At 41.8% G+C, this 69,844-nt stretch overlaps 1 protein-coding gene across 1 annotated transcript; it reads left to right on the forward strand.

The window, feature by feature from the left end:
- Positions 1-28,384: 28,384 nt before the first annotated feature.
- Positions 28,385-60,250, forward strand: MARCHF3 (membrane associated ring-CH-type finger 3). Its single transcript, XM_056848375.1, has 4 exons — positions 28,385-28,623; positions 34,388-34,592; positions 51,169-51,378; positions 60,050-60,250. Exons 1-4 carry the CDS (start codon positions 28,436-28,438, stop codon positions 60,206-60,208), a joined length of 762 nt encoding a protein of 253 aa, XP_056704353.1. The 5' UTR covers positions 28,385-28,435; the 3' UTR covers positions 60,209-60,250.
- The last annotated feature ends 9,594 nt before the right edge of the window (positions 60,251-69,844 follow it).

Below are 69,844 nucleotides of genomic sequence, written 5' to 3' on the forward strand. Positions count from 1 at the left end.
CAGACTTTTCCCAGAGAGATGCTGCCGGGGGAGGGAAGGATGAAAAGTTGAAGACGGGTCAGATAAAGATAGGGTGGCTGGTGGGTAGGAAGGATAGAAGGAAGCAGGAAAAGGGGAGATGCCTATGGGGTCCTTCAGGAAAAGGAAATAGTAGGCAGAGAAGAAAATGAGAAAATACCCCCTGCAAGTCCTTGGAGGTCCCCCTCTTGTATTCTGTGACATAGCCAGAGCTAGTAAAAGCTTAAGAAAAGAGAATGTAACCCTCTCAACTAAGTAGCTTTGGAAAAGCTCAGGTGTATAGTCTCCCAGTTAGGCATTGCAGCGAATGCAGCAAGTGCCCTGGGAGAACACAGTTCTCTCTTTCCTTGTTCATTGCTGGAAGTCAGTAAAGCAAACTGCACAGTTACATTCTCTAAAACTTTGCTGTCCCCTCTCAGCCTTATGAAGTCTTGACTGCTAAGATAGGAAGTGGTAACATGGTACTTAAAATTCCTGCAGTCAGAACTATCTGGACGTGCTCATAGTTCCTACGGAGGAGAATGTTTTAGTCATTTTGCTACCAGATAGAGATAAAGAAAGTTCTGCTGTCTGCTGAAGGGTGGTACATTCAAACCAGGATAACAACATGGTGTTCTTGATAAATAAGTACATTTCAATGGAGATAGTCTGACGGGTTCAGATGCTTGAGTGAGTCTAGAGTGCGCATAGGAAAATTGTTATTGCTTTTAGGGAAAGCAGTGTTTATGCGAGTCAAAAGTCATCTTCTGTGTATCTTGAAGACTGAAACTCCATTAGGAAATATTGTGGCCAGTACTTTATTGTGTTTCTTCTCTAAACTTCACATCAGCCAAATGCAAATGGTCAACTTGCTGTTCAGGGTTATCCGAGGCAAGCAGCATGGCCACAGTGCTTTCCTTTCTTGTCCACAGGAGTTTGCAGCACCAGGTAGCCTTAGGAAATGTGCCGTATTAATAATGGAATGGTGGCCCTATCAGGTATAAACACAGCCTGTCTTGTCTTAAAAGAGATGGACAAAGTAGAGTTTTCTATCTGGTGACCTCTTGTCAGTCTTTGAACTTGGCTGCCAGACAAAGTAATTTGGGGTGGGGGGTGGGGGAGACACCACTGGCTTGTAAATGCAACTAGTTTCTTGATCGCACCTCTTTGATTTCTTCCATAGCCGTGAATGGCTGCTTTTAACTCCTATGGTGAAAAGAAACACTTCAATTAGAGACTGTCATTGTGAGATGCTTTTGTAGAAGGGCTGTCTGAGAATTCAGAAGGTAGGCATTTTAGGACAGGGAATATATTTTTAAACTTATTCTCTTTTGCTAATTCTTTTTAGCACTTGGATTTTGTTTGCTTTTGTACCCAAATCTAAAGGAGCTTATATCAGGTGGGCAGTGGAATGTGTGCTATATGAAATGTTTGATGGATGAAAAGGGGAGAAAATATCCCTTGTATGACTTGTTTGTAATGAATGGACATTTTGCTCACAATCAGAGAAATAGGGACTGATCCTAACATTTGGTACGTGTGTTTGCTCCAATGGTGTTTTCTAAAATCTTCCATTTGGATAACATGTATAATCTTGGAAAGTAAATCAGTATTTGTTATGTATGACAAAGTGGACCTGTTGAAGCCCTTCCAATAATAGGTCATTAGTGAAGCCAGTAAGGCAAAGTTGACACACAAGCTCAGTTTCCATTTCGTTTGTAAGATCCGTTTTTCTTCTTATTTCACCAGGGTAGACTTTGACATTTCCAACTCAGAAATTAGTTGACTGATGCTTAGACTCAGCTAAGAGGATGAAGTAATGGCTGCAGCCTCATGGTGAGACTTTTATATCCCAACCTTATTTTCTGTGAGGGCACAAACCCAAAGCAAAGCAGAAGAGTCACTTCACTGAGGAATACTTTTGGTGTCATAATTTGCATAACCTTCCGTTTAAAAAACATTATAGAAGAGATCCTGAAATTTACTCCCATGATGAAAATTATTAAGTGTTTATTTGCACATTAATATGCTAAGGTGCTCTTCTGTTGCTAGCAAACCTGATGGTAAATGACAAGTGTTGTGGGTGAGACCCCTAAGAAGGGCAACAGGAGGAATTATATCGGTTAACTATGCATTCTTCTTGGCAACAGGGCCCTGGGAAGGCAAGTAAGAGACTAGCTGAAGTCTGTTGGGTCAGGAGGGGGCAATGAAATTCACCCAGTGAAAAGATGAGAGAGGGGGAGACATGATAGAGGTTTATAAAATTATGCACAGGGTGGAGAAAGTGGATTGAGAGGGCTTTTTCTTCCTAATACTAAAACTTGAGGCATCCAATGACATTATTGACAAATAGTTCAGAACAGACAAAAGGAAGCACTTCTTTATTCAATTAGTGTAGGTCATGATGGTCACAACCATAGATGCCTTCCATATAAAATGGTTGTTTATCAACCCAGAGGAACAGGTGTCATGAGGTAACTTTCCCCCTCAGTATTCTCATGGCCAAATGACCTCGTTCAAAGGTTGTTGTTGTGTAAAGTTTACTGAGACAATGTGCATGAAGCATTTACTGAGACAATGTGCATTTAGTGAGACAGTGTGCAAGAAGGATTTACTTGTTTGTTATTGTTTCTAATAATATCCTGCCTTTCTTCAGTGAAACGCTAAGTAGCATACATTGGTTTCCGAGGTTTCTCTCTGACTAGATCCAGACCAGCAAGAATTGGAATTATTGCCTTCTAACCATTCTCTGAGCCAGTGTATGAATGCTAAGCACTAGTACATGCTGAGGTATTCTAGGCGCATCATCCAAATTCAATCTGCTGTTATAATTGTTTGCTTTGACAAATTAATAACCTACACTGAAGCTACTAAATATAAATTCTGTAGTTTTCAGCTGAAATCTATGAGCAGTTTATTTCAAAGTAGAGTTATTAATATCTGTTGAACTGCCCTGGCACAAACCATTGTGGCCTCCTTTGTTCACAATGCTGCAGTGGTATCTGTGATTGACAGAGGTTTTTACGAATATGGGTTCTTTTGCTGCCAATAGTAACAAACCAAATTACAAACACACTCTGCCTTTGTCACATTAAAATGTTGGAGAGCAATACTGTTTATTCGTTGCCAGATGCTTTGCAAACATGGGAAAGCTCAAAGCTGGCAGAATGACACCGTCATAAGTACATTATGGGTAGACATTTGGTTTCTGAAGTGCTGAAGAAAGGCATAACAATGGCATATGGTCAGTCTGTCTTGTTTTCTTATCAGCTATGAAAGACTCCAATTTGCATTTTTCTAAAAAGGGTGCAAAAAAAAAAGAAGAAAGTATAAAGTCCTTCACATTTCATTTTCTTTCTTAGTAAACAAACAGGATGCATTTACATTTTTTACCACTGACAGTTGTCAGCTTGTGAGGGAGGATGGTAGGGAGATCCCTTGGAGATATATCTGTTGGAACAGCACAGATATGCAACAGTATTGAACCCTCTTTTCTTAAACATGAAGTAAAAATCAGGGGTCCACACAGGACTTCCGGACATATATAGCTCTTGTTACTAAACTCAGCATTTTAACAATTATACTACACTGTAGCTCATTGTAACTGGATTTTGAGGTCAGGGATATAAAATGGACAGTAGTCATGGCACAAGTTGTGGCTTCATATCAAGCACTACCAAAAAAAAAAAAAAAAAAAGACCGGCGATGATTGTGAATTGTTTTTGTCGCAAAAACTCCTGGTAGTTCCAGTTAGTTGGACATGAGTTGATCAAATCTAGAAGCACTCAGCTCATATTTTAGGTTATTCCATTGATCTAAGCAATCTTTCTGCATCGTGCCATAAAAATACAGTCAAATTGAATTATTCCTTGGGTTCCACTTTTATTATATCTGCAACTAGTATAGGTTTCTGAGAGCAGGACATCCAAACAGCACAAGGGAATTATATTATGAAAGCAAAGTGCCATTTAAGCCAAGGGCAGCAGGGAAGTGTATAAGCAACCTTCTTAAGCACAAATCATGAAGAATGGCAGGAAGTGGTCCCTTGTCAGCTCTAGGAAGGCACAGACTTATTGCAATTGAATTGCCATGGGCTATTTATTGCATAAGTGTTAGTGTTCTGATTGTTGGTGGCTGTTGCATAAGAGAAGTAGCAGAAGCAGGCCTCAGGACTACTGTTGTTATTCAAGGCTAATATTCTTTCTGAGTTTCATTTTAGCAATGTCATTTTAGCAATGTCACTCTTTCATGTCTTTTATATATACAAGTTCCTCCCACCAGTGATTGTAGTGTCAGGTTTTCTTTATTAAGGGTGGGGGACTGAGCCCATGATTATAGGAAGCAGCAGCATGTTTATTAACAGGCACATCATGTGGAAAAATGCCGATCTGGATACATATACCCAGTCTCCACAGACATTTCAACATCTCCTTTTCCCTTCTTATGAAGGGCTGAGAATCTGTGCATTATAGGGATTTTTATTTATTTAATTAAAACATATCTACCCTGCCTTTCGCTCAAGCCAAGGTGGTTTTAAGGCAGCTTAACATATCCTTCAGTTTGATGAACTTTTCCTCACTGACATTAAATAGTACATGTGACTTCCTCCTTTTCTTTGCCTATTTTGGTAAATTACCATTCTTTCATGACTACTGGCCTCTATATTATGTTATCATATTCATAAGATCGAAACCCTATTCATCTCACCAGCACTAAATCCATATTGTCCACTAATTACCATAAAGATACATAATTCTTTCTTTCATATAGGCTTCAGGTAGGAGCTTTTAAAATTTTAGTTGAAAAGATTTTTTAATACCAGTTGAAAAGATTCACTGTGTTTTGTATCTTTGGACACACGCCATGAAGCCATCCTTTTGGATCATTGTTTCCTTCAGATTAGAAGAGTTGGAAATAAACAATAGTCTTTAGCACCAGGAATTCACATTATGTTACAGCGTAGCTCTGCTATTGTGTCTGGAATCCAACAATTCCTCACTTCTCTCCCCCTCTTTCCCCAGCTGTGGATATAACGAACCTAGAAGGAGGGAATTATTGGAAAGTATGAACTCTAGAGGAAACAATCTGCTCAACCAGAGCTGCTTTTGACAGACCATTAAACAAATTGACATCACATATGAATAACCCAGAACAATGCCCAGATGGTGTGGGAACTGTAATTAACCAAGAGCAATTCAGCCATCTCAACTGTGTGAATAGCAAACTTGAGAGAATTAAAAGTGCATCAGAGGAGGGGTGGAAATCCTGATAATTATACATAAATGGGATGCTGCCATGAAATGAGGATCTTGCAGAGTTCATAAATGTGGTAGGGACTTTTCTAAATGTATTAATGGACAATTTATATCCATCTGTTTATGCACTCGTGATCTCATTTTATTTAGATAAGTCCCATACTTTTGATATTTGTACGATGCCACCATATCTTTTGTCTTAAAGGTGAAGCAAGGATGAGTGGTAAAAAGCCCCTGAGCAAATTTAGTAGTTCATGTGTGGCGGAGGTACTCTGGCTACTTCATCTGCCCCATTAAACTGGTAATAAAATGCCCTCACAAATACAATTCCTCCCTCACTTCACAGTTCCTGAGTTTGCTGAATTATTTTATGTGGTTTGTTTTATTCAGAGTTATTACCAGCCGAATCCCTTGAAGGGTCAGAACAGATACCGACTGTAAGGAAGCCTTTCCTTTTTCCTTTTCTTTTTTTGACAGTTTATAAAAGTCACATTTATGATGGATATAAAGGGCTGGATCCTGTGCTCTGTAGAAGCAGGGCTCATGGATCTTGCCCATGTTCCCCTCCTGCAAGCAGTCCTTTCCTATCCCAGGAATATTTATTCCTGTGGTTGAGGGGCCCATATGGTGTGTGTAGTTCGGGAGACTAGAGTGGGGAGCTGGAAGAGGGCAAAATTGCCCTCTCCCCTCTCTCTCTCTCCCCTATCAACAGCGCTGCGCTGGTGGATGAGGAGATTGTCACTTCCTGAACACGTGACTATTACACTCTGCAGGCCCTACAATCCTGAAAATAAACTTTACCGAGGTCAGAAACTACTGCTGGGGGAAGGAAATGGAGGCAAGACCCTGACCATCAGCGTCTTCTGTGTTTACGCTGTATCGATAAAATGATATTTAATTTACTTGTGGTGCTTGAGTACTGCTTTTCCTGTATTTCAAAGCAGTTAACAAAATCATCATATAAACAAGATATTCAAGTGTTGCATGGGCATAGGCAGAGAGAAAAGGCTGAGACGAGTAGTGCATACTCATATACAACATTTTGGGCAGAGAATCTGATGGTAGCAAAATTAATGCTTTCTGTTGGTTGGGAACAAAGAATTTGGTGCGTGAGATGATGGTCAGGCAGATAGATGTACAAAGGAGGGACAAGGTTAATGGATATGCACGTGAACTGAAAAATTATGGGTAGAAATTATTTTGAATAAAGGGCAGTTGGTTAGCAGCATAGTGTATATTGGAGGCACAGCTCAGAGTCAGCTAAGGAAGTAGTGTGCTTATAGGAAGCTGTTAATGTCTGCATTTATGAGGTATATGTGAAGTGGCTAGGAGCGGTGGACTCTAATCTGGAGAACCAGGTTTGTTTCCCCACTCCTCCACATATAGCCTGCTGGGTGACCTTGGACAGGTCACAGTTCTCTCAGAACTCTCTCAGCCTACATCAGGGGTGGGGAACCTTTTTTCCGCCAAGTGCCATTTGGGTATTTATAACATCATTCACGGGCCATACAAAATTATCAATTTAAAAATTAGCTGACCAAGCCCCAAGCAGGCAGCTTGCCCCAGATGACTCCCCCCCCCAGCGCGGGCAAGCAGGCAGGCATCCAACCAGTGGCGCACTCGGCCACCTGGTGGCACAGGATGATCTGTTGCACCAGCCGGGCATAGCCGTGCAGCCGCACGCCAGAGTTGCTCCTGCTCCTCATGGTCGGGGCCGGATTCTACAGCCGGTTCCTACTACCTCTGCCTGCAGGGGTGAAATGAGGACACGCTGGCTAAGAACTCCCCACCCCCGTGCATTCTGGCCCTGCCCCCTTTAACCCCTCCATTGTTGCCACTTCCGCCCCCAGCCCTCTTGTAGTACAGAGGGAATATGTTTCTCCATGGCCCGGGTGGGAAAGGGTTAACACAGTTTCTTGGGCGGTCCTAGCAGCTCCATAGCTAACGACTCTTCTGAAAGGGGGGGGGAAAGTCCCTTTTCTCAGCAAAACAAACTCACATAGGCCTTGAATAGAGGCTATTCCTGTCCGCAGGAGGGGGCGGATCACCAGTCTTAGATCCTTCTGAGCTAGAGATCTGCCAGGACCCATGAAGGGCCAGACCAAATGATTTCGTGGGCCTTAAAAGGCCCCGGGGCCTGATGTTCCCCACCCCTGGCGTATGTGGAGGCAGACAATGGCAAACCACCTCCAAACGTCTCTTGCCTTGAAAACCCTACGGGGTCGCCATAAGTCAGCTCTGACTTGATGGCACTTTCTACCACCACCATATGAAGAGGAGGACAGAGCTAGAGCTCATAAGAAGCCTGCTGCTGTTACACAGCCAGCAGGAGGACGATGAGAGGGAGAAGCTGCAGGATGGAGGGCTAGGGAGCTAGATAGGGGACTTTCATAGCATCCACTATTGGTTGCATACATGACACAGCCAGGAACTGCCTGCTTCCTTCGTGCTGCAGTCCTTTCCAGTCTGGACAGTTACCTTTCATCTTTGAAATTTGAACAGTTTGAGCCTCTCTCAGTAAAGAGATATTCCCTGCTAAATTTCACACTGATAAAACAAATCGCCTATATTATATAAGGAATTATATATATTTATATTCTATATAAACTATAGAATAGATTTTGCATGGTTTTAAGAGATAACACAGTGCAGCTGAACCAAAGAGCCACTGTTCTGTTGAAAAAATAAAGAGATGTCCATATGCTTTCCAACCACACTTTCTACACCACACATACTCTGGCAACTCACAATGTATGGATTGTATATGCGGATTGAAATGACAACTCACAACATCTTTCCTCTTGAAAAAAAGTAAGTGTGCGTGTGTGTGTGTAAATTAAGGATATGTGATTAATACTCAGAGAGAAGATCAGTACCAAGTAACAGGAAAAAACTAATACATGAAAATATTAATGTAGATTGTGAGCATGAAGTATTTTTTTAGATTGGACATCAGTTGTTTAAATAAATGTATGCTTTTGTCAGAATAAGCAAGCATGCATATTACATTACCTACATTTTATAAATCTGGTTGATCCTCTTGGCGGAGATCTTTTCAAGCTGGAAAGAAGTATTTTTTAATTCTCAATATATGTTGTTGTTGTTGTTTTTAAAAAACAATCTTTTTTAAGTTAAATGACTGTACAAATAAGTAAGGCTGTTCACCTATTTAATAGGCATCTATAACAATTATTGAATAGATGAGATCAAATGGCCTTACATATTTGTGGTGCCATTTTGCCTTGAAAAGCACTGCTGTTCAAAACACCCTCAGAATTAAAGATACTTCCTGGCATACAAAGCTGATGATGATGATTCAGTGTTTCCTGCACTCAGATATGTCCAAGCTTCAAGATTCACCTGTGGCACCTGCACAGGTTTCTTTTAACCACAAACGTTGTTGTAGTGAAGGACAGCAAAGTGTAAAATAAGATTGGGCCAAGACTGAATTAGATGCAGAAGTTTAATTTTGAGTAGAGATCTAAAAGAGAAATGCAGAATGATCAGAGAAAAATTTACTGGATGCTTCCACTAGTATTTTAGAATGTAGAAATATGTCCCCATCAGGGATTCCACCCATTGGGAGACCTTCATGTAGTACTTCTGCTCAGTAGGAAGACAGTAAAAGTGGCCAAATGTCCAGGTGTAAACCTAGCGTATGCTTTAGCTTATTATTCCACTGTTATTTCCCCCGGAGCCCCGGAGCTGCATAGTGAATGTCTTGTCACCTTCTCATTTGGCTTTTGCAGCCACACTAAAATGTAATGTGCTAGCTTTTCAGTTCAGCCTGTAAATGTGAAAGTCAAACTCAGGTCAGGTTTAGAGGAAATGATCCGCTACACTAAATCAACATGACAAAGGATCGAATGAAGGCTTTCCCATTTTGGGGAAATACACTGAAAGTGAAAGATCCTTTATCTATATAGATGGCAAAGTTTCAGCAAAACACAGATTCACATTACTTTCTCCCTCATTGGAGGTAGTGGGAAAACAGCCTTCAAATCCTCTCTCAGCCACCCAGCCATTATATTAATGTGTTGCTCCTTCAGCGATAAGAGAGATTTGCCAAGATTCATGATTCACTGAAGACTGTTCCTGCTGAACTTGTGAGATAGCAGTTCATTACAAGATGGAATGGACTTATCATGAAATGCACTGAAGCTAGAGCTGTTTATCTAAACAGTTCCAGTTTACATTCTAATATACAAGAAGAGTAAAACAAAATTAGTTCTTCACCTGAGACATTGCTTACTGAGGGGAATTTTTTTTTTAAAGCAAAGCAATATATAAATCAGTATGAGAATAGTCCGATCTCATGTGTAGCATTTTAGGCTAAAAATTAAAGTTCCATAGTCAACAATGAGTTTCTAATTAGCTTTTCTTACTGCTTCCTTTTTGTACTGCTGGGATTTCCAGGATCAAATCAATATGAGCCAGGGTTCTGTGGGAAAACTGATTCATACATAGAAATGTATGAAAGAATTCTGAAGAAAAGTGTTTTTCTTTTTGGTGAGAGGCTGTTTTCACACATTGTGGGCTTCCTGCATCTGAAGCGTATGCATTTAGGAAATTCATGTATGTATGTGTGTATCTTTCAAGGCAAGAGACTAACAGAAATGGTTTTAAATTGCCTGCCTCTGTATAGTGACCCTGGACATCCTTGGTGGTGGCCCATTCAAGTACTAACCAGAGCCGACCCTGCTTAGCTTCTGAGATCTGACGAGAATGGGATAACATATCTCTGGAGTCCAGGGACAGTAACTAGGGCACAATTAAGAGTGAAAACAACCTGCAAACTTGTCAGGCTGCTTTTCTTAACAAAAATGTCCATTGAGCCACCATAACATGCATTTGTGTGTAATGTGTAGTTTTCCCCTCTGGTTCCATGTCTTTTTTTATAGTTTTGAATTAGTGGAATTTTCAATTCCAAACAAAAATTAGTGAGATTTGTATGTTTGATATGTTATGCTTTCCCACTGTTCTGCTGGCCCCTTTTGTAGTATAATAGTCAATAAACTATGCGGGTAATGAAGTGATGTTACTTGCAAATGGATTTCATTATACAGTTTTACAAGGCAAAAAAATGGTCATTGGCAGAGAATGGCTTGAATTAAGACATACTGAGAAGTGCAGTGACACATGGATATACATGGGAAGTACACAATGAATCAAGAAATAGTCACAACTGATTGCCTTATGCCCTTATCTAAAGCAGTTAATTCCTCATTTTATAATGTATTTTTTCACTTGTGCTATATAGACAAGTTACTGCTATAAGGATGTTAAAGCCCTGAAGCCCTGTTCAATCGCTCTGACCAACTGAGCTGAAAATATCTTCAGAATTTAAAGCTGGAGAGATGTGTTCTGAAAGGAAATTAGTTCATATTTCATTGCCATATCAACCTAATCCAGAATAAGTACATGTTGTAAATATTTGGTGGCAAGCAATGCAACAGAAGTGTGGTTTGAATGAGACCTGGGTTCAAATTTTCACTCAGCCGTGAAATGGTTCGTCTTGTGACAATCACATTCAGCGTGATCCAAACTCACAGGGTTGTTAGCATAAGTTGGGGGAGAGTAGCTTGCACACTACCTTCTTAGACAAAGGCGGATACACATTAAATAAATGAGCAATTGATTTCCCCCCCCCCCTGTTACTGCATAAATCAGGAATGAGTGCTGTTGAACACCTGGAACTGCAAGGGCATTTAAGATACAATGGTTTCATAGGGTAGCTGTGTTGGTCTACAGTAGAACAGCTAAATTCAAGTCCAGGACACCTTAAAGACTAGCAAAAAGTTGGTCAAAACTCCAAGGTATCTGACAAAGGGAGCTTTGACTCTCAAAAGTTTATACCCGGAAAATCTTCATGGTCTCTAAGGTGCTACTGGACTTGATTCTAAGATATGATGGTCATCTTGGGCTCCCTATGAATATATGTTGTCATGTAACATGTGCCTTTACCAGTGTTTATTTGCAACTTTTCTGAGGAAATATTGAGGTAACCATGACCCTCACTGCAGCTCCTCAAAAAGCTTTCTATACAATGCCTGTACTCCCCTTGTGCTGAGTTGTAATTAGCATCTTCCAACCACACAGGTAAATCCAGAAATTATACTCTATTACTTCCTTCAGTTTGTGAATAGTTGCAGATGTATAGGAGTGCTGGATTTAGTTCCGTGACAACCATTTCTCCACATGACTATAAACGCTGTATGGTAAACTTCTTAAAGGGATACCAAATACATCACAGGCTTTTAACTGCATATGAGGATCCCATTATTAGGTGATCTTTTATTATGAGGTGCAGCACAATGTCCAAGTTTAGAAGCAGCTGTATTTTTTATTTGACTTTATTTTAGTCTTATACTCCACTCCTTCCCTGGGTCACAGGGCTTGGGGCAGCACACAACCGTTCAATGAACAAAATGAAAATGTTGTTTGGTTTCCATTTCAAGTGCACACACATTCACGCCTTTATTGGCATATAATAAGAAGGTACATTAGGATATGATCTTAGGCAGTTCATGAGAGGGAGGGCATCTTGGCCTCTTTCTAGGCATGGAGTAGGGATCACTGTGTGTGTGTGGAGGAGGTAGTTGTGAATTTCCTGCATTGAGCAGGGGGTTGGACTAGATGACCCTGGTGGTCCCTTCCAACTCTGTGATTCTATGATAAATCCAGGTACAATAAATTAAATTAAACATTCCTAAAGCAGCCATTAAGAAATGCTACATACCGTTCACGATGTCTGGTTGCTGACTGTTAAAACCTTGCAACTGATTCAGTTATTTTTGGATTTTGTGTGGTCATAAGGTAGGATGTCCTAATTTCATCAGAAAGCCATTCCCTGTTTACAAACAGCCGGTCAATGAACTGAAATTGGCTACAAGCATAAAATGAACAAAAAAGGACATGAACAAGCGATTCCATTTCACCATTCCCTCATGGGCAAACTCTATTCATAAATGGGATTTTTTTTTTAAATCTTCCATATAACACGGCGGAGGGTAGTACATTTAGCCTGGCAAGCATGTATGGTCGGTGCAGTTAGACAAGTAAGATATAGTGCTATAGATTGTCTATTTAGCCAAGGCTCCCAACTCAAGGGGAAACATCTACTACTTGCATGGCTACTAAGCGCCTGCATTTCTGTGTCTAAGAGTCTGTGCTTGATCATATCAAACAGTGACTTTTCTGTGAGGCAATACAGGGAATCTAAAGAAATTCCTATTGATATAATTTTTTTTTTCATTGTGTCTTATCCACCTGGATGATTGGGATTCAGGTAGCATATGAGAAATAAAACTATTTAGTTCAGCTTTGAAATGCCGCAGAAGCTAAAATTTAATTTGTTACCAGCCAAGCTCTAGTGACCGTAAGTCTTTGATTTGCTTCTAAACACAAAGCTGCATAAGGTACATATTTTGGTGTTCCAAGAATTTTACGTAAAATGTTTGCATGTATGAATATTTTGTATTTTCTGGGCCTCCTTCTACAAGTTAAGAGTTCAAAGTAGACTTGCAACAAACTCAGCCAACTTGTAATATGTGTGTGTAAGTGCTATTAAGTCGCCTCTTACTTATGGCAACCCTATGAATTAATGACCTTCAAAGCGTCCTATCTTTACCAGCCTTGCTCAGGTCTTGCAAACCGAGGGCCGTGGCTTCCTAGATTGAATCAGCCCATCTCATGTTGGGCCTTCCTCTTTTTCTGCTGCCTTCAACTTTTTTTTAGCATTATTGACTTTTCCAGTGAGTCTTGTCTTCTCATAATGTGACCAAAGTACGACTGTCTCATCCTCCTCTTGGATGCACACCTTAACATGGTGAGGGGGTATTTGTGTGTCAGCGAAGCTGAGAACAATAGTGTAAAGGAATTTAAACTGTCAAGAGGCTAAACTCCTAGCAGAGACACTCACGGCAGAACAGTCACATCTGAGACACCAGACTAAGATGCATTCCCACCTCCTTCAGGAATCAACGGCCACATCAGCAGAAGAGAACAGACAGTTCCAATGGTGATGGGGGCAGAGGAATCCTTGATGGGTAGCTACTGGGCAGCAGAAGTGGAAGATGACACAGGTGTAGGATCTATCATTGACAGTGGCAGTGACAGTTTAGCTAACCCTGGTTAGTAGTGTGCAGAAGGCAATGGTAAACCACTTCTGAGCATCTCATATCTTGAAAATCCTATGGTGAAATGAAACTTGGAATATCTGCTGGCAAATAGCTATAGTGAAGATGTGTCACTGCTACAGCATCAACATAGCGTCATATTTGGGGAAGAGATGGTGGAATAGATGTTAATGGATATCTTTCACTTGGAATTCCAATCCTTAACCTTCTAGATGCTGGCACATCAAGCTCTAAGAAGGATCTCTAGATGTTATAGTTCCATGAGTCTGAAAGTTATTAAACATTCCCGAGCATAAAACTGGTAGGGGTGTTTAGGTTCCCCCTCCAAATTGTTCAGTTGCTACATAAGAAGGGCCCTGCTGCATCAGACCTATGGTCCATCTAGTCCACGATCTTATTTTTCCAGAGCAGCCAACAAGATGCCCTCAACAGGCCTGCAGTCAAACATAAGCCCCTGTATCTGACATTCCGAGGCACATTGCCTCTGAACCATTTAGCTAGTAGCCATTGAGTAACCTCTTCTCCACTGAATGGTCTAATTTCCTTTCAAAGCCGCCTATATTAATTGCCATCACTACATTCTTTGACAGCAAGTTCCATAAGTTACTCTATTTTTCGCTCCATAAGACACACTTTTTTCCTCCTCAAAAGTGAGGGGAAATGTCTGTGCATCTTAAGGAGTGAATGTGCGTCTTATGGACCCTAGCCCGGTCCATCCGGGACTCCCAGAGCCGGGCGGAGGGACCCCCGCCCCTCCCACCAGCTGGCTGGGCGTGCCAGAACGACGTGAGCCCGCGTTCCCACCCCCGACAGCCAGCTGGGAGGCGGGCTGGGCGCCCAGAGCTGGGCGCGTCGGGACGGTGCGCTGGGAGGTGGACGGGGCGCACAGAGCTGGGCGCGTTGGGACGGTGCGAGCCGGCATTCACCGCCCCGATGGCCAGCTGGGAGGCGGGCAGGGCACACAGAGCTGGGCGTGTCGGGAGGGTGCACTGGGAGGTGGGCGGGGCGCACAGAGCTGGGTGCATGGGGACGGCGTGAGCCGGCATTCCCCGCCCCGACGGCCAGCTGGGAGGCGGGCGGGCCGCACAGAGCCCGCTGGGCGCGTCGGGACGGCGCGAGCCGGCGTTCCCCGATCTGATGGCCAGCTGGGGGGGTGCGTCTTATGGTAAGGTGCGTCTTATGGAGCGAAAAATACGGTAACTATGGATTGTGTGCAGAAATGATTTTGTCTATCTTGGATCTGCTGCCTATCAACTTCATTGATTACCCTGTCAGTTCTAGTGTTATGAGACACGGAGAAAGTCTTTTCTATCTACTTTTGCCATACCACTAGTATGCAACAGTGGTTCAAAAAACCACTATCTATTTTCCTATATAAAGACTATTTATGCAAACTGAGCACGTGTAGGTTCTGCTACAGGTATAGGGTTGAAGGCCGCTGTAATGCCAGAAAGAGCATTTTTGGATGCAACTAGCAGTGGGCTTTAAAATCCTGTCACTTTTGTTTGCATCAGAAGGACATGAAAATATCTTCTGTACAATTATGGAATGATTGCAGGAAAATGAAATGGTACAAGGTCATATCTCAGTTTCAAAAGAGCTGTAAATAGTCTGTAAGCTCCTAGATTCATATTAAATTGGATAATGATTAACTATGGATAATGATTAATTCCATAATTAATGATGCTTTAATAATTAAACATATTTGAAATTAGCTAGTATACACATTGCTTGTTTACAAAATTCTTGAGGCATTTATATCTTCTTGGACAGAATCTAAAACTTAAGAACCATTATCCTAACACACACCTTTTCCTTTCCGGCTGATAGAGAGCCTTGGTAACAAGCTAGTTGTATTTTTCTCCTTTTGGTACTGAAGTCTGAAAGCTGCTTGATATGTTTTTGAGTTGCATTTCCTGAAAATGAATAGGAGGCTCTTGGGAATAACGTGAAATAGAAAGAGCATGTAGATTTCAGAGTGCTTGGACGGGTATGAATACTTCGGGCGCATTATGTGCTGTTTTTAATAAAGGTGCTGAAAAAGCACAAATGGGCAATTCACGCAAGAGCTCTGCTTCAATATTTGTATAACTTCTGCCTCCCACAGCGTTCAGCATAAGTGCTTTTTTGTCTCATGTGAATCAAAAACCACTCAGGGTTTTCAGAGAGGCTCTGAGGAGAATTTCTCCTTTTTGGATCAGAAAGTCCAGTTTGATAGTTGAATTGCTCAACATTATAGGGCAGTGGTGGCGAACCTATGGCACGGGTGCCAAACGTGGCACTCAGAGCCCTCTCTGTGGGCACGCACGCCGTCGCACCAGCACAGAGTTCGCCTGAGTTCGTTCCCCCAGCTGAGGAGGCTGGGGACCAGCGGTGCCTTCCCGGCTCCTCTGGGAAGCGCCGGGCTCCTTCCCAGCGCCTTCTCCACAGTTGCTGGCTGTGCGCTCCAGAAGTGAAGACAACGACAAGCCTTCTGCCGAGGACTGGAAGAGGTGGAACCGGGACGGGGCTGGACCGGGAGTGGGACGCCTGGGCAGCCGTCTGCGGCAGGCTGGTTGGTGACTGCCGCGCGGGGGATTGGCGGTGAGGGCCGAACGGGGGCCCGCCTGGGGTTTGTGCTGGAGCCGAGCCCTTTGCTTAGCTCGGATTTCCACTCTGCTCGTTCATGCAACCGAAGGTGCCTCTGAGCATGTGCAGAGGGCTGTCCCCACCATCATCCCCCCCGCATAACAGTCTTTTTAAATTCGTATGAAGCTAACAGTTGAAAAAATAACCGAACTGAAGGGGTGGGGGCTATGCTCCAGCTGCTTTCCTTTCCCCACTCAGCCGCCCATGCAGGTTGCCAACCTCCAGGTAGTAGCAGGAGATCTGCTATTTCAGTTCACCTGGAGAAAATGGCCGCTTTGGCAATTGGACTCTATGGCATTGAAGTCCCTCCCCAAGCCCCCACCCTTCTCAGGCTCCACCCCAAAAGCCTCCCGCAGGTGGCAAAGAGGGACCTGGCAACCCCTAGCCCCATGTGGACTTCTAGCTGTGCTGGCACTTTGCTATAAATAAGTGGGTTTTGGGTTGCAGTTTGGGCACTCGGTCTCTAAAAGGTTCGCCATCACTGTTATAGGGCTTCATGTGCTGGAGAAATGAGCTCCATTTATGTACAGTAGTCAAAAGTGCAAGTGGGGGTTCCAACTTGGCTTTCTCTGTTCTAAATGCAAATGAGCCCTTGTTTTTTTTAATTTGTAGTTGTTTTTTAACTCGCACATACAAACAAACAAATATAATACAATTCGTAACTATTCAACATCACACATTATGATAAATTGGATCAAGAGGTAATGACTTTAAGAATAGTAGGTTAAACCTTTACCCATTGGAACGTATTGAGTAGTTAAAACAGGTATTTAAAATCGGGAAAAGCCAACATATCAAATTTTTCTAGGATTGGAAACCGTGTTTCTAAAAAAAGTGATTTGTGATTGGGGTTTTCCATTTGCTGTACTTTTTCTGATATTTTTTCCATAATCAGGAAGTCTTTAATATGATTCAGCCACATAGAAACTGTGGGAGGATTTTTGTTTCTCCATTGTGATGCTATTATTATTTTTGCTATAGAAATAAGAATTTGTATGAGCTGAATTCTAATCTTGGGAATTTTTGGATCATATCCTTGATTTAGTAATATGAGTTCTGGTTGTTTTGGTATGGAATAACCTGTGAGTAAAAGGATTTCTCTTAGAATATCGTCCCAAAAAGAATTAATGTGTTTGCATGACCACCAACAATGTAGGTAGGTACCCAGACTACCACAATTTTTCCAACACTTTGGAGAGAAGGAGTTATTCATATGGTTTAATTTCACAGGAGTTAGATTTATCTAAAAGATGTCCTGCTTTGATGATGTCTTCAAAAGTAATTTTCCCCTTTGTCCTCCACCAAGTAAAGTCATTAATGCTAAAAGCTGGCTTAAACCATTTTTGTCCTGTAAAGGGGGATATTCTAGATGGATGGGGTGCTAAAGTTTGTCGATATTTATCCCAGATCTTTATACTCAAATTAAGAAAGGAATTCTGAGTTGTTCTATTTAGTCTATCAATGGGTTTATTCCAGAGGAATTCAAATATTGAGATTTGTGTTCCGCCAGAGAATTCCAAGTCTAACCAGTCTGGGGCAGGCTTATCTTTCATTAGTACTATTATATTTTTGAGGTGAATAGCCTCATGGTAGAGGCGGATATCCGGGACATCTAGGCCTCCTTTCGCGGATGGAGACCGAAGTGTATTTAGTGAGATTCTTGGTTTGTGATTATTCCAAATGAACCTTTGGATCTTGTTTTGCCAATACTTCCAACAGGAGTAAGAAAACATTGATGGGAGAGATCTAAATAAGAATATAAAGTGGGGAAGAATTAAACTTTTAATAAGGTTAATTCTTTCAAATAGGGAAAATTGTATTCTTTGCCATTCCAAGTATAACTTGTTGAGTTTCTGATTTATTTTAGTTATATTGATTTTTTTCTATATCAGCAATATTGACAGGGATTGACAAACCTAGGTGGTTCCAAGTTGTAGACACCCACTTGTAGTCAAAATTCTCTTTGATTGTTGAGAAAGATTTAGGTGATAAATGTATAGGGTAACGTTCACTTTTATTCTTGTTAATTTTTAAACCTGAAATACTGGCAAATTGCCCAATAGTTTCATCCACGAAGGGGTGATGAGCAGGGTTCTGATATAAAGAACCATATCGTCTGCGAACAATTTGTATGTCTTGTTTCCTACGCTAATACCTTCAATTTTTGAATTAGTTCTAATGTGATGGGCGAGGGGCTCAATCGCTAACGCAAACAGTAATGGAGACAAGGGGCACCCTTGTCTGGTTCCTCTGTGTAGTCTGATTGGTAATTAGTTTCTACCGAGTCAAACGCTTTTTCAATATCTAAAGAAATAATGACCGAATCAGTTTTCAAGCTTTTGCAATGTTATTGATGTTCAAGGTTTTCCTGATATTGTTTGTTAGCTGCCTCTGGGGAATGAAGCCTGATTGGTCTGTATTGATATAGTTGCGTATAAACCTGTTCAGTCTGGCCGTTAAAATTGATGCAAAAATTTTTGAATCTTGGTTTAAAAGAGAAATGGGCCTGTATGAGGATCGATTTGAGAGGTCTTTTCCTGGCTTTGGTATTAAAATTGGGGCAGATTCCGACCAGGAGGGGGGGAGTTATTGCCCTTTCCATTACCATATTGCAAATTTCTGTAAAAGGAGAAGCGAGTAATTTTTTTGTAAAATTCTGATGGGAAGCCTTCAATTCCAGGTGCCTTGTTAATTTTTATTTTTTTAATAGTATCTAAAACTTCTTGGGGGGTTATGGGTTGATCTAAGAGTTTTTGGTGGTAAGCTGTTAAGCGATTGGTATAATCTGTTGTATTTAGATAGTTCTCAATTTGTTGAGTATTTGGTCTATGGGAAGAGTATAATTTTGAATAGAATGTGTGTAATAATTTTATAATAGAGTTAGAATCCGTATGGGTATGGCCCTTTTCATCCTTGATGGAACTCACCAATCTTTTGTTTAATTTCTGTCGAGTTCTCCAGGCCAAATTTTTTAATGATTTAGGGCCAGAGTGCCAATAGCGCTGCTTCATAAATAATATGTTTTTTTGAATTTGGGAGGATTCCAAGAGTTCGAGTTTTTTCCTTTCTGTTAATAATTTTTTATAAATAGATTTACTTCCCGTTTGCTTATGAAGATGTTCTAGATTAGTAATAGTAGTTGTGATGTTTTGTCTAATCTGATTTTTTTCTTTTTAACTGCTGAGGCCATGGCAATGAATTTTCCCCTCAATACAACTTTAAGGGCGTCCCAAGTTATTGGCAGAGCTACTCCACAATTCCAATTGAGGTCTAGATAATTTTTTATTTCAAGTTCGATTTCTTTTGCAATAGAGCCGTCTGTCAGCAAGTTTCTGTTGAGAGACCAATTGTAATTTTTTATATTGGTTTTGGGATTTTTTATTGTGGTCTCAACCCAGTGGTGATCAGTCCATAACTTTAGTCCTATCTTTGTTGAGTTGAATAGAGGTAATATTTTTTTTTAAATCAAGATATAATCGATTCTAGTGTATGTCTCAAATTGTGAGGAATAATAAGTGTAATCTCTGCAATTGGGATTGTGGACTCTCCACAAATCAATCATATTAAATTTTTGAAATGTTATGGCTAATTTTGATGTATTGTTTCCCAGCTCAGATGGGGAACTACGTTTTTTGTTTGTGATTTTAGACCTATCTAAATGAGGGTTGTTAATAATATTGAGATCTGCTCCCATAATAACTTCTCCCTCTTTGAAGTTTTCTAATTTCATAAGAACATTCTCAATGAATTGAGTTTGATTGGTGTTTGGGACATATACTGATGCCAAAGTAATTTTGACGCCATTTAATAAGCCTGAAACAAAAATATACCTACCATTATAGTCTTTACTAGTTTTCTGTAGGGTAAAATTAACATTACTGGAAATTAAGATGGCAACTCCTCTTGATTTGGATGTGCCGTAAGCATATAATGTCTCAGCCCATCTCTTTGATTGGAATGGTTGTGTTTTAGAATTTTTTAAGTGAGTTTCCTGGAGGAAAACTATATCCGGGTGTTCTTTTAAAATCACAGACTGGATACGCTTGGCCTCGATCTGATTATTTAAACCTCTACAGTTGAGGGAGATTATTTTGTGCGACATCAATAACAACTTACAAAATTATAACTCTATAACTTTAAAGACTTATCTAAATTTCAATTTACTTATTAAACTAAACTAAACTAAGCCCCTCGGGAAAAGGCTATACCCAAAAATACACACACAAAAATTAAATAGGTGTATTAAACTCACCCTTGTTATTTAACAGTAGAAAATGACACCTGTAGCCAGGGGGCGGGGTTATAATAAGGAGGGAGAAGATCAAACTACCCTGAACTGCACCACATAAGCTTGTTAATATATGCAAAAGCCGCAAATTAAGTTTTAAAGTATGCTCAACAGTCTGGGGTTTTGTTATCATTTTTTGGGTGTGAAATGCTTTTTCAGTTCTGTGGAGCCTTTAGTTGATTGAGTTTTCGCCAGATCTTCATTCAAGGTTTCCTTTATGTCTATCTGTAAGTCTTGAAGGAGTTTGTAACATGAGTCCAGGTCTTCAGCTGTGAAGGTATGGCCGTTTTTTTGTACCAAAATATTTGAATTAGGCAGCCATTTGTATCTTGTAGATGCTGCTGAAAGAGAGGATGTGATGAGTTTCAGGATTCTTCTTTTAGCAAGGGATTCCGGTGCAAGATCTGGGAAAACTTTGGTTTTCAACTGTTTAAAAAGAAGAAAACCGTTAGCTCTGGCCTCATTGTAAATCTTGTTTTTGGTTCTGTTGTCTGATATTTTCACTATAATGTCTCTCCTTAATGATGAGTCTGGTTTAGGAATGGGGCCTGATCTATATGCTTGAGCAATATAGGGAGCTACCCCATCCTCCAAGTTAAATATATTAGCTAACCAATTAGCTATGAATATTTCCAGAGGTTCAAATTGTTCCACCTTCTCAGGGAAGCCTCTAGGTTTCAAATTATCTTGACGCAGTTTATTCTCCATAATGATTATTTTTTTCTTTCAAGATGACCTCATTTGACTGCAAAGCTCTGATCTCTTCTTGAGCAGTTATCCCCAGCTCTAATTCTGTTTCTGCAGTTTTATCTGTTTGCTTTAAGTTATTTTGGAGCTCTAGAAGAGAAGAAGAAATAGGTTGGAGTAATTCTTCCATCTTACTTACGATTTTGTGCTCGAGTTGGCGAAGGGCAGTTGTTATTTGATTTTCCAAGGCTTCTGGAGCTTGTTCTTCGCACTTTTCTTCCAGCTTAACTTGTATGGTGGCCATTTTGCCTTCCTGCCTCCCTAGGAACTCTGGAGGCTCTGAAGGTCCTCTACGCATAAAAGGCTTCAAATCCGGCGATTTCAGGTTGCTTTTCCTGTTTCTGCCTTCCCCTGATTTTCCCATAACTTTTTGGATCTTTTTGGCTTAGCTAGGATTTAACTGCGGCAATTTTTAAGAAGATTGGTGCAGAGAGTAGCGATCGGACGTCTTCTACATAGCTCGACGCCCCTCCCCTCCAAATGAGCCCTTGTTGAAATTCATCTGCAAGCTGGAAGGCTTTGACTATAACTTAATGAGAATGTCCATGGCTTGCTTGCAGGCATTTGTAGAGTCCTGCAGTTGTTCTTGATTTCAAAGGTACATCTCCCCCATCCCCAAGCTAAAGATTTCCTGTTGTCAAGAAAACAGTGTTTCACTGATGGCACCATTTGTTAAGCCCGTTGCGAAGACGTTGACAGAAACATTGGCCTGCTGGCATATCCTGGATATGGAAACTGCCTTGTCAGGTCACTGCCTTGGATTTCTAAGCCTGGATAGAATTTCCCTCTAAACGCCCAGCAGTGACCATTTAAGTCAGCTAACATGATACCACAGAAAAAGCCACCCTAGATTTGTATATGTATGCTTTTGCATTTTGAACACACACTTAGGGGGAGGGGTTAATGTGACAAAAAATCTGTAGGATAATGCTATCATGAACTAGATATAAAGGAAGATGAAATATTTTAACAGGCTAATGTTTTATGGTATGTGTTTGGATTTCTTACCCCACAAGCGGGTTATAACAGTTGGGGGAAAGAGGACATAAACACGGAAACCCTGGAAATATCAATTAGTTAGTCCCAGCAGGTGGAAAGCACAGTTGAGGCTCCACTCATAGCAGCTTCATCTCATCACTACAAAGCCTTAAAATCAAGATCTTTCAGAAGATGCTTAGGCTCTGACTTTGGCACCTTTCCAAGAGGAAAGTCAATTACATAATTGTAGGTCAGCCACAGCGAAAACCCTGTCTGCATCTCATTGTCCAGATGTGAAGTGGGGGCACTGTAAATTGATTGTAATGGGTCATATGGGACAAGGCAGTTTCTGTATTAATCCAAGTACTTTAGAGATTTGTACATTAAGCCAATGCTTTGCCCAAAGCCTGAAACGCCAGTGCAGGTCCTCTCGGAAACACACATTCTGGGATGGGACGGGGGTGGGTGGGGGGAGAAGAGTTGCAATATTTCCAGTTGCTGGTATTACCAAACCATTCCGTTGTAAAGTAAACCAATGAATGAGCCTGTGGTACCTTTTAGAATGAGATGTTCAAGCTCCTTACGATTTAAGTCAGGTCCTGCTTGCCCATTGTGAGCAAAGAGTGGAAGGTTCACCAGGCAGTTCAGGTTGCTCATGGGCAGGTCAAGCCTGTTTGCCAGGTTGCTTTCCATGCATGCTTCCCATGCATATGTGCACAGTATGTATAACCCCCATCCATCGCCAAATTATTTAAATGAAGAATGAAAAGAAATAGTCAACCATATAGATATAAATAAATATATCACCTAAGCCAATCACGCCCGCTAATGTAATTTACCTGCTATTGCCATTGCGTGTCTGAATTCACTCTTCTCTACTTAAGGACAGATGGACTCACATTCCAGCTGTATCTGAAGAAGTGAGCTGTGACTCACAAAAGCTCATACCCTGCCAGAAATTTTGTTAGTCTTTAAGATGCTACTGGACTTTCACTCTTTTCTACAGATATAAATACTGTAATTAAAATCTGCATTCCCAGGGAATTATTAAAATGAGGAGTCTGTGCCTAGCAAGGGCATAGGGCTACCAGCAGCCTAGAGGGAAAAATGTCCTGTCCTAGAGGGGAAAAATTTCCTGTCCTGTCTTCTGCATCAGGTGATGTGATTTACCTCCATCTACTGTTTAACAGAGGCTTCAGTATGTGCAAACCAAAAATGTTCAAGAGGGCATTTTTATAAAGGGGTTAGAACTGTAGAATGATGGAACAGCTCAGAAGGACACTTTTATAAGGGAACACATGGGGACCCACAATAATCAGGGGGGGAAATGTGTGTTTTGTGTCTATATGATCCTGATCCACAGATTCAAGTATCCACAGGTGGGACCATGTTGACTATTAATTATACTGATAGGATTGTAGTGTAATGCAGTGTTTATTGTATACATCACTTTGCTTTTACTGCATTGTTTTCTAACTTTGTAACCCACTCTCTGCATTATAGTGTGCTATCTATGTCTTAGACAATTTTGTTTGTATTGTTTTCTAATTCTGTAATCCTAGTCCAATTGAATCCAGCTCCAGTTTGCCATGATGTCTGAATGCAGGCACCTGAGCAAACTAGAGTTTTGCTGCATTCAGATGTCATGACAGATTACATGGAGGTTAGTTGGCACTGTGAACACACACGGCTTGGTTAATTTCCAGTTTGGAATCATAGTTTGTGTGTGTGTGTGTGTGGGGGGGGGGAATGACTTCTGTTTTTTTTCTGTGCTGTCTGCATTTCTGTGTCACAGCAAATTGGAGCATGATCAAGCCACAAAGTGTTCAGCCAAGCTCCATGAGAGGAAGAGGCAGGTGGAAAAAATCAGGCCTGCTCATGAGTGAAGGAACAAGCTGTGTTAGTTCACAATGCTAACAAGCCTCCATTTAATTGGATCATACACCTGACGAAGGGAGCTTTGACTCTCAAAAGCTTATATCCCCAAAATCTTGTTGGTCTCTAAGGTGCTACTGGACTCAAATCTAGACATTTAATGAGAAGTTGTCATGACATCTGAGTGCATTTGCTGTTGCCTTCCCACAAACTGGGATTAAAGTTGATTTAAAATCTTAGTTTTTGAGATGAACTAAACTTCAGTTTGCCCATGTGCTTGAAGTTGAACATCATGGAAAGGTAGAATCTGAATGAAGGCTTCCCAAATCAGGAACTTATCAATCATGCATGGGGGGGGGGGGCTAGTGAGCATGACACTAAATCATGCTCATGTTCATCACAGACACTATAAGTTAATCAGTTCATCATCACATGCAATGCTCGTGTGTTTCCTATGGAAAACCAGTTAAAGAATACAGGTGTTCCTATATGCTTGGGGAAGGGGGTCAGGAAGCAAGATTTATTTTTGTATGCTCTGACATTTGCTTTGCCTTAGTCAGGAGGTTCTTCTCAGTATTATTATTTTTGCCTTTTACTTCAGAGTTCAATATGCTCTGCTTTGTACTTATGCCATTTTCAAAAGTGTATTGCATAAGGTCATGTCATGAAATAGTGTTAAGAAAAATCCTGTTGGAATTGTGCAGACTTGCATTATTGGTTTCTTCCATTGCTGAAATCTTTTTTTTAATGCATTCCCCCAAATGCTGGTATTCATTCTAAATTTTTATTAGATTGATAGGGGGCTTCTAGAACAGAATAAGTAGGGTGATGTGGTGCAACACATAAAGCACTGAGATGCGACTGTTCTCCAGGGCCACGTCAGTAGAGAGCCTAGCCAAGCTGTTCTTCACTAACTCAATGCTCCATCTGTAAAATGGGAATAGTAATGACTTGCTTCATACAAGTATTTAGAAGAGGAAGAGTTGGTTTTTATATGCCGACTTTCTCTACCATTAAGGGAGAATCAAATCAGCTTACAATCACCGTCCCTTCCCCTATCCCCAAAACAGACACCCTGTGAGGTAGGTGGGGCTGAGAGAGCTTTAAGAGAGCTGTGACTAGCTCAAGGTCACCCAGCTGGCTTCATGTGCAGGAGTGAAGAAACCAACCCAGCTCACCAGATTAGCATCTGCCACTCATGTGGAAGAGTAGAGAATCAAACCTGGTTCTCCAGATTAAAGTCTACCGCTCCAAACCACCACTCTTAACCACTACACCATGCTGGCTCTTAGAGATTTTAGAGTACTTTCAACAACAGAAGGGCTACATCAATTTAAAATTAATGGCTGCTTTTTCCATTTTAAAAGAAATGTGACCAAGCTGATTTTTTTACTTAGTAGGCTGGGCTTCCCATATACTAGAGTAACCAATTTTTTTTAATTAGTAGCACAGATGGATATAGCCACTATAGCAAGGAATTGGGTGCACTTTAATATTCTACACTTAGCTGCATCATCTGGTGGCTAAGAAACGCTCTTAGACTCCTCAACTGACTGATGGATGCCTTTGTAAAGGCTTGGATGGTCACTTTATGCAGAATGATAATCTTGCTGCTGTACGTAATGAGGTCAGCGAAGCGGTGAGCAAGGGAATATATAATTCTGTAGCATGGGTCTGTAAGCACAGCACTGTCTAGGCGATTTAAGTTTAATGAGGCAGCTACTGTGCCGCTGCATACTCTCGTTGAACAGTCTCAGCATGTATTTCAAAACGAAAATGTAGCTCATAATCCATGTCCCTATGCACTCTCCTCGGAGAGGCTGCGGCTCCCGTTCGCACAAGTCTGCATTCTTCTGCATCTCTTTTGTGTCCTAACGGGTATTGGAATTAGTCATTTGCTTCATTTTCATTGTAAATGAGGATCAGAACACGATTCCTTTTAATGTTTTCTGAATCCTGGAACTACTGTAAAGTAATGACATAGGCAGCGTGTACTCTCTCTGCAAAGGAGTTGTGGCAGTCCCTGAAATGAGAATTGCATTCTTGGCCATTCATTCCTATTCTTAGAAATTTTCCATTCATTTATTTATGACATGACAATACAGCACCCCTCACACCATTTTGCTAGGTTCAATTTTTTCCCCCTGCCACAGATAGCTGTTTGGAAAGCTTCAGTAAGTACAGATGTGTGGTTATGCCATCAGTAATCAAACTACAAAATGAGTAGCTGACTAGGCAAAAGGTTCCAATGCTGCTAGGCAAAAGTAAAATAAAAAAAATTGAATTAAATGGTGGTGTTTTGTAGAAACATTATATTTACCGTGCTGGTATTTTAATGGTTGTTTGCACATGGTAAGCACTGGTATCTGAGCTTAATGGCTACATAGGGTTGCCAACTGCCAGGTAGTAGCAGGAGATCTCCTGCTAATTGAACTGATCTCCAGCTGATAGAGATCAAATCACCTGGAGAAAAATGGCTTCTTTGGCAATTGAACTCTATGGCATTGAAGTCCCTCCCCAAACCCCGCCCTCTTCAGGCTCCGCCATAAAAATCTCCCGCCGATGTCGAAGAGGGACCTTGCAACCCTATGGCTGGAGGAGGTGAAACTCAACTTGTAACCATCACATCATACCATTTTCAGTAGAGGGAGAGTGGATGACTATACCCAGGAGTGCTATCTTCTATAGCAGCCACACTTCTCTTACAATGTGTGGGTGTGCCCTTGTGTGTGTAAAGTGTCGTCAAGTCACAGCTGACGTATGGCGACCCCTTATTGGGTTTTCACAGCAAGAGACTGACCGAGATGGTTTGCCAGTCCCTTTCTCTGCATAGCAACCCTGGTATTCCTTGGTGATCTCCCATCCAAATACTAAACAGGGCTGACCCTGCTTAGCTTCCAAGACCTGATGAGTTCGGGCTGTACCATGCTGCCTTCCCTATCGGCTGTTCCCTCAGAACTATGAAAATACAACATTTTTTAAAGGTCCAGGCTACAAGAATTCTCTCTTCCACTGGACATAATCAGTGTGCTTTGTCTATTCCCCAGAAATCACCTAATCACAGACCGTAAGTAGCATTGAAACCAGCGGGATGTGGCTCAGTATAGACAAACATCTGAAATGAATTGATGTCCAAATGGACTGCCTTTCTGACATCAGTAACCATAGTTTGTCACAATATCAAAAGTGGTAAAACTGTGGTTACTGAAGATCTAGTTTGCATCCAAACCAGTACTGGAAACCATGGTTTGAACCCAAAAGTATCAAAGGGAATTTGAGCACTGGAAGAGTCTAGGCTTGGCAATGAGCTCTGAACAGAGATGAAATGTAAAATGTGTTTGAAGCATGCATTTCCTGATTATGTGGATAATTTTTTTTTCTATGAGTGTTTTGTGAAAGGCGGAAGGCTCAATTCTGTCTTTACACCTAGAGGAGTTCAGGCCTCCAGATGTCAAAACACTGCCACTTGTACTTTTGATTTAGGGGCAGAAGAAGGCACACATTTCCAGGGAATTTGATCCACTTTTTCTAGCGTCATAAAGTTCTGCTGAGTACATCCCTATGAAAACGTGGACCCAAAGTTATGCGTTATAAAGCCACTATCAACCTTTCCCAAGTGTAGGTGTTATTTCCCCGTGCAATCATTTCAGTCCCATGCAACGTATAAAATTCATCTCTTTGAGGTGATAAGGAAAAAATGAATCGATGATTTCTTTTTAAAACCTCCCCTTGCAGCATATATTGTTACTGCAGGCAGGTTGTCATTAAGGGGGCTGGTGACAAAAAAAAAAAAAAAAAAGGAGGAAAAAACCTCTCTGTCATTAAATGCTGCTTTTGGTGTTGCGCTCTGGGCTTGATGATGTAATGCACTTAGCAATAATGGATTATTTTCTCAGAGGGATTCCAAGTTTATTGTCTGCCTTCCTTTTGAAAGGTATAACTTTATCAGTTTGTGGTCAGAGCCTGACGTGGAGTTGAAATGAACACAAACTCTGGGTCCTTTGCGCTGTGCGCTGGCGGATAGGGGAGACAAAAGGTTTCCGTCTTTCCATTTATCACCAAGACATTAAAGTCTTGGGGGGGGGAGTGCGCGATAAAGCAAGTGAAGAATGCTTTTAAAGATATACATAGAGGTGCAATCTCTCAACTCTACATAATTTTTAAATCTTCCCCTCCCTTGCCAATAGCAAGAGGCTTTTTCTAAAGGGGAAAAATCCTTGTTTCAAAGAGAATCAATAAGACAGTGTTGCGCGTTGAGCAGCCTGCTGCATTGTTATTAACGATCCCTGCTTTTCCCCTTTGTGTTAAAATTTGTAACAAGAAATGGTGCTACTACAGTCTTGCTGAATTTTAATGACTTAAGATGTTGGTGGCTTGCGTGTGGGTGTTTGTTTTTTTTCCCCCTCTTTTCCCTGGCTTTCACTCTCAGCAGCCCCGCCTTTATGAAATTGTTTTCTAATCTTTTTTTCCTAGATGGAAATCCTGTATGAATGTGGAAGCCATTAGCAGAGTAATTGCTGTCTGTTACCATGACAACCAGCCGCTGCAGTCACCTGCCCGAAGTCTTACCAGACTGCACCAGCTCGGCTGCTCCCATGGTAAAGACCGTGGAGGACTGTAGCAGCCTTGTGAATGGACAGCCGCAGTATGTCATGCAAGTTTCGGCCAAGGACGGGCAGCTGCTGTCAACGGTAGTACGGACGCTTGCTACACAGAGGTACAGTAGTACCAAGCCAAACCAATGTCCAGTTATTCATTAAACTATATTGGGAAGAAAGTGGAGGGAAAGGAGGGGTGGGGGGGCTTTAACTACCGGATCCTAGTGTCTCTAGTAAGACTTTGGCTTTATTTTGAAACCAGGCTAAGTTGTCTCTGTTTCCGTAAGAACTAGACTAGACGCTACTATTCTGCATGTTTACTTTTTTTTTTTTTGCATTCTAGGGCACATTTATCCATCAATGCACAGGGTTTGCTCGCTCCTCTGAGTTTATGATTAAATGCTCTTGCTCATCATAACTTTATAATTAACACTTATAATTAAACTCATTCGGCATTCTAGCGTTGCAGGCAAGAGGCGGGAGCAGAACTGTTGGGAGATGCAGGTGGCAAAGGGAATAAGTTGCAATAAATCCTCCTGATGCGTAAAAGAAAACTTCACAAGTGACATTTTCCTCATGTGTGTGTGCTGCTTCTTGGCGAGAGCAGTCATTTCACTGAGGCAGTGTGTGATTTCAGACTTCCTCTGTCTACTCTATGTGGAAAGAATTGCAGGCTCTTCGTCCATTTGTGGACTGGCGTTCATACTTCCAGGGTATATCTGTTAGTGCTGTAGAGCCCCCAGCTGCTAGCAGCGTACCCTAACCCACAACATAGGTGGAATCTGCACTGGAAATCAGCCAGTAGAGCTACCCAAGAATAACAGGACAAGAAGATTTTTTTTCAGCCCATTTATAGTTTTTTTAAATCCTTAATTGTTTTTCTTTGTAGAAAGGTACATCGAACAGTCTTACAGTGAATGAGTACCTTTATACAAAGTTAAGATGGGTTATATCTCACTGTCACATTTTTACATTCACACTTTTTATTTTAAAAATAATTTTAAAAATAGAGGGTTTTTGTGGGGATTTAAAAAGAATCCTAACTATATCCTGTCCCCCCGCTAAGTAGCTTAGTAATGCATACATTGGACTCTTTTTTTTTTTGTCTTCACACCAACCACACCTGAGAGTGAATGCCTTGTCAGAGTCCACCCAGGGAAATACTTGGGTGAGAACGAATTTGACCCTCCAAACCCAGCATCGTAGCTTCTTCACCACATGGGTTCCATTTGGAAATTAATTTATGCTATAGTATACAGGATCAAATTGCTATGGGATTGTAAACTGGCGAAAGCCTTGAAACATCCAGTTGATTTTTTGAATAATTCAGAGAGCATGATCTGATCATCTGTTTTGTTTTAAGGCACAAAACAAATATGCATTCTGAGATAGTAATATGAAAATACATACTAAGCTGCACACACCCCTGATTAGCAATGGTGCTCGGTTACAGATATTTTGAGACTTAACCACCTTGCTAAGAAACAGTGGGTTGGGGGAAGGGATGAAACTGTCCTGGCATTGGTTGCAATGTATTTACATTTTTGTGAATCATATGTTTCACCTTAAAGCTGAATTGAAAGGCTTATAACAAAAGCGCAATAGAAAAATCCCAGGCCTGTTCTCCTCCCCACACAATATTCTCAAAAGCTTTAACAAAGAGCTAGTAGAGCTCTTCACCTGAGACTTTGGAGAGCTGTGGCCAGTCTGAGTAGACAGCGTTGGGTCAGATGGACCAATGGCTTAATGTAGTAGAAGGCAGCTTCATATGTTTGTGCTTTATGTGACAGCTCTCCTAAAACTACTTTATTCCTTTTTATAGATTTGGGGGGAATCTGTTCTTAATTTTTTTGGGGGGGGGGGGAGTAAATCGTTACATGAGTTTATGGAGCAGGAAAGACAGCTGACCACATACCAAAAAACCCCTGAAAAGTCAAAACGGTGGCAGCAGCTGTGCTGGTGGGTTTTCATGGGGAGGGACTGTGGCTCAGTGACAGAGCATCTGCCTAACATGCAGAAGGTCCCAGGTTTAATACCCGGCATCTCCAGTTAAAGGGACTAGGAAAGTAGGTGATGTGAAATACCTGAGACCCTGGAGAGCCGCTGGTGGTCTTAGACATTACTGACTTTGATGGACCAAGGGTCTGATTCAGTATAAGGCAGCTTCATGTGTTCATTCTGTGGATCTTTGACTCCAGCAATGGTATCTCATCCTTAGAAAGACAGGACAGCTTTCTTTAAAGGCAGAACAGTCCTGATCCTTGCTGCTCACCAGAAAAAAGCCAGAGATGATGCACCTGGGCACAGCAAAACTGAGGAGGGACACTGAATGCAGCTAGGGTTGCTGACCTCTAGGTGGGACCTGGAGATCTCCTAGTATTTCAAAATGGTTGCTTTGGAGGGTGGACTCTATAGCATTGTACCCCAGTGAAGTTCCTCCCTTCCCCAAACACTGCCCTCCCCAGGCTCCACCCCCAAATCTCCAGGAATTTCCCAAATGGATTTGCCAACCCTAAATACAGCAGAAGTTGATGGAAGGATAAGATTGTGGTGTTTGTACTTTGAAGAGAGGAGGACACAAACAGAAATTGGAGCACATGGAAAAAGAAAGATGGCCACTATGACACAATACAGAGAGAAGTAGTAGAAAGAAAGCTAGGAATAATTTTGTTGTGCTTGCTGTGTCTCTATCAGTAGTATTTGATACGATTAAATAAAGGTTTTCATTTGGAACATAGGCTCCAGGTTGAATTATGTTTGTTCCTGAGGAACAAATTCAAATGCACCAAACACAAAGTACAATGATTAGAACTGATTGGAGGGATGAAAAACTAGTTAAAAAGCTTGGCCTGCTTAACCTAGCAAAAGTGTTGGGGGGGGGGGGTTGAGAGCGCATATAATTGCATGCTATAACTACACTAGAAAGGGCAGAATGATTTAGGCCAGGAAAAGTATGGGTATAAAAACTAATGGCCATAACAAAACAGGTCGCCATAAGTCGGCTGCGACTTGACGGCACTTTACACACACACATAAAAGGTCCATTAAAATTTTTAGGTTGAAGATCAGAAGATGATTTCTAAGGAACATGGGTGCAAAAATCTGAAAGACTCTTCAGAATAGTCATAGGAACAAAGAATAGAGTTGCCAGGTGCCTCTTTGCCATCGGCGGGAGGTTTTTGGGATGGAGCCTGAGGAGGGCGGGGTTTGGGGAGGGGACTTCAATGCCATAGAGTCCAGTTGCCAAAGCAGCCATTTTCTCCAGGTGAACTGGCCTCTGTTGGCTGGAGATCAGTTGTAATAGCAGGAGATCTCCAGCTAGTACCTGGAGTTTGGCAACCCTAACAAAGAACCACATTGGTCTCAAAACTGAGTAGAATACATTTCAGAAGCATTTCATTTTAATAAATGAGATATCCGGGCTGCAAATAGTGGTTGATTAGGCCTTTCCTTTCTTCCCTTTCATCCTGAGCTTGGCCCAGGCTACAGATTGTGCTCCAATATTGAGCTCCTCCAGAGGAGGGGGGATGGTGGTATACCTTGTGTTTACAGTCAGTGGGGGTAGCCAACACAAATTTTTCATTTTTGGTTCACTATCTTTAAACACATAATTTTATTTTGTTAAATTAGTTGTTGAAATGAATGTTTGTTTTCACTATCCAGTTCAGTTTTCGTTTCCATTGGCTTCAATAGGGGAATTTTTTTTTTCATCTGCTACTCCTCCCCTCCTGATCCAGTTGGGAGGAAATTTTCCGGCACTGCACCCCTCACCCGCGGGAGCCTCTCTCTAACACATTTCAAGAAGATACGAGGAAAATAGCTCTATTTTATAGTAACTAAAATATTCATTCCCAGAAGAGGCACAGGGAAATGTTTGGCAACCTGTGAAAGCAGGTAGTGTGCACAACTAATAAATAGGGGGATCTCTGTGTATTTACACAAGTCCACTGTTCATGTGGGTCCCTCTTTAAAGGAAGCAAAGCATGTGAATGGATCAAGCTGGCCACCCCACACCTTATCTCACTGTGCTCTGGAGCCTGAAACATTTGCTACCCACAGGGGGACTGGCTGTGAGAAAAATGATCCATGCATCAGAGCAAAAGTGAGAATGTCTTAGGGTTGTGTTCTTCTCACCTTTTTTTAAAACTGGGCTTTATGTTTAAAAAATAGACCCTCCTTTCTCTGATTTCTTTCCACGTGAATGGGCACAGTCATATAATTGCACATCCCCTGTCACATTTAATTTAGCACTTCGTGTAATTAACTTTTTAAGATCTATCCCGTCTTTCCCCCCCACCTGGAATAATTGCAGCTGTGGAAAGGGGCAGTATTGGGGGAAGGACTTGGGGGAAGGACTAACCTCTCCCTGTTGCATCTCTGCAGTTGTTTATAAGGAAAATTATATATGTCAAGAGATTTCTGATCCTAATCACTGATCTCTTGTGCATCTTCTGGTTTGGCTTGGTCAGTGTGACTCTGTGTTGTTGATTTCAGTGCACAGTCTTGATAATAGACAATGTGGTAGATATTGTCTACATCAGGGTGTGTGTGTGTGTGTGTGTGTGTGTGTGTGTGTGTGGTGCGGCATCTGTCTCTGTTTCCTGCCCAGTGTGAGCACTGCTTGCCTGATAGCATGTGCAAGCAAAGCAGTTAATTCCATGCTTAGCAAGTGCAGAATGAGAGAGACGAGAGAGAGAAGAGTAACAAGCAAACAGGAGCCACTGGTTATACAGAATCAAAGCCCTCCTGAAGCCAGCGAGCCAGCAATATGCTTGGTGTAAACAGTACCTTGGGAAAAAAGTTGTTAGCACATCCTAGGGTTGCCAACCTCCAGGTAGTAGCTGGAGATCTCTCACTATTACAACTGATCTCCAGCCGATATAGATCAGTTCCCCTGGAGAAAATGGCTGCTTTGGCAATTGGACTCTATGGCATTGAGGTCCCTCCCCAAACCCTGCCCTCCTCAGGCTCTGCCCCAAAAATCTCTAGGTATTTCCCAACCCACAGCTGGCAACCCTAGCACATCCCCTCCATGGCAAGAACTATGTATGTAGCTGCTAGCTGGAAAATGCCCCTGTCGATTTAATATCTACCAAGTCACTTTTCCAGATTGGTCACTCAGCCTCTTAACCACTATACTATGCCATTTCTCAGCACAGAAATCGGTGTATTACTTTGGCTCTGTTTAGTCATTACATGAAACCATATTGTAGTTAAACAAACTATGGTTACTGTGATTGTATGGATGCACACCACACCACTAAATATCATAAGTTAAGGTCTGTCAAACCAGGGTCTGAAGTTGGTTTACTAACCACAGTTAATAAATCGTAGTCTTCGCTGTGGTTTCATGTGATGCATTAAACGTATGGCCCGTGGGCGGGATCTGGCCCCTTAAGCATTCTTATCCAGCCTGCGAGCCAACTGAGGCAGCCACACACACCCAGTCCCGATCTGGGCTGGTGAGCCCACTGCAAACTCACCAACTGAGGCAGCTACACCCCCCCACCACCACTCCTAATCTGGGCTGGCGAGGCATGGCATGGCCCAACCAAGTGACATTTATGTCGTATCCAGCCCTCGCAACAAATGAGTTTGACACCCCTGCTTTACAATATAAACTTTGTGGCTTAATCGTTGTTTGATGCAAATTTGAGTGATTGGCTGAATTGGTTTCACCAACCAACCATAGTTTAAATAAATCATGATTTTGTGTTATGTGTGAACCAAGCCCCCGTAGGATATAGCCATAAGATTCAAGAAGAAAGCAAAGCAAGATGCCAGCAAAAGAAAATATGCTTTACAACAAGAGGTTGGACCAGATGCTCTTCAGCTCTCTCCCACTCTATCACTAACTTTCAACCTCTCTATTTTGTCTTGCAGTCCTTTCAATGACAGACCAATGTGTAGGATTTGCCACGAAGGTAGCAGTCAAGAGGACTTGCTCTCGCCCTGCGAATGTACAGGGACCCTGGGAACTATTCATCGCAGTTGCCTGGAGCACTGGCTGTCGTCTTCGAATACCACTTACTGTGAACTCTGCCACTTCAGGTTTTCAGTAGAGCGCAAACCCCGGCCGTTGGTTGAGGTCAGTAAATGGGGCATGTCCTCAAAAGCTTTGCTTTAATGATGTATGTTTTTACACCCGAATCACAACAGCTTTGCAGCTTCAATGAAGCAAAAGAAAAGCTATGAGTTTGGGAAGCAGGGAAGGGGGTAAAAGAAGGGCAGGAAGAGGGCAGGACTAATTAATACTTTCATTTTTCAGCCCCAGACACAAGTGATAAGAGTGGAACTGATGGCTTTGGTGCCTTCAGCAGTGAATGTTTAGTTTACACACTGCATCCTTTGCTTTATTTAATTCAGACACAGGCAACACAAATCTACTGAGCATTAGGAGGAAATTATTGGTAGGGATCATAAATACAGGTTAAGATTTAATTAAAAAAACAAATCTGACTCCTCTGCCAATTGCCGTATTATATTTTTAATAATTGTTGGTTTATCTGTTATTTGCCAAGTGCTAGTAGTAAACCACTGCCCCCTGGTTGCTTACATTTCGAATATTGCAGGATGGGATGCAATTATTTTCATTTAATTGGATGTAATGGGAGACCGCAAGATGCTTTCTTATCTTTTGAAATGTATTACAGGTCACTTTAAAAAATAAAAGTGAAGCAGTGATGATGAAGCTGCAGAATACTGTCTTTTTCTCTGAGATTTGTATGAGATACAAAGAGTTAACATGAAAACATAAAAATAACTTTCATTGTTCACTTGGGAGACAACAAATGTCTGATTACAGAATGTTGCTATCCTTATGTGAAACTATGCTGACACTCATTTCTCTCAACAATGATGCATTTTTATCCAGTTACCCAACATTTCCCCCATCCTCCATCTGTGCTGCAATACTAACTAGGTCAGAGGGTCATAAATGAACTCTTCTAAAAGTACTACTCCCCCTCTTCATTGCTGTCAGAATCACATCTTATACTCTGCAGTAGGATCATCAACAAAGGCTATAATCCTACTTAAATTGACAGCATTTAATCTAGGGCACACCTATTGTTGCGGCCAAATGACCCATCCAGCGATTGCTATGAGTACAGGGGCACCAGTGCATTCTCCTTCCTATGCAGCCTGATCATATTCACCTCACTGGAAATGGAAACTTTGTGGGTTCATCGCTTTGTGCATATGAAATAGAACTCTGCCGTCCAGTGAAATGAATGGGTTGACTTGTATGTGGAGCAGCTTTGTGTATACCTAAAACATTTTGGGATTATGGGAAATATCCTTAAGTAGCAGGAAATGTGGATTTTCTAATCACAACTAGCACATTTGCTGTACAGATCCTATTTTTGACTGTTAAATGAACCATGATTAACAGTAGAACTTCCATCAGTGAACTACATGCTTGGGCAATCACCTATACTCATATCATTCCTTCTCAGTCTAAATCTATCCTGAGCCTACTAGAATTGTGTGTTTCTTTCATTATTAGTTACAATAATTAAAAAATGAGGTGTTTTATAACGAATGTAATTAATATGAAAACTACACACGTGTGAGGTATTCGTTCTGAAGGGTATGGAATAGGACTTTGCCTTCCTCTTTCTTCCCAATGCTTGCCAAATTTTTCCTTGCAGTCTTCACGCTCCTCTTTGCCTGATGCTCTCCAAACCTTAATCCCTGTCCAACCAAATCTACCTCAAGGTTCTGCTGCTGCTGCCTGGCTGCCCAGATGCCTTTCCCTCCTTGTGCCACCAAAAGCCCCTTTCCTTGTTGGTCTTCCTCTTACTTATGCTACTGTTCTTCAAGCTAAGTGACTGCAATGCTGTCTGTATTACTGTTTGGAATCTTTCCTGTCAATTCTCCCATAGACTTGACTGTTAAACATGGGTTCCTTTCATTGCCTCCAAAAGGTGGGCCCTTTGTTCTGTCTGACATTTTGCAGCATTATAGGGATGTTCTGTGATCCCTCTGAGTTTTGTCCTATTCAAAGAATAGGGGGTCCAAGAAGAGGGGGTGGGTCTTCCACTGAAACCAATGGGCAATAATAATGAAATAGAATTATGAAAATGAAACAAAAATAACAAAAGAAACAATAACAAAACAAAACTATACAAAACAAACTCCCTTGCCTAGGTCTAGAACCTACCAAAAAGGATAGAAATGTCCTGATTAAGAGTGTTATGGCACCTTAAAGTCTAACACATTTATTGTGGCATGACTTTTGGATCTGAGTGAGCCATTAGATTGCATATCAAGTTTATGGCATCACAGATGTGCTCTCTAAATCCCAAGCAAAACTCTGTCACGTTTAATTATCAGAAAATATGACTTCTGTGGGGGACAGTATAAACCTACCAAGATAAAAAAATGGTCACAAAATTGGGCTGAGTAAATAAATAGATTTTAAGGCTCAATCTATTTCAATTTCACCCTTGGGATTGGCTGTTCTGAGAAAATGTTCTTTGCACAAATGGAATGTGACATTTCTTCAGAATTAATAGTGACTGGACAAGTTGAAAGTTAACCCTTCCAGAGTATGGAAGATTTGCTGTTACAGCATTCCATAATGAAATAAACTATTAAATAAACGTTTACACATGAAATAAACGTTTTAAAAAGGGGGCTAATAAATGTGTCATGTCTGCTTGGTCAATTGAGGTATGAATGAGAGCAAATTTTGGGAAACAGCTTGCTCTACTAGCCACTGATGTCTAATTGCTAACTTTCTAGCTATTCCTCCTAGCAAATTTTGTCTGGAAGTTAAGGCTTTTGAAAAACAAAGTTGAAGTTTAAACCCAACATATGTTCTAGGTTTAACAGATCAGGGCAAATGTATTTTGCTATGAAGAAAGCGAATAAACTGAATGTATATTCCCATTAGCCTGCAGTTAATAGGGACAAATGCGAACAGAAGATACTGATCTGTTGCCCCTCCCCCCTTTTCCATACAGGAAATTGTACTGTTTTCTTAAGCATTTAAGAGACCTGTAACTGTAGTTTTGCACCACTGTGTGTGTGTGTGTGTGCGCGCGTGTGTAAAGTGCGTTGGCTTCTTCAGACTTTATATTCTAACATCCGACTGCAATTTTGCAGTTCATGAGAATGACATTGTAGTCCCTTTGTTAGTAGCAGGAGATCTCCTGCTAATTCAACTGATCTCCAGCTGATAGAGATCAGTTCACCTGGGAAAAAATGGCCGCTTTGGCAATTAAACTCTATGGCATTGAAGTCCCTCCCCTCCCCAAACCCCACCCTCTTCAGGCTCCGCCCCCAAAATCTCCCGCTGGTTGCGAAGAGGGACCTGGCAACCCTACTGGCAAAGCTTTTAGTTATGAGGAAATTTTATAGTTGCTTAATTTTCTCCTCCCCCATGGCTTCTCTAGGGTTGCCAACCTCCAGGTAGTTAGTATGGAGTCGGCTAGTTAATTTCAAGTCAATCACAGACACAAAGTAATCTAGAACTTGACAATTTATCACATAGATGCAAAAGTGCAAATGTGCAGTGAAAGACTTACAACATACAATTCTATATACAATCCTATGTTCTCAATCCTATAAGGTAACAGTCTCCACTACTTTCTCTTGAGTAATGGCCCTAGTGGGAGAGATTAGATTATCTCATTTATTTTTGTGTGTTAAAAGACCACAAAGCCCCAAGAATTGCATGAATAATATAAAAGGCCCTTATTCCCTCCAGGCTGTAGAATTTTTAACAAAATAGTAGAAAATAGATAGTTATATAAAAATGTAAAGCAAGTGACATAGTGAGTAAGCATTTCGAAGGTGCACTTGTTTTTAGTTTTATTGCAATAACAAAAAGCTCCCTTTAAAACATACTGCAAAGTCTCTGCATGCTTTATGTACTGCCACAGTGTTCACCCTTCTACACAGTAAAGGGTCTTGGCAACATTTTGCAAATAGTAGTTCACTGGCAAAAGATTGTTAAGACCACAGGCACTCTTTTATCACGTCACGTGTTCAGATGCATCAGACCCATGTTGGGACGTTGTACTCTCCTCTTCTCTTTTCTTCTTTTTTTCCTTGTGGGCCCCATCAACATCTATGAAGTGATCAGTGCAATCGTTTTTGTCAACACAAGACAGAGAGAAAGGAAGAAAGAGAGAAAAACAAGCACTAGTACTTCAAACATAGCATGACATCATAACCTATTACAGTGATTCTGTATTTCCTGCACCAAAGAATTATAGCATTACTACACTGGTTCCTTTAAATCAAAACTGAAGACAAATATGTATATTATGTCCATTCAGCTGTGGCCATCTTTCCTGGATCTTGCATGCACAGGACTAGTATCACACATGTTTAAACTAGGCATTATATCAAGCAATAGAACATTCCCAAACATTCAGAATTCTGTCTCTGATCAGATCCATTTTGCATGGAACATTTACCTGAGCCAGTGTGGTGTAGTGGTTTGAGTGTCAGACTAAGATCTGGGAGACTCACATTCGAAACCCCATTTTGTCATGGAAGCTTGCTGGATGATCTTGGGCAAGTCACACACGCTCTGAGCCTAACCTATTGCACCCTAATCAGTCTCACAGGCTTGTTGTGAGGATAAAAGAAGGGAAAAGTGTGTTGCCCCAAGCTTCTTGGAAGATTACATAAATATAGTAGCATTGATAATTCAGTATTACAATCAGGGATGTCCCGTGGTATGAGAAGGAGAGCACCTGCTGTCTGTGTAGAAGGTGCACGTTCAAACCATGGCATTTCTAGATAAAGGGACTTCGCTAACAGGTATTGGGAAAGATGTGCTTCTGCCTTGGAGAGCTGCTGCAGGTCAGGGCATACAATAGTGAGCAAGATGTATTTGATGTAAGGCAGTTTCATAAGTTATAACAGCAGTTATTCCTCTCTGCTAGTTCCACCTGTTAGAAACTCAGCACTCTGTAGGTTCATGGAATAACCTTGTATATTTTGCAAGATTCCTCTTAACCTAAGGAACGCCTCTCCTTGGGCCTAGAGTCTGACTGCGATTCCAGGTAAACTTTCCATTTTGCTTTGAATTATTTGAAGAGAAACTTCAGAGAAAAAAATTGTTATCAGTTTTGTCTTAGTTACATATGTGTGTGTGTAAAGTGCCTTCAAGTCGCAGCCGACTTATGGCGACCCCTTTTGGGGTTTTCATGGCAGGAGACTTACAGAGGTGGTTTGCCAGTGCCTTCCTCTGCACAGCAACCCTGGCATTCCTTGGTGGGTCTCCCATCCAAATACTAACCAGGGCTGACCCTGCTTAGCTTCTGAGATCTGACGAGATCAGGCTAGCCTGGGCCATCCAGGTCAGGGTGCAGATACATATAGGGAGACTCAAATAGGTATTTTCTTGACTTGGGAAGATCCATCATGACAAAATGTTTGCAACATCCATCTTCCCTTCTCCCCTTTGATATTCCTTTTGTGTATCCTAACCCTCTGCTGCTCGGTGAAGCAGGAGGTTGGTCTCCTGTTACTGAAGCAGAAGGCCAAGTGCACAAAGAGATCACTGTCAATGCTAGAAGGAAAAGGGGCTTAAGGAGGGTAATCAAGACAAAATGGCTCATTGCCCTTAAGAGCTAAAAGAGACCGGAGCTGGTAACTGAGCCTGTAGCAGCCGAGGAGGGGATGTGTTCATTATACTCCCCTGAAGTTGTTAAAAGCGGTGCCAAAAAAAGGCCTTTTTTTTCTTTTAAAAGCATGTTTTCAATATAAGAAATGAAAGCACATCGAGACATTAGGACCACATAAAAATGATGATACCCAACAAAAAGAAACCGTTCAAAAAGGCTGAATTTGCTCGGTGTTGTATGTTAAAGCCTGCTTTAAACATTTTGACCCTCATACACTGGAGACTCAAAAGCGGCTTTCAAAAAAAGATAAAACAATAGAAATTTCAACAAAAGCTCTACAACCAAGCAAGTAGGCCCTCAGTCCACACTGAAACGGGCATTGAGCCATGAGGACATCCTAGTGCCGGTTCCATTGGACTGGCTCGTGCAAGACCATAGTGCCGAGGAGAGCTTGTCCCTTGCTGATCCCCCCCTGCTGCAGACTCACTCACAGATTGCCCCATACAGTGCGCTTGGAGTCCACCGACCCACAGGAGCACTTCCTGTAGGGTAACTCTGCTTGTGCTGCTTCCAATCCAAACCTTTATGATTAAAAATCGGTGCCTGTCTGTGGTTGTGTATGACACAAGAGGGGTCAGGGCAGCTCCTGCAGGTAATTTGTCAGGGTGCCCCACACAAATGAAAATTTCTTTGACTCATAAAGAGGCCTTCTTTGGTATATATTAGCATCTTAGGGCATGTGTGACTTTTTAAAAATCAGTCTTTAAAACGTATCTTCTTAAAGCATTTGTTCCTTCTTCTATTTTTTGTCCCAAGCAGAAATCCAAGAGATTTTTTTTCCTCTGCTGCTGAAATATTGTTTACTAAAAATGTTCCCTAAAATTAAATTAGCTGAAAGTAGGTAATGGAAAAGCTGCTTCAAACAGCTTCCTGGTAAAGAAGCACAAAATTCTTTGCTGCAAGGAGCTTTGTAAGCTTTATATGCTCAGCCAGCAAGTGCCCCTCATTTCCAGGACGAGATAATTAAAATGTTTTTAAAACCCCTTGTTTTTGGAATATAAAATTTTCTCGAAACATAATGGTGTCTTATGTTGTTGGAATGAAGGCATGTGTTAAACAACAACTACCTCCCCTCCAACAGATAAAAGCTTTCAATATTTGCTTCACTAGATGTGAGATAACAAGATTATGGGTGGTTCCATGGCCCTGCAATAAATGTTTTGATTGCAACGGAGTAGCCGAGTTAGTGTGTTGTAGTAAAACCAAAGTCCAGTGGCCCCTTAATGTCTAACATTTATTTCAGTATGAGCATTTGTGAGTCACAGCTCCCTTTGTCTGATAGATACATAAGTATTTCAGCTATCAATGACATCTGTCTAATGCAATGACAAGACAACCTAGACAGAGCCACTTTCATTGCTCCCCATGCAGCACTGGGCTGGCCCGTCTGCCAGGAATTCAGCTTAGCTTCACCTAGAAGGAATGTGCATGTGTGCGTACTGTGGGAACTGAGGTTTTAGAGACACTGCTAAATTTGGAGGAAAGATGGCCATGTCCAAGTCCACTGGCATCTGTGAGTCTTGGCACTGTAGCAGGTCTCTCTGCCTCTTGATCTGGCCTCCAACATAATCCTTTTACGTTATCTGTCTTTGTTCCAAAATCACTTCTTAAGAACATTAAAATCCTGATGGTACAGTAAGGTCTTCGGGGGAAAGGATTATAAAATCGTCAGGGTTAAGTCAGTGGTTGGGTGCAGGATATTAACAGCCACGCCAGTACATTATTGCAAATCATAATGTGCTCGTGACACTGCAACGTGACATCAATTCGGCCGGGAGATATGCTGTCAGAAATGCTTAAGATTAACTTGTTAATGGATTTGTGGTTGCAAAGAGATGAACCTGTGCTGATGTGGAATCAAGACTTAAGCTTTTCTGGAAACTCAGCCAAATTCTATCTCATAAAGGATACTGTCCAAGATTAAACCAAGCAGTAGAGCACACACAATACAGCAAGTGCCAATTCTGCTTCTACTTAAATCAATGGGGCTTTTTTTTGTTTAAAAGTCTGCTTGTTAATGGATGAAATCTACTGGGAACATCTCATCATGAGCCCCTTTAAAATGAAGTCAGGTGTATTTTAATAGAGCTTGAGCAGTTCTGGCAGAATGGAGTTCATTATTAGCAACAGGTGGAAGCCTGAAACGCTCTGTTGCATGCTGGTTGTAATTGAGAAATACTCCAAATAGCTAGTATATCTGCTATTTTTTTAAATATTAACTAGCTAGTCTAAGGGAAGCCTCATAGCTGACATCGGAAATGGTGGTAAATATAGGTAGTATCCTAAGTACAGTAGTAAATCTCCAGCCCTTGTGATTCTAGAAAGAAAGCTGTTATGTGTAGCATTTCCTAACAATTCTGAAAGCAACAGGCATCTATGTTAGGCATCATGGATCAGATGGCAGGGTATCCATATCCCATACTGTGCAACAGAACAGGGGTTCAGAGACAGCTGCTTGAACTGAAACACAATCTGATGTTTGGCATAATCCGGCCTTAGATGCTGATGCACGATATACATGCCTGATCTGCCTTCTTTTGCCTACCCTGGCACCTCAGTGCTCATCCTCTTCTTCCTTTTACAGTGTCCTCCCTCTGTCCAATCCATGTCTTCTGTTCTCATCTCATTCCAGATGTCCACTGAATTGCACTAAATTGTAGCCTTTTGAAAAAGGCGATGCATCCATCTTACTATATATTCACCGAAAGCAGTCTTTATTCAGTATTATCTCACATGTAGGACATAAACCACTAAGATTATATCTGACTATTGATCCCAGGATGTAGACTTTTCTTAACACAAGCTGAATAACCTTTAACTGTGACCTCTAACTATCAGCAATTTATACGGCTGTTGTTACAAATTGGTCAGCCCAAGAGCCCTGTATAAGCTTCCATACATCAGACAGGCTGAGTCTGCTGCTGTGAATTGCCCAAGGACCCTAGACTTGTTCCATGTGTTTCTTTACAGCTCAATCTACTAATCAGTCCATGTATTTCAACTCAAGCCTGCTTAATCACTGAGACTTTGCTAATTCCCAGTTGTGAGATGGGCAGCCCATTCCTGAAGGGGCCAGTGCAGCAAGTCGAAAAATAAAGGAAAAAGTATTTTTGGAGAAAAATTCCCCATAGAGTTGCACGGGGCTGCGCCACGATTTTGCAGGCATATCTTGATGTCTGCAAAATGGTTCCTTTCCAGCACGAAAGGAATTAGGAAGCTGCTTAAAGGCAGCTCCTCCCCAGGGAATGCCTTGGAATGCCCCCAGGAGTGATGTGCGGCACCCCAGGGCCAGCATAAGTCGCTCTGCACCGGTGCCCATGCCAGTTTGCAAGGCACAAGTGGCACAGACAGCGGTGTAGGGGTCACGCTGGTTCTGCCTCCCCTTCAGGATTGCATGGTTAGAACCCCATTGTGTGCATGTGGGTCGCCATAAGTCGGCTGCGACTTGACGGCACTTTACACTCACACACACACAAATTCCCTTTAATTTCAATAGGATTTAATCCCCAAGAGATTGTACATTCAGGATTAAATCCAGTGCACACTTACTTGGGAAGTAAACTGCATAGTAGGATTTGTTTCCAAATAAATATGTATGGAAGCAGGCTGCAATGCGGCGATTCTAAGCGCAAGCCCTTTTTGTTTAGGATCATTTATGCAATTGTAAATATACTTAGCAAAAATGTAATAGCACTGAAAGAATTGGGTGGTTAATTTACTTGAAATCCAAGTATTTTGACTATCTCTGGATCATTTCCATTGCTACTTAATAGATAATTGATGGATTTGAAATCCTCCAGGGAACTAAATCATTGACTGCTGGAAATGGCACTTTAGATTGTCAGGCTAGCTTGCATATGTGATGGGTCTCAGGAAATTGGTTGACTATATGCTAATTATTCATCCAATGGAGGTCAAGAGTGCCATTTAATCCAGCTAAAGCAAATGATTGCTTGACATTTGCTGCTGCTCTGAAGCAAGGCTGCATAAAAATGGTGGTCTTTCCCCTAGAGGCTGTGCAAAAAGAATTGTGTCCCATTCTTTCAAATAAAGGAAGAGCATTCTATACGAATTCAAGCCTACTCACAGATGCTGCAAAAATCACTGAAATACCAGAGCAAGTGTAACTGAACACTCACCAGAGAAATTGGAGCAGTAATTTCTACAATATCATGTCAAAATCCAATGTATTTCAACAATGCAATTATTAAGTCACCGGGATTCCGAAGATGGAAGAAACCTTACATCTTTCTGAGTCCCGATGACTCAATAATTGTCATATATCATGAACACATAACATTCATAAATGACAGTCATCACACTAAAGAAGACTATGTAAAGCAACTTCATGTCCTTTTACACACATTTAAACAACTTATATACAGAAACATTTGTAGGGTTGGGTGGAAAGAAGAGTCTAGACTGTGTGTTTTTGGATAAACAGAGCGGGTTACTAATTCTACTGTTCCCCTTTGTTTTTATCAGCCATTCCACTCACTAACCTTTTCTCTGGCTTATTTTTTTTCCTGCACATGGTAATGTCTATATATGCACCAAAGGCCTTTATTCCCAGACAGGAGCCTTTCACAGCCTGCAAGCATCTCCCATATGTCTGCATCAAATGGCCCACTCAGCACTTTACAAGGATCATTTTGCTTCCATGAAAGGATCTGCTGGCTTGACTTTTTCAGCTCTAAAGCAGATTGACAATGCACTTTTCTACAACAGTGGACTGAAAACTAGTTTAAAAACAAATATATCAAAACAATATTTCGTAGTATATGTTATATTAGGATACCCAATTTTTTACTTTATTGAAATACAGTCGGTATGTTTAGAATTTTTTTCTTACATGTTCAGAAGATTTAGTGGGGATTCCCTTTCTTCCTCAGACTTATAAGTAATTTATGGAAAAGGGCATGGAACTTTTATTTTTGATAGGCCATGGATGGGGATTGGAATGGGATTTTACACTCAACCCCTTAGTATAGTGAAGACCCCATGTGTTAAATTGGGCTGTATGTATTTTCTTTTATTGAAATCAGCTGATGGCACGGTTGCTTTCTCTTGTGAGCCCAAATGGAAGATTTCTGTTCCTCAACCAGGCCCAAGGGAAGGGTCAGACATGAACTGACTCCAGGGATTATTTTAGCAATCTGTAGCTTTACATGTTGCTGAATGCAAATGCTTCTGCTCAAGCAGTTGTTAGCTTGGATATGAGCCGTAGTCTCATCTTCCCTTTACAAAATTGGTAAAGGGAAATATCTGTTACACTGGCATGTGGTCGCTGAAGAAAAGGAGTCAGGATCCCACTGGAATCCCAGCATCACCATGAAGCAGAAGGCAGTGAACTCATGAAAAGTCCACTGCCAAGACAGACAAGGTGAGTGAGGATCAGGATACTAAAGAGATTCCCAGGAGAATGTGTGGCACCTCCATGCGTACTGCACCCAGAGGCACAGTGCACCTCCACTCTGTACAAGCTCTCTCTCCATAAAGACCCAGAGCTTGGGCGGTGAATCCATTTCCCCACCACCACCCCATTGTCCCCTAGTTCAGCCATTTACTATCTCCCTAGGAATGAATAGTAGCCATCTCGTTTCTCATAAAGCAACAAATCATGTGAATGTTGTCTACAAACACTGTCTTTATTTTCTTCAATAGGAGGCCTAGTTCCCACAAACATGAAGGGGACTAAAGTTGCCATCGGATGCTACTGATGCTACAGGTCCTGTCTCCTCTGCTGCTGCCCAAGGTACCTTGCTTTCAGCAGTACTGCAGCAACAGGGGCGAGTTTAGCTCATCACCCAGCTCTTTCTGGTCACTTATGCATGATCGGTTTAGCCTCCTTCATTCCCTGTTTCAGCCAGGATCAAAGTAACCCGGGTTGGGTCAAACTGTAGGCATTGGCTGGAATGATCAGGGATAAAACCATGTGCTAATGGAGGCATGAATAGAAAAGCAGTCTCCCAAGTTCAAATCAAGTCCCACCCCTTTAATTGCTGCTCTGTAATTGGCTCACCTGGTGAGAGAACATTTCCTTCCCCCCAGACCCAACTGCTGCATAAAAAAGCATTTTAAGAACAAAAAACAAAAAACGGAGCCATTTGAAAGGGGGGGTGGGCAAGATCCAAGCCTCCTTTTTAAAAAGCCTTTCTTCTGCTCAGAAAGAGCTCCCAGGCAGCAGGAGGCATTTGAATCCCTCCCTGCCTCTTTGCACACTTCTTCGTGATTGGCTGTGAGAGATGCCAGTCTTCTATGCTTCCCTTATATGGCTGTCAGCAAACAGAACCAAAGAGGAGTTTGGAAAGGGGGTGGGAGGAAGCTCAACGCGAGGCAGGCGTTATGCACGCTCTTTCAATCTGGCTTGAGCCAGGAAAGACAGTTTGACTCGGGCAAGAAGAGGAATGGGAAAAGCCGGGTTCGTTTAAGGTTGAAACGGGGTTAAGCCGAAAAGGAATGAGGTAATGTGTGTTTTCAAAAACTTGGTCCTGGCTGAAACAGGGAATGAAGAAGGCTAAACCTTCCATGCATAAGTGACCTCTGTCTCCTTCCAGACATCTCCATTCACCATCACTGGAAGGCTTTTGTTTTTTGGCAACCTTTGAAAAAAACTAGTGGGTGTATCACTGTAGTAGCCAATGTACCTAACAGGTTTTAAAAACTTCTTGAAAGGATTCCCATTCAGCGTATGTTTATCTTCCCAGTAGCAGTTTTTTGTACTGCATTGGGAATGTGCAAAGCTGTTTCAATTTTTGGGGAGCTTCTCAGGTTACATGGACGGCATCTGGTAGGAGGAGGAAGGCGACTTATATATTCAGTGGTAACCTGGAACCTGACATTTTGCTAAACTGTTGCAATGCAGTGGGAGGAATGCATAATTTGAAGAAAAGATGTGGCATGCAGGAGATGGGTACTTAACTTTCCTCTTCCTGTCGGTTTTCTACTGCTTCAAATCTTTCCACTTTATTTAGTAAATATTCAGTAAACGTGCATCCAAAACCCTAGTTTAGGGAAAGCAGCTGAGGAGAGAAGTAGTCGAAAATTCTGCCTTGCATGATGCTAGGCACACAGAGCTCAAATACATGATACACCGAACGCATTTCAGGTCATGGGTGCGTGACTGGACTCACAATCAAATGTGCATTGGGGGGAACTCACCTTAAACAGTGATCGTTTGCTCAGGGCTACAAGGGAGTGTTGTGGGGAGGAGCTTCTGCTTTCCCTTCTGCCGTTTTCACCAGCAGAAGCAGCCATGGGCGGGGGGGGGGCTTTCACCCCCTTTCCTCTGGCTTCATGTGACCTTCCTAGGGCACATAGATCTGGAGAAAGGGAGTGAAAGCCCCCACACACACAGAGTGCTATTTCTGCTGGTGAAAACAGGCCAGAAGGCTCTCCCTCCCCCCCCCCCTCACAACACTCCCTCGCAGCCAGGAGCAAACGATTGCTGTTTAAGGCGAGCTTCCCCAAGGCACATCTGACTGCGAGTGCACCTGTGATCCAACATGTGTCTGCCATATTGTAAGTTGGAGCCCACAGTGCTTAGGATACAAGTGGCTGTTAGGAAGAGTAGCTTCTGTACACTCCTTTAGAAATCATTTCAGCAATGTAGCCTGTAGTCCAGAAGCATCATCTGATAGTAGGGAAGGCAAATACTCTTCCAAGCTCAAAGTGGAACTCACCCAGAAAGCCTAGATCTTTCTGTCTGTATTGTAAAGATCTTTGATTCCATTTTCAAGGTTTTCTGAGCAACTGCAGGACTTAAAAAAAAAGAAATAGCAAGCAAGGATTCTCAGAGTTCTGAGAGAAACACAAAAGGATTGCATTTTTTCCCATTGCAGTGTTCATTAATAAAAAGGTGAGTTGGCAAAGGCAACTTGAGGAGCCCCATATGAATAAAGGAAAATTGGAAATGAGGGGTCAAAAATGCCAAATTCATTTCCATTGGGATTCTGCTGAAAGAAGTTCCCAGCAAATTGCACTTTTACCTGCACCTGCAGTTCCCAGAGAAATCAATGACAAGTCCAGGTGCTCATCATCTAATGCTCGTAGGTCACCTTTTAAGCAAGCTCTTTCCTCTCCAACTCCTTGACAGGAGTCACCCTTTGAAAGGAGTGTTTCTTCCCCTTTGCACAGCGCACTTTCAGTTCCTCTTGGTCATCTTACAGTTTCTCATTACAAGGATTCATGGAAATTGAACAAGGCGTAGGTTGCAATCAATCATGTCTAGAAGCAACCCAGCTATAATGGGGGATTTGCCACAGCACCCTCATCCAGCTGCTACCCTCAGCAGTATTTTCTAAGTAAGAGAATGCCGCAAAATAAAACCCTTCAGCCTCATATAAAGTGCTCAAGATCTGTACACAAACTCTGCTTGAATGCAACATTATCTCCTTTGCCAAAATGTTTAACTAACCTTGAGGTGACAGAAATATGCCTTTTGCAAGGACCACTGAGCATTCAGTCACTTTTTTAAAAATTCTAAAGTCTGAAAACTTTAGGGAGTTTAAAAAAGACTAAATGTTCAGCTGTCCTTGTAAAAGTTTGGCCCTGGTTAGTACTTGGATGGGAGACCACTGAGGAATTCCAGGGTCGTTGTGCAGAGTAAGGCAATGGCAAACCACCTCTGAACGTCTCTTGCCTTGAAAACCCTACGGGTCACCATAAATCAGCTGTGACTTGACAGCACTTTACACACACACAAAGGGGATTAACACATGGGCAGAATGTTCTTGGTTCGCTCCTCCCTTATCTCACAATATTTTAATCCAAGACTGGATAGTCAAACGCATGACGCTAGCCCATCCCACTATAAGTCCGAAGCAAGTAGCTGCTGGAGGCTCCCCGTGCGTTTGAGCCACCCATGCAATGTGGGACAATAGGGGAGTGACCGCCGTGTCATCGCCCAAGGATTGGCTGAGGGGTTATCCAATCAAAGGCCGATTCTCTCTTTTTTCTTGGAACACCAGCGTCTCAATCTGTCAAGCATTGAATTAGGACAAAAAATACTTATACTTTCACAATTATCAACATAGACACCCTGCTTAACATACTTCTCAAAACTGAAACTTTTTCCTGTTTTGACATGTTTTCCAAACCATTCCTCCTGTTTTGTTCCTGCTCCTCCTCTCCCTTTAGATGGTGCCATTTTTCTGCTGTGTTCAACCTCAGATGAAACTGTTGAGATTTATCACTGACTGCATATTATACTTTTAGTATCTTACTAATACAGATCAAGTGTCTTGGGTTAGAAAACTAACAGGGCCACCCTAAGCAGCGTTACACCATTCTAAGCCCAGTGAACTTAAAAGGGAGTAATTCTTTTTAGGATGGTGCTGTGAAGGTGCTGCAGCCTTGACTTCTTTCATTGACGGTGGACAATTCTTTGAGATTCCTGTTGGGTAAAAAATAGAATAACTGGGTGATAAGGACAGAAGGCCAGCTTTCCCAGCCCCTTGCTATACAGCAGTGCCACCCACTGCTGCGATCCCGATATAACCCACTGTGGTCACTCTAGACCACACTATGTCTTTAGGAATAATGGCAAGGTAATAAGAGGTTCAGTGGCTTTGGCTACTTTGACAGGGGAAAGTTCTCCTTCCACACTATGGTGATCAGTTTGAAACAGTTTGTGATCAAAAGCCCTTTTCCAGTCAAGGGACGGTATTAAAATAGTTACAATCCAAAATGCAAGGATACTTCATCGTGGTCCTTCTGCTGTCGAGGGTCTGCTTCTAAGTTAAAAGAGAAGAGCATTTTTATTATAGATATGTTAAGAATATGGGGTTTTTGAGTAGTTGAAATAATCTGTGCTTGTGCCAGCTAGTAGGCTTCCAGGAGAAGAAAGCTACTGTTATGGGTTTAGGCCTGGTATTATAAACTCCAGCATTTGCTGTATAATATGAGACTAAGGTCCCATTCCGCATGCAGAAGATGTCTGCTGCTCACTGAAGGACTATTTTACACTCATGCTAAATTAAAAAGGTAAACTCAATCCAAATAAGAGTTTGTGGGCCCTTTTGCAGAAGCATAAGAAATACTATAGAACATAACATGTAAATGTCTTGTGTATAGCAGTACATTTGTAGAACACTGCTAACATCTATTTTCATTCTCCCTCAGACCATAAAGAAAAAGTGATCTTTTTAGGCTACCCACATATGTACAATTGTAAAAATCCAAAAACAATCTTTGTGACAAAGGTTTATCTTGAATTCCCGTTATTTATCAAGCCACAACAGTTGTGATGAAGATCACAACTCCATGGGTCTGTAAAAGGTACGCGACTGCAATTTGGATTGGAGCTGTACAGAAAGGAACTTTGTCCTTTCAACTCCTGCTCAGTTGTGTTAAATCAGAACTAGACTCCTTGTGCTTTTATTAGTGATTAGTGAGGTGAAAGGGTTTCTTAAGGACTAGGGGTAGCCCAGTTGTGGATTAACAAAACCAAATGGTGTTTGAAGGCTTAAATCTCCTCTGCTTTTTCCTCCTTGTCTAACTCTGATTGCACCTATGTACTATTCCCTTATATAGATAGTAAATGAGTATCATTACAGATGGTAACTAAATAGCACTATTTACCAGGACAATCTGGAAACAATTCTTTGCATTTCTGACATTTGTATTTTTAATTTTATTTAATAGCATTAGAAAAACTTGTCTTGAAAGTTATTATACTTCAAATATGAAGCAGTTTAAGAGAAATTTATTGTTAACATACTCATAGAAGACCAAAGGAAAGTCCTAGTGTGCGCTATTTCAGCTAATGAAACATCTATCTTCTGCAGTGATCTTTTAGGGGTTTTTTTAAATCCATTTTACTGGAACCATTTTTCTTCTATATTGAAGCGTCTACATTTCTGAAAAAGTGTAGTTTTGTCAGTCAGTGGGCCAGAGAATGAAATTAAAAGAAATTGAAATGCTGCAAGTTCTTCCCGGTTATGTCAAGAAATCTAAGTATCCAGTTGAGAGCCTCCATTTTTGCTGCAACTGATTGTGTGTCGCTTCTTTCTACAGTGGCTAAGAAACCCGGGCCCACAGCACGAGAAACGGACACTGTTTGGGGACATGGTGTGCTTCTTGTTTATAACTCCACTGGCTACCATCTCTGGCTGGTTGTGTCTGCGAGGAGCAGTCGACCACCTGCACTTTAGTAGTAGGCTAGAAGCTGTTGGCCTCATTGCACTCACTGTCGCACTCTTCACAATTTACCTCTTTTGGACATTAGTAAGTATTTGTTTCATTTAAGAGATTGGGGAGGGGGTGAGTTCCTACTCATGTGATGTAGCATTCCAGGATCATCCTGCAGCTGTGTCCAATCAAAGAGGGGGTCACAGTGATATGGGGAACAAGCACGTTCATCCAGTACTTTGCAGTCAAATGCCTGAAAGCCAAAGTCGAAATTGCAATTTTAGATGTCAGTTTTGTAGAAATCTAAAATTAGGAGCTTTTTACTGGCTCTGATAGTGAAGTGGGAAGGACTTAACTGAAACTTGAAGAAATAGGCATGAGGAGTACAAGCAAGGTACTTCAACCTGTGATGCCAAAGAAGAGACCAAAAACCCCATCCCCGGGGCTGGTTTGAAGTACCCAGGCAGAGTCCACCTTTTTATTTTGTGCTGCTAGCAGTTGGGTCCAATACAATCCCCAAGGTCATTGTGCAGGAATTTGGCTTGGACCTGGCTAGTGGTGGCATGGGCCCAGGAGCTAACAGCTATTCCTTCCTGCACCAGTTTGGCATGCAGAAGGTCCCAGGTTCAATCCCTGGCATCTCCAGATAAAGAATCTGACAGTGGGTGATGTGAAAGACCTCTGCCTAAGACAGTAGGGGAGCCAGCTGCCAGTCAGAATACACAATACTGACTTGGATGGACCAAGGGCCTGGTTCAGCATAAGGCAGCTTCATGTGTTCAGCTGACAATGTGAATGCTAGTTCTTGAAAACCTCTGCCCAATAAACGTATACCTTACAGTCTTTAAGGTACCACCAGACCATTGTAGCCAAAACCACACAACCTTCTAGCCCTTTGGAAACTTGCATAACATGGAGCTGTTTATAGCCACAGCCATTGCATAGTTCCAGGTTGCATCACAAAAATAAGTGGTAGCTTGGGTTAAATCCAACCAGTGTGCCACACTTGGCTTAGAGTGCTAAAAACATTAATGCCCTCCTGGTGTGCAATCAAAAGGAAGTGTTCCGAGCTTGGAAAATGTCACAGGGGAGTTCCTCATGCACTAAAGTGGGTTATCAGCTACTAATTTCTATACACTATGATAAATGTCACACAGTAAAGTATAATTTTAGTGCCATGTGGTTCAGTACTCTACATTTCCTCTCATTTTGAAATATTTTTCCAAGAATTGAACAAAGCCCCAGCATAATTTTGTCATCTGTTATGTCTGTCCTGTTGGATCATCATGCTGGTACACAACAAGCTACAATCTAGTCCATTTGTTTTGATCCAAATCAAAGCCCCCAAATAGACAATGTAAGGCTCCTGCTCCTTTTTGCCTTATTTTCATTCGTCTCCATCTCTCCCACTATCAAAATTGTGTAAAGATGGCTTCATATTTAAATTGTCAATTACACCTCAGGCTTCAGAAAAACGTATTACCATGGCCTCTACCCTTCAGTTGAAATGTGTTATATGCAGTCTGTTCCAATAAGTAAAGAAAGTGGCTAGAAATGTGTTTTGCACTGATACAAAAATAATATTTAATCAGTCTAAATGCCACTAATGATTAATATTGCTCTTTCGCTGTCCCCACTGATGCTATTGCAACTGACGATACTGTCTCTGTTTTACCTGCTCTGTTATCTCCAGTTTTCTCTTTTGTAGTGGTTTCTTCATGGTCCCTTAAAAAAATGCAGACAATCAATTGTCATTAGCATTTGCTTTAAGATCACGTTGATCTCATTGGAGTTCCAAATTAGTGGGGTGGGGGATCAGTGTAGTGGCTGTACATAAGCTCATACATTTAATTTTAGACAGCCCTTTCATTGCCTAACTTCCAAAGTACTCAGTAGAGATCGATACAGCTGAAATCACACCGCCTGTTTTACAGGCAATGTGGACTCAATCCCTAATGTTTAGGGCACTTGATACTAGTTTTTATGGCTGCTTGAAAATCTTGATAGCCTTCAGTTTGGTCTAGTCCGCTGTCCATCCTTCACCAACTCATGAAAGCAGACCTTAGCATACCTACCCTATATTTATAACAGGCAGAAAGAGTTCAGTATAAGCTGCCACAGTCCAGGTACTGGCATGACAACAGCTAACACTGCAGCACTCTGTAATTAACAGCATCCTTTATAGAAATAACTATTTGCATCTTGTGCCATGCTTCAGGAGTGGGCAAGCCATGGCAACAGGAAACCATACACACACACACCCTAAAGTCATATTAAGCTCCCCCAGGGCGGAAGTTGGTTTCAGGTAGCCGGCTCAAGGTTGACTCAGCCTTCCATCCTTCCGAGGTCGGTACAATGAGTACCCTGATTGCTGGGGGTAAAAGGAAGATGACTGGGGAAGGCACTGGCAAACCACCCCGTAAACAAAGTCTGCCTAGTAAACGACTTCACCCCATGGGTCAGGACTGACCCGGTGTTTGCACAGGGGACCTTTACCTTTTTAAATAATTAAATTGTATCAGAGTTGTTTTTCACCCCAAAGACATTGGGTGGGTGGGTGCTTGGATAGGGATACAGTCAATGGAAATATGTGGGGGAACTGTACCACCTCAAAACACCCATAGATGACTTTGTGAAAAGCTTTTAGTACCTGGAAAACAAACATCTGGAAGAAAGAGGCAGTGCTGCTTAAAAGCTTTTCTGCTTAAAACCCATGGGCATGGTTAAGTATGGAATGATGCCATGAGAGCCGTACCATGTGCCTGCTTGCAAACTTGGATTAACTCCCCATTACATCTTTCCCATTCTCTAAATGTTTTCAGAACTCAGATGACTTGACGTCCTGCTATCTGAACTAACAGTCATTTCTTTCAAGGTAATCAGGGTTACTTTCTTCAGACGCAGTGGAGTTTTTTGTTATTTTAAATAGAAATAACAAAGAGGAAAACCCCGTTGCAACTTTGTGCCACATGTAAGAACATGAACTTCAACATTTGCCTCAGTCACTCAGCTTTTTTCCCCCCTGGCTTGAGAGTGTTACAAGAAATTAAACTAACAATGACCAAAAGAAGCTAACCTCTCCTCTCTTAACCAGCACACTGAAATCTCTTGCTCCTTTCTTTTAACCAAGATCCCACCTTAGCATTTCAAAGAGGTTAAAAATAGTTACAGATTATTTGGAACTCATGGTATGCCTAAACCCAAGCTACTCAACTGTGCCAGCAATGAGGTGTCTGTTCTTTTGCTTGTGTGTGGAAACATATCATTAATAACTATTTCAATAGCACATATACATGGAACTGCAAAAAAAAAAAAAAGGCCGCTGATTGCTCATAAAACTCAGGAGATAAAGTTATGAGGGAAAGAGTATCTGCACACCCTGGCAGATACATCAATGCAGGGTTCCAGTTTTCAAAATAAATTTTGGATCTCACTGTCTCAATTAATCAACCACGCAAGGTGCATATGCTCATCCCAATCTAGCAAGGATTCTTCTGTGTAACAGATATCCATCTCTCTCCTGACTCTCATGCCAGGCTGTTTAAATTGATGAGTGCATCTGTTTTGCAGGCTTAAATGCACATCCCTGACCAAAACCACTAGCTGTGAGCAGCAAGACACCACTGGAGCGGGATCAGGGTATATCTGTACTCAGAAAAACAACTCGTAAATACTTCTGCAATTTGTTTCTATAAAATTATATTATTTTAATTTGGTGTTTGATTGGTCAGTCTTTCCTAACAGATCCTCTGCTTTCCAGAATAAAGCTTTACAAAAGCATTGCAAAACAATTACTTTATCCAAATTAACAGCAGGCAGAGAATATTAGCACTTTAGCCAGCATGGTGTGGTGGTTAAGAGTGGTGGACTTTAATCTGGAGAACCAGGCTTGATTCCCTACTCCTCCACATGAGCGGCAGACACTAATCTGGTGAACTGGGTTGGTTTTGCCACTCCTCCACATGAAGCCTGCTGGGTGACCTTGGGCTAGTCGCAGCTCTCCGAGCTCTCTCAGCCCCACCTACCTCACATGGTGTTTGTTATGTGAAGGGGAAGGGAAGGTGATTGTAAGCTGGTTTGATTCTTCCTTAAGTGGGAGAGAAAGTCGGCATATAAGAACCAACTCTTTTTCTTCTTCTCTTCTTGTTTAATTTCTTACTGATAGTTCCTTTGCCACACTCCACTGCCTGTAAATGTCATCTTATCACAATACCTATCTGGTACAGCTAACGCATTCTCAGGACTCAAAATGTCTCCAAACTTTTATCTTATTATATCTCCCACTGTACCAATAGTGATTTAGAGTGATGTTGGAGGAATTCTTTTCTGAAAAGCAATATTTAATTGCCGTAAATCCCTCTTTATACAATTAATATACTTTAAAATGCATATTCTTAAAATGCATATTCACCTAAGCAGCAATTAAACTGCAAATGCTAACATCTGTTTGCCTACATGAATCCTCCTAAGAATAATTTGCATTCTAAAATGACTTTGAAATTTTAAAAATGGGCTTCTTTGGGGAAAGAACCAAACAGCTGTAGAATTTTTTTTTAAATACTGTTTTACATTTACATACCAGGGTGATGTCTGATATGAACATCTAAATGATCAGGCGCAGTGTCAGCTACGTGATAGCCTATAGCTTGCCTTTGATTCCATTTGGGAGATCACGTTGCATTCCTATTCTATTATTAAGTCCAGCAGCAGGGGGCAATATTAATAAGCCAGTGTGCTCTCAAACTCAGGAAAGGAAGAGGTTTAAAATTGTCACTGTGGGACAGCAGGGAACGTAAAAGGGAACTGATGTAAGAAATTATACACATAGAGAACAACAGAGAATAAAGGCTACACACAGAGGCCTTGTTCACTGTGACCCTGAGCACATTTACTGGAAGCAAAGGCTGTTGAAAACAATTCCACTTACATGGTGCTGATACACACAACAGGACACTGGTGTACACCTTGGACATGTATGCCTTCCCCCCATGCACATAGAGCTTCTAATGTAAGCTGGGGGTCTGCCAGATCCACCCATGAAAAATGCTGTGTAAGTCTCATGGGAGGTATTTTAAGAATTAAAAAAATCTTGGTTCATAGTGAGCAAGGCACATAAGCCCATGGATTACTCCTCCTCCTTGCATGCATAACCTCCATCTGGCCATCTACGCCCTGCACTGATATTCATGTGTGCATCATTTCATACTCAAGATACACACATATAATGCTCTGTACAACAGAGCCTAGAATGGCTTTCCCTAATATATTGCAGGGGCATGTACTATTTGTTCATATTAGCCATTTGAAATCCTACAAGGGACCTCTTAGGGACTAAAATACATTTAGATTGTATAGACCTCATTTAAAAAAAAAAACACCATTCCTTTCCACCTCTACGCTGCACAACGATGTTGCCCCAATCTGTGGCACCCAGTAGAACAGTACACTGGCACAGCAAACATTATTCCTCATCCAGTTTGCTTATCTGGTCATGCAGAACATTGTATTGGAGTATTTTGGACCCACCAATCCTATTATAAGTTAGTAAAGTCATTTCTTTGGTATATGTAAGGAGGAAAGGAATGGGTGCAGCTGAGATCAAATCCAGAAAGTGTAAATGGTCTTGGGAAAAACAAATCCTAAACATACATACACACTGGGTTGACAATTGAATAAGGCATCTAGATTTTAAACTCAAAATTAAAGCCAAAATTTAAAGAGGAAATGAAGCCTGATGATATAGTGCGCTGTCAGTGTTGTATAGGGGTTATAGTATCAGAGAGACCCAAGTTCAAATCCACATTCTGCCACAGGAGCTTACTGGGTGGGACTGCGGGTCAGCCACATGCACACACTCAGCCTCGCCTATCCCACAGGGTTGCACTGTGAGGATAAAATGGAGAAGGCGAGAATAATGTAAGCAACTTTGGGTTCCTGTTAGGGTAAAGGCAGGGTATAAATGAAGTAAAATGCATAAATACCTCAAGATATTACAAAAATATGATCAGGCTTCTTCTAATAGTTGCAGTCTATTAAAATGACTTCATGCCAACCGCAGTGACACAAGAGAGAGAACAATTCCATGCCCCAGTCTGGCCAATTCAGGGTAACTCATAGATGTTTGAATGAACTCAGCCAGCTAGCACTGCTCACCTACGTTTCTGCATTTTTTACCAAGATATGCACAGCCAGACTCAAAGCAACTGAGTTTATTTAGTTATAGATGTCGCAATTACCATTAATATTTTTTTTAAGATATGACACTGATGTTTGCATGAATCTAAATGCCATCTGGGTAAGTACTATACTACTGTATTGCTCCACCAACTTAAGAGTTTAGTGAAGGTAATTGCTTTGAGGAAAGAAATCCCATATATTTGCAAGAAAGCAACTTTCCATTGCCTGTGTCCCACTGATCTTTTACATGAATCTAATATTTGTTTCTGGGACCAGCACACAAACTATGTCTCTGTGCTGGACAGGAAGAGCCCCGGACCCCAAAAATATGGTTTTTATTTTAAAAGAGGTATTGAAGGGCAGGCCCTGACCTGGATGGCCCAGGCTAGCCTGATCTCGTCAGATCTCAGAAGCTAAGCGGGTCAGCCCTGGTTAGTATTTGGATGGGAGACCACCAAGGAAGTCTAGGGTTGCTATACAGAGGAAGGCACTGGCAAACCACCTCTGTTAGTCTCTTGCCATGAAAACCCCAAAAGGGGTCACCATAAGTCAGCTGTGACTTGATGGCACTTTACACACACACACACACACACACATTGAAGGGCAGGTCTTGCCTCCAGTCCCATCCTTGTCTTGAGCAAGATTACACAGAATTAGTTTTCCCCTTTAATAGGGAATAAATGTATAATCAAAACAGGTCAAGTTTCAAAAGAAATTTAGAAATTATGCTAGATTCCTGGACAAATTCAATGCTGTATACCCTGGTACTTGCTGAAATTCAGTAGCTGCATCACTTAGGAACTGCCTGAAGGCGAGCTGTCAGGCTTAACTAGGATATCCTGTGAAAATGTCTTCAGCAAACAAACACTTGGGAGCCTGGTGGAACAATTCCTGGAAAAGCCTTGCCTTTGCTTGCGCAGTCACAAGATGAAACCTTACTTCCTTTCCTATAGAAACACCGTTTGGTTTTCTATCCAGAGTTTTAAACCATGCATTGTATCAAGAGGAGCATTCACCTTTCTACCACAAGATAACAGGTTCTTGTGGGATGACACCCCAAAGTAAAAGAAATTACTCAGCACCTGAATCTTACTGTAAATAGGTTGTGTATGCATCGTTTCTTAGCTATTCTGACTGTATGGAGCTGCCTGACATTGAATAAGACCATTGACCCTTCCAGCCTAGTTCTCTCTATTCTGACTGGCAGCTGCTCTTCAAGATCTCAAGCAGAGGAAAACCTTTTCCAGCTCCTTCAAGCATTTACGTGGAGATGCCAGGGCTAAAATCCATGACTCCCGCATGCATATGGCTCTATCACAACCCCAGCTCTTTCCTTCAAGCAAAGTTTTCAACAAAGGGGGTTACCGCATTATGTATTCCCAGCGATGTATTAAGAGTTTGAAAATGTTATAAAAAATACTGGCCACACTTTGTTTGGCCCCTTTAGCTGTGAAGATGTCTTCCAACCATTTTTTAGCCGTGGTATCCAAAAACCCTTTTAAAGTGATGTTTTTTATAACATTTTCAAACTCTTAATACATCACTGGGAATACATAATGCGGTAACCCCCAAAGTTTCCTTATCTGTAAGCAGGCATAGTAATGATACCACATGATTCATGCGTAGCAGAGCAAATCAAAACATTGTAAAACACCCCACTCATTAGATTTTGAATTGAATTATTAAATATTACCCTTATTGGGGGAAGCACTTAACATTGCATTCGTTTGCTCAATAGTTCAGTGAAACAACTTAATAAAGGACTAGTGAAGTTGGCACAAAATCATCGCCATTGAGTCCAGTGGAGACTGAGCAAGGATTTGAACGCATATAGGTGACTGTCTAAGAGACAATAAAAATAACTGGTGGTCTGGTGGAAATATCTGGTATCTGAAGAAGTGAGCTCTGGCTCACAAAAGCTCATACCCTGCCAGAAATTTTGTTTGTCTTTAAGGTGCTACTGGACTCCTACTCTTTTCTACTGCTGGTGGACTTTAGTATGAGAAAGGATACATGTACATACCCTACCTGCAGGCAAAGGTTTCTTCAATTAAATTAAAGCAGCTTATCACTGAGCATGTACTTCAGTTTCTAGAGCATGTCATATATAACTCATTTATCTTCTCAACAATCCTGTGGTGTAGGGAAGAAATTGTGATAATTTAATGAATGGGAACTGGAACTAGGACAAAAATATGCCGCCTTACCACAGTCCCCCACTTAGTTTGTGGCTGTGCTGGGCTATGAACTGATCATCTGTAGAGCTTTAACTTTACTATCAAACTGCTTCCCTGTTCTGAGCTGCTCTATACTGCACATCTTTAGTACCCTTTACTGTGGTAGAAATGAGCACTGCTATTGTGTGGCTAGTTGCACTGGGTCCTTCCTATCTAGTCATTGCCAGACAACAATTCAAATGGGTAAGGACCTGCATAAGAGCCATGTGGCCTCTGAAGGTTACAGCAGCACTGTGGAATGAATGAAGCCGCAGAAAAGGAGCTTGCATACCTCTGTTGCAATGTAGGAGAGGGCACCTGACTTTGTCCCAAACCTGTTTCTTCCTCCATTTCTTCCTTTTCTCTTGCTGCAGGTATCATTTAGGTATCACTGTAGATTGTATAATGAATGGCGTCGGACCAATCAAAGAGTTATACTTCTCATCCCAAAGTCTGCCGGCATCCCTTCAAACCAGCAGTCCTTGCTGGGCCTGCATTCGGTCAAAAGGAACTCAAAAGAGACAATCGTCTAATTGTGCTACTCCATGCCGGGGCCATGAACTACATGGGGGGGGGGGCTGATTCCATCCCAAACTTGGTAGTGTCATACTCTGAACGACAGACTCTTTGCAGAGGAAAGATGACATGACTGTTGCAATTGAAATCATGGATGCTGCAATCATATGATATTTGCTAAGCTGCCAAACATGTTTAAAAATTTAGCAGATACTGTATGACATTCTCCAATACCATGTTGATAGCTGCATCACTAGGGATGCAACCCTTTTTTATTGTTGTTTAAAGATATTAAACTATGACGGCTAAACAATGCACAACACATTTGTTCTGTTATTTCTTCGGAGATTCAGCTGGAATCAGTGATGCATCTTCTGTCCAGATTAATAAAGAGAAAAGGGGAATATCGTGCCACATTTGGGTTTTATCTGGAACAGAGAGACATTTTTGTTTAAAAAGAGAGAAATACTTTGACATTTAGGTATATTAATTTCTGAGAGGGTCAATCAAGAGGAAGTTCACAGGGAAGGCGCCATGCAAAGGGTTGGCAAGTTGAGACTTTTTAACTCAAGCTAACTGGACAGCCCAGACCAGCCTGATCTTGTCAGATCTCAGAAGCCTAAGCAGGGTCCGCCCTGCTTAGTATTTGGATGGGAGACCCTCAAGTAAGTCCAGGGTTACTACGCTGAGACAGGAAATGGCAAACCACCTCTGGACTTCTCTTGCCTTGAAAATGTTGGCAGTATGCTAAGTACGCAGAGAAGCGTCATTCACTGATTAAAGATAAAGTTCTCTTTATTGAGGGAGCTACATTTTAGGGTAGGAAAGCTGAGAGACAGAGCTTCTAGCGGTCTAACTAGCTAAGGAGGGAGAGAGAGGGTAGACTTCTGAGAAGCAGGAAATCATACTCCTAAGAATATCAGTCTAAGGCCAGACAAGAGGTGTGAAAAGGGTGGAAAGATCTCTAGCCCTAACTAGCTGACCACTTGCCCGCCCCCTGTTGGGTCTTCTTCTCAGCTCCTTTGTACACTAGACATTGCAACTCTTTCAACAGAACAACCTACAGGGTTGCTTGTGACTTGATGGCAAAAAACAACAACTGCAGTCCAGGGTGTTGATGCAGCCAGAGCTCCATGAAAGCAAGAACCTCCTCTCCAGTTTCAAAGGAAAGCTCCATTTATGCAGGCTTTGACAACTCAGAGAATGAGGGAGCCTCTTCTCAGGTGGAGCCCTTCATAGCATAACTTCCTACCAAACACAAGATGCTCTTCCCCCTCCTTGCATTACTTAGTGTGAATCAGATCTCCCCCTACATGTTTTCTTCAAAGTCTTTTCAAGTGGAGAGGATCTACTAGTATTTGTAACACAGGAGAAGTGGAAAGTCGCTTAACATTAGGTACTAAAAGCAGCATGGTAGAGACAGCGTGTAGTACTTCTGGCCTGCTGAAGTTCCTCTCCTGCTACACAACCGTGCTTACATGAGTTCCTAACAATCTCCTACTTCCAGCGTCCAGGAGGAATAGCTGAACATACTGGGGGGAAATGCATCCAGGCTGGTGGCTGTAACACTGTTGTAGAGCATTTCTTATTTAATTGGATTCTCCAAGGAGCCCCTGTTCAGAAAAAGCAGTAACTGAAGGGGGAAAACACAATTTCTTCAGTTAAAAAATGGTGTAACATTCTGAGTGAACGCGCTACACCAGAACAGAGTTTGACTGAATTCTGAAAGTTTACTTTGCAGGGAGGGGGGCTTCTGCATACATAATCAAGCCCTGGCTCATTAGTCATGTTTGAGGAAGCCTGGATCTGCCTTGCATAACAATTAATAAAGCTCCAGCCCTGCTGGGTTTCCAGCTTGACAGGTAAATTTAGAGAGGAATATGTAAGCCCCACTTCTTTGTATCAGCGAGACTAAGGCCTCTTTTGTCGGAGTATTTACAGCAGCTTTACAATTACAGCCAGTTCAATTTAGAACTTAAATGTTAAAAACATTACTCTTGGGTGGCATGTCTTGCCTGGAACTACCCTTTCTTAAAAAGAGGGAGGAAAAACCACCACCATTCCATTCAATTGTATTTAGAACTAGGCTATCAAATGGACATGCTTATATGCTGGCAAATGCTGCTGCAAAGTAATGATATGCCACTTATTTGCAATTTTAAAATATTTTCCCCCAAATATAACACACATTTAGAGGCATTTTAAGCATGTGTGGCATTTCCTGTCCTGTAGGGGGGAAATAAGAATGTAAGTGAAATGGTAATAAGGAAGCTAGCTTACATTTCCTATGGACCGGAAAGCTGTTACTCAACCACCAGGATTATTAATGCTAGCATTTATAGCTGTCAAACTAAAAAGTCACTGATTATCTGCTTTTTGGAAATGAGTATGAGAAAATATTTACATAGATTAGAATATCACCAGTAGTTCAGTATAGATGCCTTTATGAGTGTCTTTCAAAGTATAAAAACATACAATATAACAAAAGCTACCACTCAATTTTAGAAGGGCAACTTTAACATTACTTCCTCCATGCCTTGTTAGTTACATGCCAGAACCAAAATAGCAGGTGTGCCTTTTATTCACAGTGCCAGTGATTCTCTCTCTCTCTCTCTCTCTCTCTCACACACACACACACACACACACACACACACACACACGAGTCCTCCCTTGCTTTGTGCAAACAGGTGACTGATACCCGCTCAGCTGCCACCAGAAAAGGGAAGCACTCTCAGCTGCATCTAAGACTTCATCTACACCAGCAATCCTCAGTGGCTCAGCAGCCATAGGGCTCTTCTGAGTACATTCCCCAATGTGGCATCTGCCCCACGTTCTAGCAAAGTGGGCAAGGAGCTAAAGTGCGGGGGGGGGAGCTCACAACTGGCAGATGTTTTGCACCTTCACATAGCCAATCAGCAGAGGGAGGGACTGGAGGACAGGAGAGCTGCAAGCCTCTTTGAACTTCAGGTCTTGTTGGATGGAAAGAAAAGGCCCATCGTCTCTGTGGCAAAATCCCCCAACCCTTCTCCACAGCCTCTTTCTTCGCCTCTCAGCACTGGGGCAGCGGCCAGGAAGACAGCAAGCTGGATGCAGAGCAAAACCGCCACCATGGCGGCCACCTTAGAAAACAGCAAGTTGGCTACAGTCGAGTAGTGGTGGTTTTATTACCCTTTCTTCGTGGCCAGCTTGCTGTCCTTTGGGTGCTTTGGCTATCTCACCCTCTTGCCTGACCTACTGTACCTCATGCTGGAGAAATAGTGGGGAGGAGGAGAGGGAAGCAATTTTGCTTCCAGATGCACATGGGGTAAGGTCCAACAGTGACGGAGGCAACCTACATGCTCGGAGGTACTCTGGGAATGTAAACACTTGGTTGTAGTCACACATTTAATATTTGTTATGCCTTATATTATTGCACGTATGCATTTGGTGGGGTGGTGTACAAGGCATACAGCACTCATGTGGCTCTTTTGGTTGATAAGTGCAAATGCGGCTGTAAGCCATGGAGTACCACTGATTTATACATTCAGCAAAACGAAGCTGTATGTAGTGTGGTAACCTAATGGGCTGTTCCATTTGAAGGTATGCTTTCTTTGAATATTCCACCTCCCATCAAAGCAGTCCCACAAAATACAACTTTAGTATAAAGAGACTAGTTGTAGACCTGTTTGCTCCATCCTGTGCTATGTGGGAACGTTTTTCAACAAGTTCACCTCCCACAGGACTGCCCCCATTATTCTGCTGTATATGTAGACTATAGCTCAATTTCCCGTCAGCTACGGAAGGTGGTAGAAGATTGTCCTCCACAGGCTCTGGGCACTAGATGGCTACTGCTGCTTGGCATCTTGTGATTGGCTGTGCTCTTCCTTCCAGTGGCTGGAAAAGTTTATTTAGACATCACTTTTTTCCTACCTCCTGTTATAGAACTCTGATAGTTGACGTCTTAAGGCAGGCCTAGACAACTTGTGACCCATTTACAGAGCGACACAGAACCCAGCACTGGCTAACCCAGGGGTCTACAACCTATGGATTCAGGTCTGAATGTGGCTCTGTACAGAATGTATTAAACATGGTTCTTTACAAAATAAAATTAAAACATTTAATTTAAGGTATATTGAAGAAATAGGTGGGATGTTATAATGACCCAGTATGTGAAGGAAGTGGCAGGAAAAGGTTTTTACTGGGGCTAAAGGGCTTCTTAGAGATGCCTTGTACAACAGAGGGGAACAGTTGCCGGTGATCTAAGTACAACCCATGCACAGATCTATGCTGGTGCACTACAGCAGCTGCACTGGGTGCACCTGGGCATATTTATTACTGAGAGACCCTGTGTGTGCTGTTTTAATAAAGGAGTTACTTACAACCAGTGTTTTGACTGCAGACACTGCATGGATTATTAATCAAACTGTCATTTATCAGTAATATTAAACTGAGTATTTTCACTTGTGCAAATGGACCAATACTGCCTCTTTATTGATCTCTTAAGATGAATTTCGATGTAGTTTGGCTCTTTAATTATAAAAGGCTGTGCTTTCCACTGTGTGTGTGTAAAGTGCCTTCAAGTCACAGCCAACTTATGGCAACCTCTTTTGGGGTTTTCATGGCAAGAGACTAACAGAGGTGGTTTGCCAGTGCCTTCCTCTGCACAGCAACCCTGGTATTCCTTGGTGGTCTCCCATCCAAATACTAACCAGGGCTGACCCTGCTTAGCTTCTGAGATCTGATGAGATCAGGCTAGCCTGGGCCATCCAGGTCAGGGCTGTGCTTTCCACTAGTCCCGGATTAACAAATTTAGGTTTATTAAGTTCCTGGTAGGCCACCTTACATGGTTAATGGGCTATGACTGGTTCTACAGATCAAAAGTTGTACAAGAAAGAGATGTTTCGCCAGCAGCTATGGCAGGCATCTTCAGAGGAGTAACACTGAAGGACAGTGTCTCTTCAGTGTTACTCCTCTGAATATGCCTGCCACAGCTGCTGGCAAAACGTCAGGAAAGAAAATACCAAGACCACGGTCACACAGCCTGGATAACCTACAAGAACTGATTAACTCTGTCCGTGAAAGTCTTCAACAATATCCTTAGGAAATGTTTCACACTTGAAGGTCTCATTCAGAAGTCAGTGTATCAAACTGGCCACTAGTTCCACTTATTATCAGTTTGTTTTAAAATAAGGCCTACAGTTCCATCTCTGTCACCATTTTAATGATTATTTCAGGGTGATAACCATACGTGCAAAGAATAAGAAGTCTCCCAAAGCAACAGTTCACTATCTTCACTTCGTATCCTATGAAAATGAACTTTCCAAATATAGCTTAGCATGTGGCCAGATATATTTAAGTATTGCTAGAAAGCCAGTGCAAAATTAGTCAGTTATAGTTCTAACACAAAATGAAAAAGATCTTTTCTAATAGCAATAGTGAAAGGAAAATACTGAGCGGAAAACAATAAAATGCCAATGTTCCAACAAAATGACTTTCAGCACCAAACAGTGACTTCCTTAAAAGTCATTAAGCAGATACTGAACATTTCTAGTTCCAATAGTTAGGCACAGTTTATGTACTTACTTCTAAGATATGAAGGACAGCCACAATGGATACAGCACAAGGGTGAACTCAACCCTTATCAGTTATGGTCAGCATATTATAAAGATCCAAAACAGTAACCTTATATATATGGGAGGAGGCACGACTTCACACCTCTTTCCACATGTGAATAACTGTGTTGTGGAGTAAGCAAAGCAAAATAATGTTGAAAGCAACTCCAGCTAAAAAACAGGGGTGGGTCCCACAATCTGTCAGCAGAAAGCACCAAGGGCTGCAGTTCTCAGTTATCCTCTCCTGCAGAACCACTACTTACCGCCCCTGAGAACTTTATCGCTAGGGGCCACAGGACCTGTTTGGAGTAACAGGCATGCGAGTCAAGAGACTTCAGTGGGAAGTGGGGGGAGAAATCACTCCTTCCTGCTCTTCCACTGGCGGAAGAGTATGGAGGGAGTATGGAGATTACTCCACAGGTCCAGCAACTCCTGGAATACTTTTACAGGGTCCGAAATGGCTGTTGGGACCATGGAGAGCAGGGAAGTTAGACCTCACAAGGATCAAACCCATGCTGGCAATGCCTTCATCAACACAGCAGCAGGTTTTCCAAACAGCAGCGACTCAACCTCTGAAAAGAATTGCAATGAAGCGTCAAAGAGGTGGCAGGGCATGAGTATGGGATGGAGAATCTGGACAGACTCACTTATATGGGGGAAGAGAGAATATATGCAGAACAGTGTTATATCAAAGGCTTCCTACAGGTAGTGCAGAATGTTGCATGACTGCTTACTGCTTGTACCTCCCTAAATCCTCATACAAGGGATGAGTAGAACCGGTAATTTGCTCACACGTCCTTGCAGTAATGTCAAAGCGGAATCAGAAGGATATAAAGGATTGGCATGTTGTAAACTGAAATTGTAGCAGCAACAGTTAATAAGAGGAAGTGACTTCAATATGAGCTCTATTTATTATGAGTCCGCTACTAAGACATGTTCACCTCTTTACCATGGAATATTTCCTAAATCGAGTGAAACTGCCATGTATTTACATCAACTGTATACTCCAGACGTACGCAGGGCTTTTTCTCTAGCCAGATTTAATGTATTACCGTCAGCCTTATTAACTGGTTATTATACTGGTGTTTCCCTCCCCGACAGATTGTGCCCTTGCTCTAATGAAGAGATTGAAACTATTCAACATGCTCTCCTTTGGTGCCCTTTTTATCAAATGTTACGATTCAAACTCCTAAATCCTATCCTGATTCAGATGGAGGGACTTTATAATTATTCAAAGGTTCTCACCCTTCTTAACAACCAGGACCTTAAAACCATAGAAATTTTGGCTAATTTTTTTGTTGGTGTGATGGCAATCTGCTCTTCCTTATAAGTTATGTTATCTGTTTAATGTACTCTGATAAATGTTGGAAATGCCAATAAAGGTATCTGAACTGAATAAGAGGATGTGGAAGCATACTGCAATGCAGAGAACTTGCTACAGCATGATGAGGGCTATAAATTGCACTTAAAGAACTGCATGCAGGTTGCATACTCCCTTGCTAATTATGGTAACAGTAGCAGCCACAAGTATAGGCAACAATCTAGGTTTTTTTTTTTTTTAAAGGTGAACATTGAGAACCTCCCCAGGGAGGTGCACCTGGCCCCCTCCCTTTCAATCTTCAGGGGGCAGCTGAAGACTGTTTTATTTAGGACTGCACTTGACTGATTTAGCCTTTTATTTACTGACAGTCTTAATTGCGATTTGTATGCATTTTTATAGTTGTTGTTGTTTTAACACTGTATGCCACCTTGAGTTCCATAAGGTACAAAGGTGAGTAATAAATGTTTTAAATAAATGAACCAAGGCTCAGAACTTGTCAGGTCTGAGAAAGCACATTACAATAAGGATGTTTATGATACTTATGACAATGTGCTAATGGGTGCAAATGTATGCTCCTCACCAAGAGTTATAAAGTGGAAGTTATATCTGGGACACAGGCAAAATGTATGGAACACACACACACAGCATTTGGAACATCATACAAATGCTTTAGGCCTACTGTCCAAACGGTGCATCAAAAGGAAAAACATATATAATTTTTTTAAGCAATGAGGCTTCCTTTGGAGAACCAGTTCTCTGTGCTAACACAACATTTCTTGCCCTCCAGAATAAGAACCTATCAAGCCAGATATTTCAAATGCATCACAATAAACATTAGCCTCCAGCAACATCCTGACTCCAACTTGTAGTTACATGGTGAAAGAGACATTGGAGTCTTCTTTAAACATTAGTTGCCCATTGATATCTAAAGTACTACCATGAAAACAAAAAGGGAAAGTTCTCTGCATCACCATCCCCCACTTGAATGTCTGAAAATTTCTGGACTCCTCACCCCAAAAAAACTAATCTATTACAGAGAAGGAATAGAACAGCATTTATTTACTGCAGGCAGAAATATCATCTGCTTCTGTTTCTTTATACAGCTCTAGAGGGATGTGCAGATACAGACAACCTAGCTGAATCCTCTACTCAATATTCCACATGCTATTTCTTAAAAATAGTTTTTAGTAATTGTATCTCCCTGACCACTCACTACCTCCTTTTACTCTTGCATGAGGCAAGGGAAGGGACACAGTAGTGATGGAAGAAAGCAACTAGCCAGGTAATCTGACAGGGATATTTTCCAACTAGAAGCATTAGCAGATGACACCTAAATGAATCATCCCCAGGTGCACAGCATTTCCACTTTCCATCAGTTATTGCACTGGTCCCACTGGCTTGGAATAGCTGTCCTGATTATATCAGCAATGAGATCCAGTTTGCTCCGAAGCTGCACCTGCCACCTACAAGGAAATGATTTGTTTCACCTTCTTAAGGGAAGCTCTACAGAATGGGAAGAGGTAAAAAGATAAAAAATCTTTCCCACCCTTCAGCAGCAGGCCTGACCAGGGTCCGTTTGTTCTCTGGAAAGGAGTTAGGCAGCTGCGAAGGTGGCAAATAATCCCCTTCCCCCAAATTCAAACCAGTAGAGACATGAGAAAGAATTGCCTGAGATCTTTCTCCACATGTGATATCAGCAAAGATAAAAATTCTCTAACCCCCTTAATTTTACGTCAACACAGCAGCAACTAATCTGATCATCAGTAATTCACATCTTTTTTTTTAAACTATAAAAAACAAAATGCAATATTCAAATTGTTCCTGTGTATATTAGCATCGGAACTCATTTATGATCGGTGCTTTTGAGAGATTAGGCCATTTCAAGGGAGAAAACAAGAACTTAAAAGTTTGCTTTCTGGTACACAGGGATTTATTCATATTATTTCTTCATTTCATTAACACTCCACCTCTCTCCCCAACGGGGATCCAGGCTTCTCCTTCACTGCAGCCTCACCACAACCCTGTGAGGTAGGTTAGGCTGAGACCATGACTGGCCTAGTCGCCAGAGCAAAACTTCCATGACAGTGATGATTTGAAACCGGGTCTTTCAGATCCTAGCCTGACACTAATTACTACACCACAAGGTCTCTCAGCATTCATGCGGAACATGCTGAAGCCCATTTCATCATGCCAGGGTGACAGACGGGCAAAGACCCTGGCCCTTTCTGTCAGTAGTCACTTCCCTGTACACCTGTGTTTGTTGTGTGTGCAGAACCGCTAACAGCCAATCGGGGCTCATGGATGGCTGAAGAAACCAGGTGGGAGAGGGTAGTGAGAAGGGTGTTACATTGTTGGCTTCGATCAGATAGGGTTGTGCCTGCAGAGGGGTAGGTTGAAAATTCTCAGAACTTTCGATGTCTCCGTCTGTCATGGGCATAAGGAGGCTAAATCAGGGGGCCAACATAGTGAATGCCTGAGGAATGGTGGTGGTGGAAAGGGCGGTCAAGTCACAGCTGACTCATGGCAACCCCGCAGGATTTTCAAGGCAAGAGACATTCAGAGGTGGTTTGCCATTGTCTGCCTCCGTGTGGGCTGAGAAAGTTCAGAGAGAACTGTGACGGGCCCGAGGACACCTAGCAGGCTTCATGTGGAGGGTTGGGGAACCAAGCCTGGTTCTCCAGATTAATTTTAAAGATTTGTAGTTTTTTGGAAGCGCTCACATTTACACAGTGAGAAACCTG

The sequence above is a fragment of the Euleptes europaea genome, chromosome 4, assembly GCF_029931775.1.
Source record: "Euleptes europaea isolate rEulEur1 chromosome 4, rEulEur1.hap1, whole genome shotgun sequence".
NCBI lineage: Eukaryota > Metazoa > Chordata > Lepidosauria > Squamata > Sphaerodactylidae > Euleptes > Euleptes europaea.

Coding starts and splice junctions, on each gene's coding strand:
- MARCHF3 (XM_056848375.1), top strand. CDS start 28,436: ATGACAACCAGCCGCTGCAGTCACCTGCCCGAAGTCTTACCAGACTGC. Junction 28,624..34,387: donor CGGACGCTTGCTACACAGAG/GTACAGTAGTAC, acceptor TTTGTCTTGCAG/TCCTTTCAATGACAGACCAA. Junction 51,379..60,049: donor TTTACCTCTTTTGGACATTA/GTAAGTATTTGT, acceptor CTCTTGCTGCAG/GTATCATTTAGGTATCACTG.